At 39.7% G+C, this 60,948-nt stretch overlaps 1 protein-coding gene across 2 annotated transcripts; it reads right to left on the bottom strand.

Moving 5' to 3' along the window:
- Positions 1-1,503: 1,503 nt before the first annotated feature.
- Positions 1,504-38,878, bottom strand: ACP3 (acid phosphatase 3). Of its 2 annotated transcripts, none has more exons than XM_007180936.2 (10): positions 38,695-38,878; positions 24,571-24,666; positions 21,754-21,840; positions 21,164-21,316; positions 16,773-16,871; positions 14,043-14,135; positions 12,581-12,713; positions 8,041-8,123; positions 5,985-6,088; positions 1,504-2,488 (listed from the first exon to the last, which is right to left on the bottom strand). In XM_007180936.2, the coding sequence occupies exons 1-10, from the start codon at positions 38,812-38,814 to the stop codon at positions 2,299-2,301; spliced, it is 1,158 nt and encodes a 385-aa protein (XP_007180998.1). In that variant the 5' UTR covers positions 38,815-38,878; the 3' UTR covers positions 1,504-2,298. The 2 variants fall into 2 exon arrangements, with proteins under 2 accessions (XP_007180998.1, XP_007180999.1); XM_007180937.2 differs by lacking the exon at positions 1,504-2,488 and adding an exon at positions 3,713-3,789.
- Positions 38,879-60,948: the final 22,070 nt, after the last annotated feature.

The following is a 60,948-nucleotide window of genomic DNA, read 5'->3' as shown; positions in this document are numbered from 1 at the left end:
AACTGGATTTTAAAAAAACCCCAAAACAAAAACCAAAACTCTAATTTGTGGCATATGCTGTTTTCTGTGGTGAAAATACTCCTATATGACACCATGACCAATTTCAAACTGCCAAAGTGAAGTCGTTGATCTCAGAGTTGGGAAGTGATACATACTTTCTACACTTGAGATCTGTATGAGCTAGTTCCAGCACACCAATCCCTAAGTTTTTGTTTTTTTTTAATTAATTTATTTATTTATGGCTGTGTTGGGTCTTCATTTCTGTGCGAGGGCTTTCTCTAGTTGTGGCAAGCGGAGGCCACTCTTCATCGCGGTGCGCGGGCCTCTCACTATCGCGGCCTCTCTTGTTGTGGAGCACAGGCTCCAGACGCGCAGGCTCAGTAGTTGTGGCTCACGGGCCCAGCTGCTCTGCGGCATGTGGGATCTTCCCAGACCAGGGCTCGAACCCGTGTCCCCTGCATTAGCAGGCAGATTCTCAACCACTGCGCCACCAGGGAAGCCCCCCTAAGTTTTCTTTTTATTAACATATTTTGCTGCTTAATTATATTTCACTCTACTTGGATATTGGATTGTTGATTTTGGTCTTTTGAGGAAAAGAATTCTACAAACATATTGCAGGTAGATTTGATAAGAAGAGGTGACAGATGGCTGTGGAGAATGAAGGAGAGAGTGATAACCAGATAACTCCCAGGTTACTGGGTATTGCTGTTAATCGAGATAGAAAGAGTAGGTTCAGGGAGGAAAGGTAACTAATTTATACTATCATGAGCAAATATTTATTGAGCACGAATCCATGCGAGGCACGGGCACTTCTGGGTGCTGAGAACCAATACAAGAGAGAATACCACAAATAAAAATCCTTGCTCCTGTGGAGATGACATTTTATCTCATTAAAATTGGCCCCTTGAAGGAAACCTGTGGAAATCTCTTTGGACCCTGAATCTTCTGCCAAGTAACTCCCCTATCCTTTCCAGCTTCAAGCCACTAGTACATTTGATAAAGGCCTTTTGAGCACCTTGTACCACACCACTAGAAGAAACCTCCATCCAAATTGATTCCATATGCTGTCAACCCTTGTAGGAAGCTTTCCCTGACGCTTCTTACTTCCTCCTTCCCTCCAAATCCAGGTAACTCTATTCCCATAGCAACCCCTGGAGTCATTAGACATAACCTTGTAATATGTATCTCTTTACTTCCCCACTACACTGTAAATTTCCAGAGGTTGTTTTCTTAGCCAGTTCCATCTTAAATAGATGAAGCAGAGCCATCCATCAGCTTAGCCTTTATCTGAAGTAGCAAAGTCCAAACTAAATATATTTTTAATTTACAACATTCATTTAAACCAAAGACATTTTACTTTACATTAATATTTTCCCTCTTGTTACATTAAAATAAAACCCCAAATAAAAATAGAGCCCCTAAAATCTGTCCTTCAGGAATTTAATTCTAAGTAAACACACACACACTTTTTTTTAAAAAGCATTATAAAAGTAGTGCTTTTGAACTTCCTAAAACGACTTTATTCATTATCTTTCATTTGGCTTACATGCATGGAGGAGAAATGATAATTAAATGATGGCCCCAAGGCCAAATATTTACTTGGAAAAGAAAGAACACAAATAAACACATCAATTGATGTCGTATGTCAGTCATCCCATGACCAACTAGGAGAAAGAATGGCTTTATTCTAGACTCTGGCATCCAGTAGAAATCATCTCTAGAAACTGTTTCATCTTTATTCATGCTGGTAATGTAGCATGGTGCTCTCTAAGCGTGTTGCATCTGCACATGGCAAATCTACAGGACTCTAAAGGGTGTTATTTGAATATGATTTCTTCGTTTATAGTAAGTGGTTTCAGCAGGACCTATGAGTTTGCTTAGGTTTTCTGAAGATACCAGAATCGAAGCCTTATACATTCCTTTTGTCCTCAGAACAGATATCACACCCACACTTTCAACATTCCAGTAAGTTTTTTCCTGGGAGGTATTCAGAACATTCTTACATTTCTAATTTTGTTCCAGTTTGATACATGTTCCCCGAATTGCAATTCTTTGATCCCAAGTAAATGATTTCTGCTTCATTACTGCCTCCTGTGTTTATGTAGGTTGACAAGGTTTATGACAAGTAGGGGCAGGGCCAGGTGAAGAGGTAGGAGTTGCCTGAAGTCTCTGAAACATACAATTATCGCCCAAAACCTACTTCCCTCAAAGATGGGGTTGAGGCTAGTTTATATTCTCAAAGCACCATCCGTCTGGAGAAAGGGTGTTCTGCCCTCTCTGCAGAGCTCCGTGTGCACCCTAATCCATAGCGTCCTCAGTACCTTCATGGTTGTTCATGGCACACTCTGTGGACCAGTCTTGGGGGATCACAGGGGCAACCAGCTCAGCAAACTTTGTCAGAGGGCAGCTGGGGGTGCAGCCAGGCAGCGTGAGGGAATGTGGTTCGTGCTGCGTCTCATTCCGATAGTACATCTCTATGAAGTACTCCCTGGTGGAGGAAGGTAGAGGAACAGGAGGAAAGACCTCTGTTAGTTCTGTGTTGTTGAACTGTCATTGAATTTCTTTCTACTTAGCCTGTACCATGTCAGCTGAAGGACTAGTGGAAGAATTTATGGGAACGAGTGGATATTAGCCAATTTAGCTGTGGGAAGAGGGGGACTGGGACAGGTGGGCCAGATTGGGAGGGTGGAAATGGGAGGGCTGGTTTGTTAAATGACCAGGGGCATGCGAGGCAGGGATCAGGATGCTTAGTCAGAGAAGGAGCTGAGGGGCAATTGTTGGGGGAGCTGGGGGTGATCTGGTGAACCTTCGAGTAAGAAGTGGGGCACAGGTGGGATGTTGGGTTTTCTTTCTCCTATTCTCTCTCTTTCATGCTTCACATTTGCTCTTTTCTTTTCTTTTTCCTCTCTCAATATTTCTTTCAGTCTTCCCCCTGAATGAATGTATCTTCCCTCTCCTTAACCAGGCCAGAAACATGGAACTGAATAATATATAACATATGTGCTTGAATATACAGCAAGACTTATAAAAATGATACCTCAGAAAGAGGGGGTGGATGTGTATTCAAGTCCTTACATTTGCTCATGTTGAGGAGGGATCTCTCACCACTTTATTTAAAAAAAACAATACACTGTTTAGGGAAGGACCACTGGCCCAAACCAACCTTGTAAAGCTAGTACAAGCTGTCTATGGAAGTCATTTGCCAAAGAGACAGGAGAGAAATTCAAGTATAGTAACCTCACAACTGCAATTTTTGGATGTTGTTATAAACAAGCCTTTCAAATAAATCACTTTAAGAAACTATATAAACAGTAGTAACCACAAATATTCCTTTATATGTTTCTACAAACTTCCCTAATATTATATGAATGAGCACTTATATCTTGGAATAAGTTTTTCAGTGACAGTATCCTTTATCTCATGATAATATGGCAAAGATGACTAATAGTCCATCAAAATTCATGATTCTCTTTACATAGAATAAAGTTACAGCTGAGAAGTGAGTACACTTCCCAGACTCCCTTGCACTCAGGAGGGACCAAGTGACTAATTTTAGCTAGTATCGTAGAATGTAAGTAGAAGTGACATATGCCTCTTTGGGGCTGAGGTGCTTGCTAAGCAGATTGTCTTCTCCACCCTCTCATTCTTTCCTACAAGCTCTCTGCAGGTGAGCACAGCACTCTTGAAGACTGTAGGTCAAAAAGATGGAATCCTGGGTCCCCAAATCACCATGTGTGAATCACACCATGGATGAGTCACTTCTTATTGGCCAGGAACATCTGCATTGGACTGTTAGATGAATGAGAAAGAAATCTCCATTGAGTTAAGCTTTTGAGATTTGAGGTTCATCTGTACAGCAGCCAAAACTACCCTTATTAATTAATATATTTGGAAAACGTTTTTAGGGGACTCAAAATTGGCTCTGGTGGTAAAGACACAAGTAAAGGTTCATACAAAGAGTTCGAATAAAAGTGTTTCATAAAATATGAAAGTGAGAAGAAGCACTATTTAACTTAGTGAATTATTATAGTATATGATTTTAAGTTTATGTACCTAACCAAAAATGGAATAGTTTTAGAATATATTTAGCTATCTTATCTACAACCTTAAAAGTTTATATGTTTAAGGTGAATAAAAATCTAAAAATTCTCTTTTTCTATCTCTTTATTTTCTCATAGGGATAAAGTGGGATCACCTTACACGGAGGATCCCCTAATTTGCAGGTATATACATATGCCTATATTTGTTAACTTGTATTCTCCTTGTTCCTAATCTATAAGCAAGCAAGTTTAACTTTCGATACTCTTCTGGAGTGTTAAAAAAATCTTAATATAACAACAAACTTGACTTCTGCCTGTGAGTGACAGTTGGTTACTTTTTTTTCTGTTGTTCAGTGTCCTTAGTTGAAAAATACCCCACACTTGATTCATAATATGGATTTATTCAAGGTGGTGAGAGAGCGATTCAGTGGAACAAAATGCTGCAGTGACCTAAATAAAAGCAGGCTCAGGACTACCGGGTACAGAAATCAGAGAGGAGGGAGGCTCGAGGAAAGTGGGTAGTTTCTTTTGTCTTATCCCAAAGAGACAGTGCCTACTCCTAGAGCTGATCTTGGAATTTTCACTGGATTTATTAACTCTGTGCCTGAAGCCAGTATTGACAGAGCACTTGTTGTCCACAGTCTTCTCATTCCCATTTTCGGCTCTGTTTGGATTTTCTCCATGTTATGGGTATTGTCTCTCCATTCTGACTCTAGATATTTGAGAGCAAAACTTGCTAAGACCACATTTCAGTTCTAGTTCATTGTGCTTGGCACCCAGTTAGAGGTTCAACAAAGGATGAACTTACCTTTCCCTAACTGTGCAGAACTCACTTTCTTTGTAAGCAGTGAAGATGTTGGTAGAGAATAGGCCTCTGTGTTGCTATTTTCCTACTCTACAAATTCAGGTGGCCAGAAACCTATAGCCAGGACTACAATTTGCAAAAAGGAATGCAGGGTGCCTTGTTTAAAAATTATTACGAATTTCAGAATGGCGACACTGGGTCATTAAACCAAGCACGGGCTCTTCTGAGCACAGGGCCCTGTGTAATTGCAATCAAGATTGTCCTGACTGCGGCTATTGTGAATGTCGTAAGGGGAGAGCAAAATGCACCTCCCTAGCTAACCCTGAAACAAAAATTTGGGGTCCTTGCCCTAACTTAACCCCTGCCTTGTTCTTATTCCATCAATAATATTCAAGAGGTCTTTTCCTCCCAACGAGAATGCCAGTGTCACAGCAGATACAAATTTTTGGTATGACCTTGGCTATAGTGACCAACTCTTCCTGGTTTGCCCGGGGCTTTCCTGGTTTTAACAATGAAACTTACATGTTCTAGGAACCTCTCCAGTTCTGGGTAAACTAGGACACTTGGTCTCTCTAAACTTGGCCTTTCTAGTGGGCTTGAGCCAAACCTTGGTCAGCTGGGGAGGGCCACACCAGATTACAAAGTGGTGAACACTGAGCAGAGGTTGTACTTTAAGAATCCTACCTGATGGATATGAATTGCCAGAAGCTGCATGGATATGTTTGACATCTTTAATAGAAAGAACATTATTTATAACCATCAACAAACTTAATTTTTCTCTTGGCATCTTCTACCAGCCTGTGTTTTCCAAGAGAACAGTGTAATGTCCTCATCCTTCTTAGAATACCTTAATCTTTTTTTTAAAAATGTAATTTCTGTCACTTAGGGTGGTTCTTTCAAATTTTTCGTCTACTGTGTCTGTACATTATTTCCCAATAAAAGTCATCATGAAAACAAAGAAAAAGGAAGTCATGACTAAGCAAAGATAGTGTTACTCACCACCATTCTTCCCTCTGAATATAAAACCAAACCAACCAGATAGACAGACAAAACAACTCTTAAGTCAATAACAACAATAATGATAACAAAACCTGGGGTCCAGTGATATTAATTTTGAAAAACCCCTCTTAGACACTTACCCCTTCTCAAAGTACAATTCCATCAAGTGGCAGGATGCATGGGGAGGAAGGATTCCGTTGTAAACATCTAGTGCCATCTGTAGGGCACTCACAGTAGTGTCATGCTACAGAGATTTGAAACAAACATTTTTGATCTTTATCTCTGGTTCAAATTTACAGTCAACTGATGTGTATCAAGCATTTGTAGAGCACCATGATGGTTTCTGATTCAACTAAATTTCCCATACCTCCAATGACTTAAGAAGTAGAGAGGGAAAGGACAAATTTTGATTGTGCATCTACTGGGTGCTAGGCAGTGAGATTTACATACATATAATTATTTCCTTTCAAAAGATGAAGAAACTGAAATCCAAGGAAATTAAGTTACTTGGGTGGAATTCCCTGGCTGTCTAGTGGTTAGGATTGTGCACTTTCACTGCTGAGGGCCCGGGTTCAATCCCTGGTAGGGGAACTAAGATCCCACAAGCCTCGTGGTGTGTCCAAAAAAAAAAAAGAAAAAAAAAAAAAAAAAAAGAAATTTAGTAACTTGCTTTATGTCATATATCTCCAAAGCGAAAGAAAGTAAAATCTGAGCCAAGTCTTCTGATTTTGTCTTATGCCTTCCCCAGTAGAACATCTCTCTGTTTTAGCCTGTTTCATTGATTTTCATTAAATTTTAAAATAATTTGGCACACATTAATGCTAGATTATATTTTTTTTTACAGATTAGCATCATCTGTGATTTTAAAGTTGGGGAAGAATATATGAAGTTACAAATGTTTAGACAGAATAAAATGTAAGGAAGTAGAGTGTGTAGCTTAAAAAGAATTGTTAAAGGTTTATCTCGGAATAGCTGGAAGGCATAGGAGACTGGTTTTCAGCCCCAGTTTTGCCACCTATTAGCTATCTAATCTTAAGAAATCCTCAATTTTCATATCTACAAAATGGGCATAACATTTGGTTTCCTAAACTCTATGGCAGCATATACATACTCAAAGGGGTTAGAACTGATTTACTAGAGAAAAAGAAAAAAAAGGAGTGACAGATTTATGACTTGCCAAAAGTCACACAAGTTAGAACTGGAAACCACATTAGAAACTAGAAACCCTGAAAGAATCAATTAATTTCAGGCCTACTTTTATCAAAGAAGCACTGCATTCTGTTCCCTCCATGAGCTTGTTATCTAGTCTATACCATTTAGAACCCCAGATGATAAACTCCCTGTATCTTTAATAACCTCTTCCATCTTCTTACAGAATGAAACCATGGCTTTCTCCAGCCAGACCACATCTGAGAAATCCTCTGTCCCGCAGAAGTGGATGGGAGACCGACTTAGCCCTCTATGTCCTGTTTCCCTGCTCATCCCAGACTCCAGGGACACCCATTTCAGTGCACAGTACACCTCTAGAATTCTCCCCCGACAATGTCTCTTTCCCTGGCTCCTGCTCCGAGATGGATGTCTTCTCCAAGATCTCTCTCTTTCCTTTCTGCACCCAACTGTAGTTCTGACTTCAAGTTGTAGCTTTCCTTCCCTTTCCTTCTTATATCCCCTTTACTATCTGAAGTTTCCTCTTGGATGCAGCTGGCATTTCAAACCCAACTGCCTAATGGTACATTCACCTGACCCATGACCACCTCTATTAATGGTTCCACCCTCCTTCCAGTCATTGAGGCTTGAAACATCACCTTCATCTGTGGCTTACCTTCCAGACCATTGCCCTCTGCCCACATTCCAATTCATCACCAAGTCTTGTACACTCAGCTTTCCTTGTAATTCTCCTATCACTTTCCCTCTCCTGTTCCTGTTCTGGTTTTAGTTTGGAACAGAAGTGATGTTTCCCTTCTCTGAGGCACCAAAGCACTGGCTTATATGACGCTGCGATTCTGCTTTGCATGGTATTTATGTGCTTACTTTTCTTCTTGTCAGTATTGAACTGTAAATTCCTTGAGAGCCAGAATTATGTATTTAACTTTAAAGAATTTGAACAGGGAAATGATGATGAAGAAGATGAGGGTCCCTCCTGAAAGAGCTCACACGCTTGAATAAACAGATGCTGAATGGGAACAAAATACTTACTGCAGAATACATAATGAGTTTTCTGTGGTTCAATGGCTGAGTTGCACTCTTCATGTGATAGAGGATTTCTTTGACCAGGACACCTTAAAGAAGATAGATCAACAATTGAGCTGAACCAAATATGGGCTTATATTTTAGTTCATAAGCTTTTTGCTCATACATACAGAGATTCTCTCTGCCAGGATTCTTAAGACTTAAGAAGAGAGGGCAAGAACTCATTTTGGTGGAGCATCTGCTGTGTGCTAATAGTGTGATTTGTATACATTATTTCACTGAATCCTGACTTCTATCCCCATTCATAAGTGAGGAAGCTGAGGCTCAGAGCCATTAAGTGACTCACTCAGCTGGGGAAGGAGAGCTGGATTGGCATGTTAGGACTCTAGTATACCAGATTTTGTTAAAACTCAAGTTAGGAGGTTGATGAACTTGGAATTTCAGACAGCTTTTTACAGATAGTTGTTAGCCATTGCTCTTGTCCAGGGCAGGTCTGAAATGACAGAGCATTTCATCCCTCTGGCAGCCACACCTGTGAGAGGCCAGGGGAGAAAGCAGCTCTCTGGATGTCTGCAAGGGTGCACACTGTCTTCTGTGGGCCATTGCTCCAGGTTACTCTGGGTGTCACTACTAGGGGGGTAGCCAGCACTTTTAGTTTTCATCTGAGGGCTCCATCTGTCATCAGTAGAGGAAAGCTTTTGCTCTTTGCATCTGTTGCTCCTGAGGTGGTAAAAGGCAGACAGACACAGCAGAGTCTCCATCCCATCAGCAGACACTGAGGCTGAGGGTACCTCGTGGTGCAGGTGCTGTCCTGAGGACGTGCTGCCTCAGGGGCTTCCACACCATCCACCAAGGACTCCTTGTGTCTCTGTTGGTCATCTCTCTACAGTGCATGTGGTGTCCTCACTTAAGGATGACCAGTTTTCTTTTGTAATGAGCAGGGCATTGATGTTAACAGACTGATTATGATCCCAGACTCTGTGGTCCACTCAGCAAAACATGCACTGAGCAGCTACGATGGGTGAATCAGACATGGCCCCTGTCCTCAAAAAGCTCATAAAACAGTGAGAAGAGACTGTCTATTGGTCTGTGTACCAATAAGCACAATAAAAGAGGGAGGTGATCTGCTCATTCCATGGATGCTGAGGCTTCCTTGACTAGGAATAGAGGGAGCTAGAGGCTACACCTCCCACAGGTCTGCATCTTTCTGCTTCAGGGAAAGTTGCCCTCTGGGAGCCCTTCAGAGCTTAGGCTTGATCTTCAGGCCATGATGGAACTAAACTCTGTGGCCGAGTTTCTGGGAGTCATGACAGCCACCTTCAATCAGCAACTTGTCCGTTGTCAGCAGGTGCCTTTGCAGCAGCTTTCAGTGTTGATGACGGAATAGAGCAACTCTTGGTTCTGGGGTGCTTGTGCAACTTGTCCCAGGAGAAAATAAGGGTAACTATTATAATCATCCACAGGCTCTGGCATGCCAATAGTCATGTTTTATACGAGGGGAAACTGAGGCTCAGAGAGGTTCAGCAACTTGTCCAAGATCATACAACTTAAGTAGAGGGGCTGAGTTTCACTGAACCCAGCATGTCCAGCTTCAAAACCTTGGTCTTAATTATTAGGCCTCACTGTAGCTAGCTTCTAAGTTCCCTGGTGCATCATTTATTAAATCTGCATACACTAGAAAAAATACTACTGATTTGAAGACATAAACTTCACTTCTCTCACTATTGGGCTATATCAGGAGTTGGCAAACTTGTTCTATAAAGGGCCAGTAGTACATGCTTTAGGTTCCGTGGGCCAGGTGCTCTGTCACACCATTCATTCTCAAGTGGAAGCACAAAAGCAGCCAAAGATACTACCTAAATGCATGAGTGTGGCTGAGCTTCAATAGCATTTTATTTACAAATAATAGGCAGCAGGCTGGATTTGGCCTGCAGGCTGTAGCCTGCTGACATCTGATCTACAGCGAGAAGCAGTTTCCATTAACAAAACAGGACCAGCCATATATTCCTAAATTAGCCTTAGGAATTAGCCTAGAGATTTTCTTGTGTGTATGAGGGTGTGTTGTGGGGGAAGGCAATGGGAGGAGGATATTACTGAACAGTGTCACCCTTTAAACCAAGTGATGGAACAGAAGTTTTGGCAAAGGTAAGAAGATGCTGGTCAAAGTCCTGATGTTCCCTTGTGACTCTGTCTCCCAGACTGTACATGCTTTCTCTGCAGGGTTGGGTTCAGGTGTTTCATAACAAGCGTGTAGTTGACAAATCTCTCTTGCCTTGCCAGATCTGAACAATACGCTGAGCTTGTGTCTTGGCAGGAATCACTAAGGAAACAATTTCCTGGCTTATCAATAGCACTGGGCTTCCCCTAGAAAATAGGACAGGTGTGTGCATATGAGTGCCAGTCCTTATAGAGTCCAAGACCCAGAGACCACCTTAGGGAAGGACGCTGATAGACAAATCTAGTTTAATGCACTCATCAGACGGGGAAACTGAGACCCAGAGAGGGGAAGTGACTTCCCCAAAATGCAATCTCTAGTAGCCAAAGGAAAAAAGTAAAGGAAATATGAAGCAAGCTGCTGGGAAAAACCCCATCTTATATTCAGATACGGACCCTTGCATTTATTAACAGATTCTAGTCAACCCCTATCTGGCTTTCCCTGCCCTTTTCTACACCACCTCCTACATCTTGAGAAGTGCTTCTGAAACTTTATTGTGCATGTGAGGTATCTAGGGATTTTATTAAAATGCAGATTCAGATTCAGCTGGTCTGGGGTGGGGCCTGGGATTCTGCATTTCTTTCTAGGGGCTTGGCGATGCTGACATTGCTGGTCCATGGACTGAATCTTTAGTAGTGAGGGGATGAATTCCTGAGCCCATCATGACTAGGTTGGGGAAATGAAGTCTTGTCTCTACCATCTGATGCATTTGGCCACCATACTGCTGGTTCCCGCTGGTTAAGGAATGAGATCTGGTGCTTATGTGGCCAACGAGGCCCAACTTTCACCCTCTGTATCCTTTGTTGTTTGGTACGTAGGATTGAGTTGCATCTTGGGCTCTGTTCCTACACACAGTCTGTGTCCTGCCTGCTAATTTTTCCTAAGATACCAGATTCCATCTATGACTCATCTCTGGATGCTCTCCCATCACCAGGGTCTGGGTCTTGTGGTTCATGTCCTCAGCATGGAGTGAGGACTTGTATATTCTCATCAAGTCTCTCTCTGTACCGTGCAACCAGGGCTCTGTAACAGCGCGTCTGCAACACTATCACATCATTCATGACCACTGTCCTAAATTATTTGTCCCAAGCTACTTTGTTCACCTCATATGAAATTACTCCAACCATCCTGACTTCATACCTCATTAGCTGTTCAGGTTACAGCTTACTTCACTCTTTATATGAGCTTTTGTAGCTATAATTGACTCCTCTCCTGGTTGGTGACTTGAATTCTTTCTCTAGCTCTGCAGCCCTGAGTGAACATCCTCCAAGTCTCGTCCAACCCCTAGGATGCTTTGTCTCTGTATTCTCCTGGGGGTCTGCTGAACCTGTCCAATCTCATGGTGAATAGCGTCTGGCAATTGTTGGAGTCCTGATGTGATTGTACTGTTTTCTTCAAAGTCTCTAGAGTATATGACTCAGAACATCTCCTGTGACTTAAAATTTCTTCATTGTTATGACAGCCTGGCATAATAGACTTCTTCTTTCTCTCCATCTTTAGTTTTAATGTCTACATTAACAACACCTGAACCTGTCATATCCTCAGGGGTCTTGGCCTGCCACTCAGCTGCCCTCAGAGCCTCAGCATTTATCCCCATCCTGCCTGATCTTGGCTTCTTTCTTCCACCCACCTATCCTGATTACAAGCACTGGGCTCCTTCATTATGATTGGATGTCCTGTTCTACAAAGGGCCAAATCCAGCTGAGAAGAGGCATCACTGAAAAGCAAACATCTTTCAACACCAATGGAAAAATTTAAGCTGTGTCATAAGCTTGTCAGTTGCAATAGGGATTAATCTACAGGGCATAATTAGCCTGCAAATTAAACTGTATTAACTTTAACAGTGGCTACCACCAAGGGATTTAGGAAAACAGGCCACTTTAGCTATACCTCCCACTTGAAAAATTCACCCTCTAGGCCACCAGACACAACTGATTTTCATGTGGCTCAGATATAAAATCCATGATTCTTTGATCTGGAAAGGATGAAAAGTATCATTTAGCTTTGCCCAAAGCTTCTGTTTTCCAGATGGGAAAACTAAGGCCCAGAGTGAGTAATATTAATGATCATAAAAACACATAATGTTTGATAGTATATTATGTATCAGGTACTATTTGTGGTAAGCCTTTGGAATACATACATTCATTTTAATCCTTACTACGTAAGAAGTGGGTATTATTATTATCCCCAATTTGCAGAATGGAAACTGGTACAGGGGTGATTACGTGTCTAATTCAAGGTCACATAACTGATTAACGGTGGGACCAGGACTCAGACCCAGATCACTTAACCACAAGTCCAATATGCTTCTCTCATTTTTAAAATACTTACCCCCCTGCAGTCTAGATTTCTCTTTCTGCTTGTGAATTCCATAGACGGACAGGAGGGACAATTCTGATATTTTTTTCAACTTAGTCATGCTGTCCTCTGTGGCCCAGGAGGGTAAAGTGAAATTGTGAACACGCTGTAGCAAAGAAAAAGGAAGAAAATGTATATTTTTATTTCTGACTGTCCTCTTTATTGACTTTTTAATCCCCCTTCCCCCACAAAAAGTACTGGGTCCAGCCTTTCTTGGGAGAGAGGGAGAGTTCATGAAAGAGGAGACCAAAGTGAAGTAGCCTACAGAAGAATTAAGTGAGAGAGAAGTAAAAAAAAAAAAAAAAAAAAAGTAATGTGGCCACAACTTGGAATAGCTCAGATCAAACTGTAGTAAGGAAAAAAAAACCCCAAGACTTGAACCAAAAAGTGGGTTCTTTTTTTTATTGAAGACTCTTTTATAAGACCAACAAATCTTCCTTGAAACAGACGCTAATGATAAAGTGAAAATATTGGGAATGTTGCATGTGCTTGGGTCAATGAACTCTAACATGGAGGGGTGCAAACTGTGTCATTTGCTATCAAGACGGAACTATGAAAGTAATTGTCGTCCCCAGACACTCACAATGACCTCAAAATCAGAAGTGCATAGGAGTCATGTGGCTGGTCAGAATTTTGCCCCAAGATTCAGTGAACTGGCTAGGAAAACAGGATTATAGAGTTTTCCTTTGGCCAGCAGGTGGAGAATGGTGATTGAGAAAAACATCATGAAGCCCTGAAAAAATAGTAATTTATCTAGCTAAAAAGGTTATTTCACATGCATTGTATAGCAAAAGAGAAATTCTTTCTTGATAAACCAATTTTAATAGCCTGGCTTAAAGTTGGCTTGCTTATTTCTATATCCAGAAATCAGGTAATTTTTTTTCTTCTTTCTGTACAACAGTATTGCTTTATTCATTAAAGTCTATTTAATGAAATGGAGCCCAGCGTTCCTGAGTGACTGAAAAATAAGTAAGTGGTAAGGCACAGAAAAAGCAATTTTGCCTAAATTTTCCTTTTTTTTTTAAGATTTTCTTTTTTTTTTTGATGTGAACCAGTTTTAAAGTCTTTATTGAATTTGTTACAATATTGCTTCTGTTTCATGTTTTGGTTTTTTGGCCGCGAGTCTTGTGGGATCTTACTTCTCCAACCAGGGATCGAACCCACACCTCCTGCATTGGAAGGCAAAGTCTTAACCACTGGACCACCAGGGAAGTCACTGCTTATAATTTTCTAAAGGGTGAATACATAAATAAGAAAGAGAAGAAGTCAGAATTTTTAAGTTAATATAAAGAAGTCTTGACTTATGTTTCAATGTCAAAGGAAGTCTAAATAATACATCTGTATAAAAGCAAAAGAAAATGTATTCATCTGTTTCAAAATAGGCATAAGTCATAAAATCAGATTGAAAGTTAATCTTTGATATTTTTTCTTTTACCTCACAAAATAAAGGGTCGTAGACTTTACTCCAAATTCCAAAAAGGTCCTGGTTATGGTATCCTGTAAATTTTGGCAAGATTTCTATAAAATCCTGAAACACACACAGAGGGAAAAAAGTTTTACACCAGGGTCTCTCGACTTGGGCATTATTGATATTTGGGCTGGATACTTCTTTGCTGTGGGGCTGCCCTGTGCACTGTAGGATGCTCAGCAGCATCCCTGGCCTCTACCCACTAGATGCCACATCATCCTTAGTCCTCAGTTGCAACAACCCAAAATGTCTCCAGACATTGACAAAGGGTCCCTGTGAGGCAAATTTGCCCCCACTGAGAACTGCTTTTCTTCACATGAAAGTGCATCAGTAATACTGGCTATGATAATGCCAACCCAAAGATTTTTACAAATGCTAATTGATCATTTCTTATTATTACATTAAAAATGTGGGCACCTGCTGGCTTACTGCCACATGTTCCTGGTTTGTTCTGGAATCAGACTGAAGTACACTGCCTCAAATTCATCTTGGAAGTAGGTGAAGTATAACTCACATGTAAATGAGTGGAAGGTGAGAAGGGAAAGAATGTCTCAGACCAAAGCACTCCAGGAAAACACAACAGAAACTGGGTCTCTGGGTATCTGTCTATAAATGTGGGATTTGGATGGGATGCAAACATTTCTCTAGGTTCTGTATTATTTTTGGATTGTCATGGTAATGAGACCCATTGGTCAGCTGTCTGCCTGATGAATTGGTAGCAATTTCTGGGAAGACTTTGGAAGATACTGTTTGTCTGATGAATAAATTTTCTAGGAAAATATAATTTGCTAATATTAACCCAAATGGATTTCCATAAAGTAAACAGAAATAATTATTAAAGAGCCCACAACCTCCCCCAACAAAACAAAACAAAACAAAACAAAACAAAACAAAAGCTCCAGAGCCAGATAATTTTTTTGGGAAATTCTACCAAGCTTTGTGCTATTTTAACTGACCTGGAGCATAAAAAAAGAAAGAAAACTTCCAAAAAATTTGTATAAGCATTGATACTGACAAAGACTGACCAGAAAAGAAAACTATTGTCCAAAGTTACTTTGAATATCAGTGCAAAAAGTCTAGGTAAAATATTAACAGATAATTCAATATCATACTTAAAAAAAAGGGGGCTTGAATCGAGACATGTAAAGATAGTTCAATAATAGTAAATCTATGAATATAATTAATCTTAGTAATTGATCCAAGAGAAAAATAACTTGATTTTACTAAAAATGTTGAAAAGACCTTTCAAAAAATTAAATATCAATATTGACAAAAACACTCAAGAAAATAAGAAAGATAGCTAATTCCTTAACTTGATAAAAATATATCTATTTGGTCCAAAAGCCAGAGTGCTTAATAGGGAAATACTTCTAAAATCAGGAATAAGACAAGGATACCCACTACCAATACTATTATGTAATACTGGACTGTAAGTACTGGCCAGTACAAATAGGCAAAAGAAATCAGAGGTATAAATATTGGAAAAGTAGATGTAAGCCATGATTTTTTGCAGATATTATAAGCCTGGAACAAACTTAAAAAAATATATAAAGACCTATATAAAGAAAACCTTAAAACAATCTTGAAGATAAGAACAAATAGGAAAATGTATCATGTTCTTGGAAAGGAAGACTCAACAAATTTGCAACAAAGTTGCAAATTCTCCCTAAGTTAATTTATACATTTAATATAACCCCAACAAAAATACTGAAAAGTTAAATGAAAACATACCCATGAAAACTCAGAAAAAGTAGAGAATGAGGGAGAGAATATGTAATATGCTTTAAATATTAAAGCATATAAAATTCGTAATAATTATAACAGTGTGGTTTTGGCTAATAAAATGAAAGAATAATTAAAAAGAATAAAAATTCTAGAAATAGACCTTACACATATGGGAATTTTAATATGTAACAGCTCAAATTAGTGGGGAAAAGATGAACTACTCAATAAACAGTGATAGAGCAATTAGGTAATCTTCTGGAAAAAACTTCAGCAGGATACATACCTCACACCTAACACCAGTATAAACCGTAAATGGGTCCAATATGTAAATGTAAAAATGAAGCTATAGTAGAATTAGAAGACAGCATTGCAGACTTCCTTTATTACCCAGGAGTGGTGAAGGCTTTTCTAAATATACAAACCATAGATGGCTATATCTGCACACTTACAACCATGTGGCAAAAACGCTGTAAACAAGTCAATAGGCAAACAATAAAAAGAGGGCCATTTGTATCTCAGAAAAAAAAAAAAAAGTTACGAGAGAGAAAGCTCCTAAAACTTTATAAAAAGAAGAAAACCAATAACCCAAAAGAAAAATGGTCAAGGGATATGAACAGAATAGGAAATACAAATGGCTTTTAACTAGACGAAGATACCCAAAGCTCACTCATCATAAGAGAAAAGTGCTACAGCACAGTGTTCTATAATAGTGATGATACTGGTCTTTCTTGTCTCATTCCTGATTTTGGAGGGGATGCCTCTAGTGATACCATCTTTCACTTACAGATTGGCAAATATCCTCATAGTTGTCTACACACTGTTGGGAAGGCTGTGGAGAAACAGGCACTCTTATGTATTTCTGATGGGAGTAGAAATTGGTATAACCTCATTGAAGGGTAATTTGATAATATTCAAATTGTCCCAGAATTTCCACTATTTCTGCATACCACTAAATAACACTTTTTTTTTAACCTTATAAGGATGCAGCCTCTTTTGGAATTCCTCTGATTTCAAAGTCTTCCTCTCAAGTTCTTGAAAACGAGAGCAGTTCCTGAAAGGCAGGTATAGCAACTGAGGAAAAAGAGAAATCGTAAATCTTTTATTAGTCAAAAGAACTAATGAAGCTGCAGCCATTAGGTATAAAGTGACCTGAGTAAAAGATTCAAATGTGTTTTGAGCTGAATGGAATTCTAAAATTGAGGAAAAAGAGATAAATGATCTGCAGGTCTTAAATAGTAGGATATATACCCAGAACTCAAAAGCTTTCTTTTTCATTTCATGAACTTGCCTAAATAGAACTGTGCTATTGGTAAATATTCACACTTCCCGGGTTTCCCTGTGAAATGATAACAATAATCTTGCTTCCTTCCAGACCTCTTTCATTTCTAGCACTAGATGCACATCTATGTGCATGCGTGTGCACACACACACACACACACAAACACAAACACAAGTATAGAGAAATGAATTAGAGGTTCCAGAAAGAATCTTTAGAGATCGATTAACCATTCACTGAAATATGTTCTTGCAAATTTGCAGACTGTTAAAATAAGGGAACATAATAAACACATAGAAAAATATATGTGAAAACCTATTATAAGGACAAAATGATCATCCAAAAATGAGTTTAAATTTGACAATCTTTTGTAGTTTTAATTATAATCTATTGGCTGGTGACTCCCAAGTTCATTTTGTTGCTCTTACTTTCCATCTGAGCTAGTCCTGTATTTTCAGCCTTTGGTGGATATCACCAGTTGGATGTTCTCTTCATCCTCAAATTTGACATGTACAAACCTGAACTCCACTTCTTCATTTTTTAACCATTTCCTTTTTGTAATCTCTCTACTTTTGCCAATGACGAAATTTATCATCCTGCTTCATGGACTAATCACTTTTGCCTGTCTACTTTCAAAACACAGTTGACCTTGAACAATACAGAGGTTAGGGCTGTTAACACACACACAGTTGAAAATCTGGGTGTAACTTCACAGTCTGTATCCACTGTTCCGCATCTGGGGGAGTCGACCAACTGGGGATCATGTAGTACTGTAGTACAAATTTATTGAAAAAATTCGCATATAAGTGGACCCATGTAGTTGAAACCCTCGTTGATCAAGAGACAACTGTATATCCAAAATAGATCCCTTTTCTTTACCTTCATTGTCCCCTCCCAGTCCAGACCACCATAATCTGTGTTTCAACTACTGTAAGAGCTTCCTATGTGATCAGTTTGCATCACACAGCAACTACACTAATCCTTTTTATTTTATTTTTGTAAATGCTAGTATCAATATTTTAAAACCATCAATCAGATCGTGCCATTCTGTAGTTTATAACTTTCACTGGCTTTCCATTTTACTTGGAATAAAATCCAAACTCAGGCCCTAGTGACCTTTTTGTCCTGCTTTCCTACTGCTGCCCCCTCACTTACTCCTCTCCAGCAACACTGGGGGCCTCCTTGCTGTCCCCTGAACACACAGGCTGGGGGTCTCTGTGTTCCCTGCCTGAGACACTCCCCCCACTTCAGCTCTTCTAGACATCCTGCCCAGCCACTATCACATTACCTTGTTTTATTGCCTTCAAGGAACTCACTGCCATTTGAAATTATTGTATTTATTTTCTTCTTTATCATCCTATCATTCCTATAAAATATAAACTCGAGGATATCCAGGGTCTTGTCTATCTTGTTCACTGCTGTGTTTTCAAAGTCTAGAACAGGGCCTGGCATATTAGTACCTACTCAAAAACCATTTTTTTAAAAAATAAGTTGCTTCTTTGTCACCTTCTTCTGTGTCACCTTGTCTTACCTAGCCTTCCTTCCCCTAATGTCTTTACCATCTAATTTCAGGCCTTCACTTCCTCACTCCTGCATGACTTCAACAGTTGTTTTCAGAGGGCTCAGTATCTTCCCTCCAAGCCACTGTCAGACAAATGCCCCAAAGCACTGCTCATTGTGTGTGTGCACAGTACTGAGGGAGGTACACAGTTTTTTCTACGTCTCCTGCTTTACATCTAAATTTCCCTGCCTGGCTTTCACAATTTTCCATAGGAGAAATGACACTGTTGAGGGAAAAAGCACAGGACTGTTCATTTAAAGGTCTAGGTTTTAATGAATTACTTAACCTTTCTAAACTTTAGTTTTCTCATCCTACATAGTGAATCAGGCTGAAAATGGAATAATCACCTAAATGTCTGTCCAGAATTTTGCAGGTTACAAAGTCATTTCCTTTTCTTAACTGAGTTGGTTTTCACAAATCCCTGTGAAGAATTTAGGTGGGTACTGTTGTTCCCATTTTACAGAAAAGGAAACTGAGGTGCAGGGAAGTTACTCAAGGTCAAGTACCTGAAGTGGTAGGTGGCTCTCAGACTCAGGTTTTCCCAGCTTTAAATTCAGCCCTCCTACATTACGCTGCCTTTCTCTCAAGATTCCATCTGGTTATTAAATTTGGATTCTCTAACCTGTGCCCAACACACTTATTCAGTCTTATTTTCATTCTTTCTAAATATGAACTCTGGACACAGAAGGGCAAGCACTCTACCTTGACTCAAAGCTAAGCTTTTGGGCTGCCTTGCTCTCCTTTCCTACCCTCCTCCAAGATCTGGTTCAAGTTCTCACTCTGTCTATGAAGGCTTGAATGACTGCCCTTTGGTAGCTCTGAGTATGTCTTATTCTCTGAATTCCTCCAGCATGTGCAGCTTGTTCTTGAAATCATTGCCCACCACTTGCATTGTATTCTACACATTTCACAAGTGTGAATCTTTTTCCATCAAATGGATTATAAATTAGGGAAGAAAACTGGCCTCATATTTCCCTTCTTTTTCTGTATAGCAGTTAGCAAAGTTCTAGGAATAACTTTGGTTGATTGATTGATTTTGTTAAATTTCCTGGTTGATGTTAGAGAGAATTGTTTTCATCTTAGTGAGTAGTAGCAGGAAGCCACAGGTAGACAATCTTGCTTGTTTCTTTCCCCCTCTTCCTCACTCTCCATTTTTCTTCCTCTTCTAATAGCACCTCATTCTCTTTACTATGTAATTTAATCATTATCTTTCAAGATTAAAGGTTAAACAGCTACCCTGGTCTATATTGGCTAAATTTGGTGCTTCCATCCAGTCTTTATCTTTGTAGAAAAGGCTGTGGTAAAAGTGAAATTTTTTCTTTTTGGAAGAAAATATTCACAAGCTCCTAAGAACACTGATAATCATAATGATTCCCTTCTGATTCTGTGATGGAAAGAGACATAAATAAATCTTTCCTGTCTTTTCAGGAAACAGCAGAAAATTTGACTGGAGTAGATTTACCTAGAGTGAGGTTGACAGGGTTAAGCTGTTTCTACAAAGCACTTGGAAAAATTCTTAAGTCACCAGTTTCAGCAATTAAGCCAGATTTCTTGGTAACCCACCCCAGAGCTCTCTGAGCAACATTCTAAGTCTGGTAGTCATGCTAAGCCTCAGTCATAAAGAGAGGAGATTGTCATGTTATAATGTGACTGCAGGGGAATTAGGAAGGGTTCCTTGTCCCAAACTATTTCCTTCACACAGTCCTAAATTCCACATCTGGAAGATTAGTTAGATTTATTTATTACTATTTAAAAAAATAGCGATTTCTCTGAAAAGATAAAAGAGTTCTTGGTCAGTCCCACCTAGTGTAAATAAATTTGAGAATTTCTCTCAAACAACCTCATTTAGGCAACTTGGTTTATGGTACTTGTTCTCAGACTTGGCTGTCCACTAGAATCATCTAGGGAGATTTTTAAAAAGTACTGATGCCTGGGTCCCACCTTCAGAGATTCTGATTTATTATGGCATGTGCCCTGGGCATCAGGATTTTTAAAAATTTCCAGGTGATTCTAACAGGCAGCTAACTTTGAGAACCACTAGTTTACACTAAAGGAAACTGCTCTGGAATGAGATCAGCCTGGTTCTAGTCTAAGTAGTGATGTTTATCAGCTGTGTGACTTTGGATCTATTTTGTTTGACTTCTCTGAGCACTCTTTTCCCTGGCTGGAAAAGAAGGACAATAATATTGTCCATTCAAGGTTGTTATGAAAGGTAAATATGATGACACATATAACGTGTTGGGCACTAATTATGTAATTAGATCTTTCTTTTTGACCCTGCCTAGGAATAGGGATTGCCAAAATTTGAAAGACTTGCAAAACAAAGTGGATAATAAAGCTCTAAAGAGAAATTCTGTTCCTACTCCCTCCTGTTAGGACTTTCTATGTCCTTTGCACCTTTATTTAGGAAAGAATTAAGACTGCACAGCCCATGAAGTGTCCAGACTCCCAACTCCACAAGTCCTGAGCAGCCTTCCTTTCTTCTTCCAGAACCAATGAAATCCCCCTGTTTTCCATAATACTGACCCGATCTTCAGAAATAGGGACTGTGTGCACCGGGATGGGCTGCCAGGGTAGGCTGGGATTCCAGACGCTGATACCTTCTGGGGAAAATAGGGCTGCAAGGTTTGTCATAGCACTCATCAAAGTCCGGTCAATATCCGTGCTTCGAACATAAACCTAGAGTGGGAAAATCAAAGCAGAATCCAATTGAGAGGAATTGTGGGTTTTTTTCCTATGGAGCTAATAGTGTATTTGAGAAAGGGCAGGACACCTACACCAAAATATTAGCAGACATTGTGGTAGCATCATGATCATAATACCTATTATGGAAGAGACAGTATTATGAGCATGCCATGGCATAAAACAACCTGGTATGCCAACAGCTGAATTGGCAAAAGAGACCAATCAAGTGGTGGCTACTTGCCAAGCCTAAGTATTTACCGTAGGTGTCCATGTTGGACTTACTTATATTCATACCTTTTTTTTTAAGGAGTACATTTGTAAACAAGACATCTGACTTTTATAAGTTCTTTGAGAAACAGGGAACTTTTACAAATACATTATGCTAAATTATTTCAAGGGGCAAAGTTCCCACTATTAGCTTCCCAACTTACCTGTTCGTGTCTATAGGACTTGTTCAAGAATTTTTCATATCGTTTCCTTATATATTGTCCAAGTTCATAATGTTGCTCCATGCCCAGCTATGGGAACAAATAAAAGCAAAAATTAGTGAAAGTAAGTTCTGTGAAGCTATGTGTCTCATCTCTCCTCATTGATTATGTAGAGTGAACAATGGTGTACTTTAATAGTTACACAATAACAACACATTTTTAAATGAAAACAGGAAAAGAGAGCTGTAATCTTTCATCATGACTCCCTGAGAAAACTCAATTCATTGTCATTAACAGTTAACATAGAGCCTTGTACAGTTAATAACTGGTGATTGATCTAAGTAAATGGTTCATCTCTGGTGTGGTAGAGCATTCAATGGTTCATTTTTGTGGCAGAGAATTTCAAGGGCTGGTTACCATGTGGAAGAAATTCAACTATCTGATAAGAGGTTGGACTTGATGAATCTAAAGATCACTTTCAACCTCTGGGTGCAATGATTTATTATCTGCACATTTCATTTATGTCTGGTTCATGAAAAACTAGAGCCTGTTACTCAAAGTGTGGTCTGTGGATCAGCAATATTAGCATCACTTGGGAGTATGTTAGAAACCAAATTCTTGGGCCCCACCCTTGACCTACTAAATCAGAATCGTTGGGGGTGGAGCTCAGGAATCTGTTTTTAACAAGCTCATTAAGATTCTGTTGGCAATTAATCGTTGAGAAGCATTGCCTTAGCTCATTGATCCTCAAGCATTACTGTGCGTCAGAAGCAAAATTATCTAGGGTGCTTGTTGAAATGCAGATTCTTCAGCATTTCCCCCCAGAGATTCCAGCTCATTGGATCCTGGGTGTAGCCCTGGAACCTGCATTTTAACAAGTGCCCTGAGTGATTCAGATCCATGTAGTAGAGCACCATACTTTGGGAAACATTGCATTCTAGTCTGTCTCTAATCCAGAGCCTCGCCAGAGCTTCAGGAGTCAGAAAAGATGTGATCACTGTGGCTTCTGCTTGGTCCCACTCCCTCATTTGCTTGTCACTCCTGGCTACCCTTCTAGATGGGAAAAGAGGTAGGAAAAGAATAATGTGTGCTTTGAGGTTTGTGCATTTCCTGAATGACCTGGATAGCTGAAGAAGCAGGTACTTTGGGTATAATTTGTTGTTCTAACTTAAAGCTAACTTTTAAGGAAGTAGTCATCTTCTATAGAGCAGTGGTTTTCAAACACTAGCATGCACAGAATCACCTGGAGAGCTCATTAAAAACAAAGATTCCCAGGAGTCAACCCCAGAGTTTCTAGTTCAGTGGGTAGGGCCAGAGAATTTACATTTCTGACAAGTCTCCAGGTGATGGTGATGTTAGTCATCCAGGGACCACACTTTGAGAACCACTGAACTCAGAACAATTGCTTTGTCACTACACAGATTGAAAGTACCTAGTTAAGGGCAGGAATTTGAGCTCTAGAACCTTGCTACTTCAAAGTGGCCATGTATCAGCACCATGGGCATCATTTAAGAGTATGTTAGAAATGCAGAATCTCAGACCATGTCAGACCCAATGAATTAGAATCTGCATTTTGATAAGATCCTCAAATGATTCATTTGCACTTGGAAGGCTGAGCAACACTGCTTTAGGAGAAACTGGTGGCTAGTCGAGAGAATACCAGAAGAAGAATCCAGATCCCACAGTCTGGAAGAATCTTTTGGTTTTACTGGAACTTTGCGAGGGAACAGGAGGCTCGACAGAGCCCTAAGCATTACGAAGCAGCCCTGAGTTTTTATAACCCTTCTCTTTTTCAGGGAGCCAGAAGCAATGTAGTCTATGGTGGGAAGACCTCTGACCTGGGAGCTGGAAGATACTGGCCTCAAATAGCCTCTTTGCATTTTCTACTCATTGAGACTATTAAGTTAGGGCAGTAATTCTCAGCCTTGGCTACACATTAGAGTCAACTGATCAACCAAGGAGTTTCTAAAACTCCCAATGTCCAGGCTGCACCCTAGATCGATTAAATAAGACCCTCCCAGGCAGACAACAATATTTTATAAAGCTCTCCGAGTAGTTCCAATGTTTAGCCAAGATCAAAACCCATTAAATTTGGAGGTATCCACCTCTAAACATTCTATGACATTTTCTTAATATGTTTAAACAATATTTTGGTTGGGACAGAAGCAACGCACTGGCTCTGTGGCTCCAAACAGAAGGGTAATCCACTCTTACAGGTGAAGGGGGCCAGGCACTGGAACATGACCACAGATGCTTTTGTTCCCCAGTTCACCTTCTTGGGTGCTCTTTAGGAAGTAGGGCTCCCTGTGTTTGACCACTTTTAAGGAAGGTTCAATCCCAATACATCCTTCTGACCAAAAATCAATTTCGGCAACAGCACTTCCAAAGGAATCATGTTTTCCCAACTCTGCTGATTCAGGATTATTTTCTACTTTCTCAGGTGGAGCCTGAGAAACTGGCTTGTAAGCAATTCTTGGCTCTCTTCAGCATCTTTAAACTCATGTATTCTGTTGTCCATGCACGACTCTTATGCTTTAATGAAGCCAACAGGGTAAAAAAGATAAAAACAGGCAATTCTATACAATTTTCCTACAGTTACTAGTCACTAGGGGTGACTTGATCATGATCAGAAATTGTTGAGGCTAATCGTTAGTGCTTCTTTCCACAATCAAAACACATTTTACACTTTTTAGATCCCAGGTAACTGTGCAAAACACTTTCCCAGATACGAGTAAAGTAGTTATATGGTTTCAATATGTAACAATCCCACAGAGTTTCCCTTGAGACTCATCAGTAACTTGTTGGTGAAATCCAACCAACCTGAGTGAGTTGGCCAAATCCTTGTGGCCATGAGGATTCCTTAATGGGGTCGTTAGGAAAGGTTTCGATGGGACTTCGGTCTCCATGCCTAAAAACCTGAAAATAGATTGAGGTAGAAATGTTACAAACTTAACTTAGGTGTTTTGCCTCTGCTCATAATGATAGATTTTTCTTCTAAACCTCTGGTTCTCCACCTTGTCTATTCATTGGAATCACCTGGAGAGTTAAAAAAATTCTGAGGACTGGATCCCACGTCTTGTGATTCTAGTTTAATTAGTTTGGGATGCAGTCAGGGCATTAGGATTTTAAAGACCTCCCCAAGTAAATCTCAGGTTAAGAACTGCTGTTCTAAGTTCACTAACACGTTCTAAAGGCTCATCATCTTGTTATTCACATTACACGAAACACAGGAAAACTGTTAGTGAACTGTTATTGTTTCAGGTAATGTGAATAACAAGATGATGAGCCATTAGTAGTCAGGCGACCCACACATGGAGACTGGTTTACACATCAGATAGGGCAAGAAGGAATACTAAGCTTAGCAAGATCACTTTATTGTAGACAAACTCTGATGAGAAGTATTCCTTCCTTAATTATGATTACAGTAATAATAGTGTTAACTTTTTAACATATAATAATAGTGGCTTTTAAATGCTACATACAATTTGTGACCATCTTGAGCCAATGATTTATTAGTTTTTAGGAGGTTAGGGATAAAGGACTTGCCAGTGGAAGATTAGAAAATCTAATTTTCAACAATTTAAGAACATCCTACTGGATTTGTATGCATGTCATCGTGCTTTTTTTTTTTAACACCTTTATTAGAGTATAATTGTTTTACAATGCTGTGTTAGTTTCTGCTTTATAACAAAGTGAATCAGCTATACATATACATATATCCCCATATCTCCTCACTCTTGCATCTCCCTCCCACCCTCCCTATCCCACCCCTCTAGGTGGTCACAAAGCACCGAGCTGATCTCCCTGGGCTATGCAGCTGCTTCCCACTAGCTTTCGGTTTTTCATTTGGTAGTGTATATATGTCCATGCCACTCACTCACTTGGTCCCAGCTTACCCTTCCCCCTCCCCATGTCTCAAGTCCATTCTCTACATCTGTGTCTTTATTCATGTCCTGCCCCTAGGTTCTTCAGAATCATTTTTTTTCTTTAGATTCCATATATATGTGTTAACATATGGTATTTGTTTTTCTCTTTCTGTCTTACTTCACTCTGTATGACAGACTCTAGGTCCATCCACCTCACTACAAATAACTCAGTTTCATTTCTTCTTATGGCTGAGTAATATTCCATTGTATATATGTGCCACATCTTCTTTATCCATTCATCCATCGATGGACACTTAGGTTGCTTCCATGTCTTGGTTATTGTAAATAGAGCTGCAATGAACATTGTGGTACATGACTCTTTTTGAATTATGGTTTTCTCAGTGTATATGCCCAGAAGTGGGATTGCCGGGTTACATGGTAGTTCTATTTTCAGTTTTTTAAGGAACCTCCATACTGTTCTCCATAGTGGCTGTATCAATTTACATTCCCACCAACAGTGCAAGAGGGTGCTCTTTTCTCCACACCCTCTACAGCATTTATTGTTTGTAGATTTTTTGGATGATGGCCATTTCTGACTGGTGTGAAGTGACACCTCATTGTAGTTTTGATTTGCATCGCTCTAATGATTAGTGATGTTGAGCATCCTTTCATGTGTTTGTTGGCAATTTGTATATCTTCTTTGGAGAAGTGTCTGTTTAGGTCTTCTGCCCATTTTTGGATTGGATTGTTTGTTCTTTTGATATTGAGCTGCATGAGCTGCTTGTAAATTTTGGAAATTAATCCTTTGTGAGTTGCTTCATTTGCAAATATTTTCTCCCATTCTGAGGGTTGTCTTTTCATCTTGTTTATGGTTTCCTTTGTTGTGCAAAAGCTTTTAAGTTTCATTAGGTCCCATTTGTTTATTTTTGTTTTTATTTCCATTTCTCTAGGAGGTGGGTCAAAAAGGATCTTGCTGTGATTAATGTCATAGAGTGTTCTGCCTATGTTTTCCTCTTAAGAGTTTTATCATGTCTGGCCTTACATTTCGGTCTTTAATCAATTTGAGTTTATCCCAGGAATGCAAGGATTCTTCAATATACACAAATCAATCAACATGATAGACCATATTAACAAACTGAAGGAGAAAAACCATATGATCATCTCAATAGATGCAGAAAAATCTTTTGACAAAATTCATACCCATTTATGATAAAAACCCTCCAGAAAGTAGGCACAGAGGGAACTTACCTCAACATAATAAAGGCCATATATGACAAATCCACAGCCAACATTGTTCTCAATGGTGAAAAACTGAAACCATTTCCTCTAAGATCAGGAACTAGACAAGGTTGTCCACTCTCACCACTATTATTCAACATAGTTTTGGAAGTTTTGACCACAGCAATCAGAGAAGAAAAAGAAATAAAAGGAATCCAAATCGGAAAAGAAGAAGTAAAGCTGTCACTGTTTGCAGATGACATGATACTATATGTAGAGAATCCTAAACATGCTACCAGAAAACTACTAGAGCTAATCCATAAATTTGGTAAAGTAGCAGGATACAAAATTAATGCACAGAAATCTCTTGCATTCCTATACACTAATGATGAAAAATCTGAAAATGAATTTAAGGAAACACTCCCATTTACCACTGCAACAAAAAGAATAAAATATCTAGGAATAAACCTACCAAGGAGACAAGAGACGTGTATGCAGAAAATTATAAGACACTGATGAAAGAAATTAAAGATGATACAAATAGATGGAGAGATGTACCATGTTCTTGGATTGGAAGAATCAACATTGTGAAAAAGACTCTACTACCCAAAGCAATCTACAGATTCAATGCAATCCCTATCAAACTACCACTGGCATTTTTCACAGAACTAGAACAAAAAATTTCACAATTTGTATGGAAACACAAAAGATCCCGAATAGCCAAAGCAATCTTGAAAAAGAAAAACAGAGCTGGTGCAACCAGGCTCCTGGACTTCAGACTATACTGCAAAGTTACAGTAATCAAGACAGTATGGTACTGGCACAAAAACAGAAATATAGATAAATGGAACAGGATAGAAAGCCCAGAGTTAAACCCATGTACATATGGTCACCTTATTTTTGATAAAGGAGGCAAGGATATACAATGGAGAAAGGCAGTCTCTTCAATAAGTGGTGCTGGGAAAACTGGACAGCTACATGTAAAAGAATGGAATTAGAACACTCCCTAACACCATACACAGAAACAAACATTGTACTTTTTTGATTGCACATTTTACTCTTTGGGGAGAGTCGTCTATACTTTTGCAACCTTGGTTCTTTGATTCTACTATGCTTTCTGAATAGAATACCAAACGAAACACAAAGCTATTTTATAAGCAAAAGATAAGGAAAGAAAAACTCAATAAATACAAGATGAAGTCTGCATTGATGTCAGCAAATATTTTTAATACAGAGGAGGGCTGCATAACGACTCGAATTCTCTGAAATTTCCTGCACTTGCCACTCTTATTACCTGGCTAGAGTGCTCCATTGGAAAGAAAGCCAAGAGCCTACTCTTTTTAAATCCTGTAAAATAGTTCAGCAGACACAGAAGTGTCCCTAGAACGATCTCAGACTTTAGTCATCTTTGAGATGGGATTCCAGGAAAATGAGGGAGGCTTCTAAAACTTGGAATGGTGTCTCTGGTGTCTGAATAAAACTTATCTTTTGGCCCCCTGAACTGGTGAGAAATTGAAATCTCAGTAGAATAGGCTATGGCAAACAGAGGGATAATGGTGTGGTGAATCTTAAGAAACTATTTTGGTCAGGTAAGGAATTATTGTCATGAATGGTCACCTCATGGCTGGAAGAAAGGCTGCATACTCTCTGATGAGCATCTACAGTTACTAGCCACTAGGGGTGACTTGATCAGAAATTGTCAAGGCTAATCATTAGTGCTTCTCTTTCTACAATCAAAACACTTTTTACACTTTTCGGATCCCAGATCTGAGTAACTAAGGTTATTATATGGTTTCATTGAATTATAAACCTCACATCATTTAGTTTCCAGGGTTTCTCAACCTCAGCACTGTTGACATTTTGGCTGTGGGGGGCTGTCCTGTGCATTGTAGGATGTTTAGCAGCATCCCAGGCCCTTGCCCCTTAGATGCCAGTAATATTCCCCAGTTGTGACAATCGAAAAGTCTCCAAACATTGCCAAATGTCCCGTATGGGGCAAAACCACCCCTAGTTGAGAGCCACTGAGTTAGCCAAAGAGACGTTGGATGAGAGGCGTTGTAGTAAAATAATTTACAACGCTTCCTACCAGCCTATAACCACAATAACCCCTCAATACTTTTTGAAGGCTTGCTTTGTCCTAGAAGCTGTGCTAAGTGCTTCTCATACATTTAATCCTCTTATCAATTATACAAAGCAGTTACTATCATTATCTTCATTTCACAAGCCAGGAAACTGACTTTAGTTAAGTGACCTGCCCAAGGTCACACAGTGTGTAAGTGGTAGAGCAGAGGTGCAAATACAGGCTGTGTGAGTCCAACACCAGCTTCTGAACCCATGCAGAGGCTCGCTTCTCTCTGCTCAAACATACCCCTCAGTGTCCCACCAGTGGACAATCTGGGATCTGGGGCTTTTTTATGAACTGAGATTGGAAGCTGTGTGTGTGTGTGTGTGGCAGGGGGAGGGTTATGTTGCATCAGAGGAAACCAAAACCTTGATGTAAGAAACATCCCCAAACATTATTTAAAAGATAAAACTGAGGTTATGCAACTAAATGACAATTAGGAGAAAAACAAGTGCCGTCCCCTTAGAGGAATGTTTTAAAGAGCAGAGCTGGAACAAAACCATGGGACATGGGCAAACTTTCCTGCTCTGTTTTTACAGGTCAGGAATAATTGTACTTCCCTACATTTCCATAGGTTTTCAGGGTTTCTGAGGTAGTGGCTCAAACATGCTATGAACTCTATGGAAGGAGTGTTCCACAGAAACACTTAATAAACCATCTCCCACCTCCAGTGCTAGAAATCAAAATGTGTGTGTGTGTGCTCACGCGCCTGTGCCTTCAAGCACACGTAGGTAGCATTCTTGAGCTTCTGAAATCTCTCCAGTTTAGCTGGAGCCTTTGGACTATGCCCAGGCATTTTTTTAAGTCTGTGCAGGGCAATCTTCTTAACTGCTTTCCTGCCATATTTATAACCTCTGTTCTCAGTCCAGCAATCACACTCCAACAAATCCTTTAGAAATCTAAGACTATATTATTAGCAGTAGGACTATTTGCATTACTGGTGGTAATTGCAAAAGGAAGACATCCAAGATAATAACAACCACTTATGTCTGTGCTACCCTCCATGGTTTTGTACAACCTGCCATCTCTTTTAATTCTTACAACTCTGTGAGGACAGGTCAGCACTATTGCTACACTGAAAAAATAAGGAAACTGAGGCTCAAAGAGATGGAGTTAGCCGTGCAGATCTCCTGCTTCCCATGATTGCTAGCCCATTGTTTTCCCCACCACATCACATTCACTTCACCCTTTTAAATCACAGGTAACTTTTTAGAAAGAACCACGGTTTGGTACCCATGTGACTGATCCTGCTCCATCGAGCCTGCTAACCAGATTTGGTGCACTGTGTAGGATGTGGAGACCCTGATGACTGGAGGACATGATGTCCAGTCCCCCTTCCCTGGCAACAGTCAAGTGCTCTTTTTAAAATGTCAATCAGAATAGTCTCTTGATTGCTTAGAACTCTCTAATGTCCTCTCATTCTATTACATTTTTTTTTTTTGCAGAAAATTAGAAAGATATAAAAAAATAGAGATTTTTATAATGAGCCCCTATGAGTTCACCATTTGCTCCAAAAATGATCAACTCATGTGTGGCCAGTCTTGTTTAATTTATTCCCCCTCACTGTCAGACATTATATCATTTCCCATTACTCTTTGCATAAAATCCAAAGTCCTTACAATGGCTCACTAGACCCTACCTGATATAGCCCTGCCCACCGCCATGTTCTCCCCTTACATTCTTTTTTTTTTTAATTAATTAATTAATTTATTTATTTTTGGCTGTGCTGGGTCCTCGCCTCTGTGCCAGGGCTCTCTCTAGTTGCGGCGAGCAGGGGCCACTCTTCATCACGGTGCGCGGACCTCTCACTATCTCGGCCTCTCTTGTTGCAGAGCACAGGCTCCAGACGCGCAGGCTCAGTAATTGTGGCTCACGGGCCCAGCCGCTCTGCGGCCATGTGGGATCCTCCCAGACCAGGGCTCGAACCCGTGTCCCCTGCATTGGCAGGCAGAGTCTCAACCACTGCGCCACCAGGGAAGCCCTCCCCTTACATTCTTTTTTTTTTTTTTTAACTTTTGAGTTTATTTATTTATTTATTTATGGCTGTGTTGGGTCTTTGTTTCTGTGCGAGGGCCCTCTCCAGTTGTGGCAAGTGGGGGCCACTCTTCATCGCGGTGCGCGGGCCTCTCACCATCGCGGCCTCTCCCGCTGTGGAGCACAGGCTCCAGACGCGCAGGCTCAGCAACCGTGGCTCACGGGCCCAGCCGCTCCGCGTCACGCGGGATTCTCCCAGACCAGGGCTCGAACCCGCGTCCCCTGCACTGGCAGGCAGACTCTCAACCACTGCGCCACCAGGGAAGCCCCCCTTACATTCTTGCTAAGCACACTTAGCCAAAGGACCCTCTGCTGTTCTATCCAATACATTGTGTGTTCCAGCCTCAGGGCCTTCATGTTCAATATGCCTGGGATGTCCTGCTTCTGCATCTCCTGGCACTTTCACTGAATTCAGGTTTGTCCTGAAAAGGCAACCTCTGCAGAGAGGCCTCTCTTGACCACCTAGTATCAAGTAATGCCTGCTCCATCTCTTTCTCATCACGTGGTTTCATTTTTTCCTTGATATTTTCTTGCTTTTTTAAAATTGTGTGTGTGCATGTGTTTTTAAGTATCTGGCTTCCTCTCCCCATAAACTTCTTGAAAGCAGAATCTCTGCTGTCATGGACACCGCTTTATCCCCAAAACAGTGTCAGACACACAGTAAGTACACACACAATGTGCTTTGTTTTAATGAATGAATGAATCTTGGGTTGGGTCCAGCTACCTCTAGGTACATAATGGCTTTCTTTCCAATCTTCTCATTTCACAAGGGCTTTGAGTTTTCATCCCTACTTATTATCAAGGTGTGCTGTGTGTGCTCTTTTTTTCCTCCTTTATTTCACTCTCTTATCTTTCCTCTTATGCCCTGCATTTGTGACTTTGCTTCTAGAACAATGAGTCTGCCTCTAGATTAGATGGGAGTCCAATAAACCATCATGTCATCCTTCCAGGTTTGGAATTCAAGACACATCACACAACTTTGGGATGATTCTGGAAATTCTAAAAGGGACCTTTGCTCATGTCATTAAACTCCACTCCTTATTTTGTTAGGTATGCTCATGAAAAATCTCTTGATGCACAAACCTTGCCATGAATCAAAGTTTATTTTATTTTCTCTTTTAGGAACTGAGAAATAACTCTGTTAGTAAAGAGAATTAAAAAGTGAAAGAGTTCGGGTAGAAATGGATGAGTCAAGTAAATGAATGCCACTTCAGAGGTAAGAAGGGAAGCCGACTAGCTGTGAAAGGACTCAGGGTAGGAATATGCCCTGCACTCACCATGAGGAAGGCCGAAAGGCCTGGCATACTAATGAGAGGTATCCAGGGCATAGGAGAATACAGAGGCCTACAGGAGAGGGGAGGGATGAAACTATGTGTTATATTGAGTGGAACTGCATGACGTCTCAGAAAAGCTCTGGGCTTGAGTCGGTTAGACCTGAGTTCAACACCTTGCCAGATGATCCTGGGAAAACGATTTAACTTAAACTTTTGCATGTCTTGATTTCCCTCGCTGTAAAATGAGAAAATCACTGTTTCCTATGCAGGAGGATCATGAGAATTAAATGTATAATATATGCAAAGCCATCATCATAGTACTGAACACATAGGATGCTCTCAGTACATGAGATTTGTTATTATGTGTGTTACTATTATTTTGGTTGTTGTTTTTATAAATATTATTCAGGCCTTAACTTAGCTACTTGCTGTATGCCTTTCCTGCTGGCAACAGTGGGCAGCATATTAGGGCAAGTAAGAACTACCAGTTGAGCAAAGGGAAATATTTCTCCTTCAGGAAATATTTCTATTAATTTCTAATCATCTCTCCCCCACTTTTATTTCCCTGACTGAAAAGAAAAACTAATTCTTCCTTTGGATTTAGGGCACTTTGAAAACTTTCAAGAGCCCATGGTGGTAAGCTGGCTGACTGAAATGACATGAGCCCAATATAATGTCCCTGATCTGTTCACCACATTGAAAATTTGCAAAATGCATTAGCATAAAAGTGGGAGAAGCCTGTGTAAGTAAACTGAAGTGACCCCCTACTTGTCCCAGCACCAACCCTCAGTGCACAGTGGTCTGTCCAGCAAATGTCTCTGAAAGACCTGTAGGTCCCCATGGATGGCTTCGCTGCTCTTTGGCCCTGGCGATTAGGGAGCCACAGTGCAGGGGAGAGAGATTGAAGGGCTGTTTGTGAGCTGAGGCAAGAACGCTGGTTTTTGCTTTCCAGGGGAGAGTTTTATCTGGTACGTCTTTTATAAGCCAACCCACAAGTTGGAGATGTGCCACCAGAGAGTTACAGCACCCAGGACACCACAGCTCCTTTCCATTACTGTTATGTAATACCAAGACAATGTCACATGCCTCACTGGGTCATTTGGAGTATTCAAAATACAAAATGTAAAGAGCCTGGCATCTAGTGGATGCTTACAGTATGGTAGCTGTAACTGTAATTCTTATTTTAATAGAAGTGAAAAAGAGGTTTATAGGACTTGAGAAGTTTCTGTCTGTGTTCAAAGGTACTGTTCAAACAACAATGAAGATGAAGGCAAATAAAAGGGCAATCAGTAATCTATTCTAGCCAAAAGTTAAGAAGTACCAGTAAATCAGCCGATTAGTAAGTCAAACAATGGTTGAAATGAGTAAAATCTGTTTAACTTCTTGTCACGTTTCAAATATATATATTTTTCCAGTTTTTATTGTGCCAGAGGCCCAAAGCTGGGAAGAAAACTGATCAATTTTAAACGAAAAAAGACATGAAAAAAAAAAAAAAAAAAGACATGAAAATACTTCATCCTTTGAGAATAAAAGAAATAAACAAAAAAATTGACATTTTAATTAACTGGTTATGTGAACATTATAAAAGATACACGAGATAATTGTGTGACTGTTTATAGTCAACACAACACAATGGTTACAATGTTTTAGGCATTTACCAGATAGGCTTCTAAGTACTTTTGTGTATTAAATCAGTTAAGCCTCACAATAACTCCATGAAGCACTATTATCCCCATTTTTACTGATGAGGAAACTGAGACACAGGTAGGTTAAGTTACTCATCCAAAGTCACACAGCTTGGAAAAGGTTGAGCTGGTATTCAAACCCCGGTGGCCTGATTCATGAGCCTGTACTTTTAACCACTGTGCTGTATGGTATTGTGTAATACATAATATTATAAATTTCTTTGGTGTTTATATCCCTTATTTCGTTTCTTCTTCTTCTATTTTTCTTTTTTTTTTTGCTGGCACCGCGTGCCTTGTGGGATCCTAGTTCCTCAACCAGGGATTGAACCCTAGGGCCCCAGCAGAGAAAGTACTGAGTACCAACCACTGGACCACCAGGGAATTCCCTCTCATATATTTTTTAGGAAGTTCAAATGTTTAATGCCTTTCACGTACCCTATCTCATGGCTTCATCATTTTTCCAACAACCAAAATTAGAAAACAGGGTCATTTTGACTTCTTTCTCTTCCTTAATATCCAGAGTCAATCCACAGGGATTCTTCTGCCCTCACAATTTTTAAAAGAAACTCTTTTTTTCTTTTCCAATTCTACTGCTTTCTGATCCAACTCAGGTCTTCACTGTGCTTTTCCTGACCTGTGGTATTATCCCCTCTCTATTCTCCCTTCCAGCTTCTCCTCTCCTCAAGCCGTACTTACACACAGATGTGTGTCTCCCCCAAGACAAAAATACATTAGAATTCACAGGTGAGGGAGACTTGAGTACAAACAAGGTAAGCTGTTAGCCTGTGGTTCTAGAGGACATGATAACTATCTAATACCTTAAGTTTTCTTTGCTGAAAAATAATGAAGGATCATGTAGAACCTTAAGGACATTAAGTAAAATAAGCCAGTCACAAAAAGACAAGTACTGTATGATTCCACTTACACAAGGTATGTGAAGTAGTCAAATTCATAGAGTCAGGAAATAGAATGGTGATTGTGGGGGCTGAGGGGGAGGAGGCTGGGGAATTGCTGTTTAATAGTTACAAAGTTCCAGTTTTGCAAGATGAAGGGAATTCTGGAGATGGATACTTTTAATGGTAACACAACAATGTGAATACACCTAATGCAATTGAACTGTACACTTAAAATGGTTAAAGTGAAAATTTTATGTCCTGCGTATGTTACCACAATTTAAAAAATGAATAATTAAGGCTTACCTAGATTTTATCCAAAAAGTTGGAAAGTTTCTGTTTTAGACTGGTGACTAACAGCAGCACCTTACATTTGTATCATGGTTCACACTTACATATGTATATCATGCCATTTGAACCTAAAGACAACTTTGTGAAATAGAAATTATAGTTATGATCATTATCCCCAACTTTAAGTTTAGGAAATTTGAGGCTCAGATGGATTAAGTGACCTGTTCTCAGTCCTACACCTGGTAAATGATGCTAGAACTTGAATTAATTAAAGTTCAATATTTTCCTAGGTATGGCTTTGAACTTTTATTTTAGCACATAACATTAGAAAACTGGTAACAGTATTAGACTGCCAGCCTGAGCAGTAAATTGTCAATCTTTTGCTTTCCTAGGAGGATTGAGGAAGAACCCAGAAGGTCTGCCATCCCTGGAAGTGTGTGGTGGCCAGAACCATTTGAGTTTACCTAACCACAGTATGGAAGTTACCCATCCCAGTATAGAGATGATGTGCTGAAGATTTGGAGGCTATTTCCATCAAGGCTATTCTATTACTTGAGCAGAAATTTTGCATGGTTAACCACGAAGAATGAGACTTTGTGACTTATCATCCCTTTCTTTGTAAAACCCAGGTAGAATGAGAAGGAACTGTTCTCTTTGAGATCACCTGAACTTGTGGTTTTTCCTGGCTTAGGGGAGAGAAAATGCTTTAAAATGGCATTTCCCTATTTATGGATGGAATAATGATGTATGGGATTACTTTTTAAAAGTCCATTAGGAGTGCATCAGCATATAGATGAAACAAGGTTGGCCATGAGTGATAATTACTGAACCTGGTTGATGGGTACCTTGAGACTCACCATACTTATTATTCTCTTTATAAGTTATAAAACAGCAATTCTCTAAGGGTTTTCTATGAGACATTATGGAAAAAAAGAGGAGGTGTATTCTGTAGTCAAAATTTAGGAAATATAATGTACTAGATCCTTTCCTTGAAAGCCACAGTACATATTAGAATATTAAAGACTCTGAAAAGTTCTGCATTTAAGAGACCTTTAAAAACATTTTAACCCACATTTTCTTCTCCAATCTGATCTGACTACTGAAACACCTGTTAGCAACTTGTCAAACTAGCATTCCAATGGATGTACATTGGTGAACCTGTTTCAAAAGAGCATGTGGTGACTCTGTTCATGAGAGAGAAAAAGAACTGGACAGTTTCCTGCTCTTTCTGCCAAGAACAGTTTTTCAGAACCGGGGAAGATTTGGGTTTTTTTGTATCACAGTAGAAAAACAAGGAAACCACTTGCTGACTATGAGTGAAACCAATACACTGGCTGGAGAAGCCTCAGCTTCATGTGCTGGGTTAGGCACACACAGCAGGAACAGAATGTGTCTAGTGATTAAGGGCAGGCTTCTGGGATCATACAGCCTGGGTTCAAATCCTAGCTGTGTGACCATGAGCAAGTTGCTTAATCTCTTTGTGCCTCAATTCCTTCATCTATAAAACAGGGTTAATAGGGTTAATACGGTTTTTACAAAAACATTATAGAATGGTTTCCAGATTTAGCAAACAAAAATGCAGCATGCCCAAATATTGCATGGAAACATACACATACTAAAAAATTATTTGCTGTTTATCTGAAGTTCAAATTTAACTGGGTATTCTGTGTTTTCTCGTAACCCTATTTCATAGGGTTGTTGGGAGGATAATGTAACATAATCCATTGAAATTTCAGAACAGTGCCTGGCACATAGTAAGCATTTAATTAACTATTGGTTATTGTCATTAATATTATCACTTTAATCAGAGGTACCTTTCTTTTATCCTTGTTCTCCTAATAATTTTCTAGGGAATTTCCTGGGTATATAATTGAACCATTTATAGTCAGATATTCTCTGTAATCAGTAAAAAGAAGACAGTGGTATCTTCCGGCAAAGAAAGATGTATTAAGTTGCCCTTAATGTACCACTAATGGAAGAAAGTTGAGGTAGGAAAAATTGTTAACATTAGTCATGTGTGGTAATTGTTAAATTTTTTAGTTCCTAGAGAGTTACCTTTGTAAGGTATTTCTTAGGTATTAACTTAGTATTAACTTGTAGTCCCTGAACACATGCTAACTGAGAGTGGAGAGGGAGAAAGGAAACCCACAACAGTTTGGTAGCCAAGGGAAGTCAGCCTGAGCTGTTGTAAAACATGGAGGAGAGAATGGACCAGATGCAGTTAGCTGAGAGTTCACTGTAATATCCCAAAGAAGATTACCCCTCAACCAGCTTGTCATGGTGTTGACAGTACAATTCCTGCAGAGTCCCTACACTTGCTTAATGCACATGTTTGCAAGGAACACACTGATATAAGTAAAAGTCTAACTCACATGGATTTCCCTATATAAAGTACACAGTGTTCTACAGCTTTTTTTTTTTTTCAACACAGAAGTCTGACAGCTGGTGAATCATTCATAAATAAATTGATGATATATTTCTCTGGTCTCTCTCTCTCTCTCATTGTTGGCTCATGACCTAGTAAAGATTTATTGGACTAAAAATCATGATTTGCATAAACATATGGTTATGAAATTTTTCTTTAGAAGGTAAAGAAAGGAGTCTGAGTACAGCAAGCTGAGAAAAATAAGAACTTCATGTTTAATTTTTAAGTAAAAGTTGACTTTCCTTGAAATTATAAAAATAAATTTTGGATATTCTTTCAGAAAGAAAATGTACTTATCAGCATACTTTCACTCTATCAAATGAAAAAATGTGATGAAGAAAAAGAGATCAAGAAAGCCTGCAAATTGCAAGGAGAGTGTCAGAGGCAGAGACAGACAGTGAGTGAAACAGAAAAAAGAGAAATAGAGAAACAGAGAGAATCAAAGACCATGACAGAAAGTGAGAGATATAAAGGAATTAATTCCAAGACAGTTAGAAGTAGTAAATCCCCTTTACTTTGCAAACTCTCTCCCTATCTATTTTTTAAGGCGATGCTAACAGTATATTTTCCTTCCTTGACAATATACAGTAGCTGCCCCATCCCCCCTTTCCTAACTTGTCACACATACCATGGGTGGGGGAAAACATGATTTTAATGGTCAACCAAATCTATGTTTCAGGAAGTCATCCTACAACTCGAGTTTAGTTTTACTTTTATGCTTCAAAGACTGCTTATAAATATATCAGGAAAAAGGGAAGCGGCTACTTAATTCAGAAAATGACGGTTTTTTGGCTTGGCAACAAATAATCATTAAATTGAATGAAGCCAGTTTAGCTTCTGGTGCGAAACAGACCTAGAGGAGGTGTCTCCTGGCCTCGAGTAGCTATCAAAAGGAATCTACATTCAAGGCAGTTGTAAAGTAAGTGAATAGGTAAATAACATTGGCGAAGTAAAAACCAAACCAAACAGGCTTTTGTCAGGACATGTTCGCTCTTCATTATGAGGAACTTGCAAAACTTGCTTTCTGAGTTTGGTCTTCGGGAGACTACATTAGGGTAAAATGAAACCTGACACTTGGTTTTCAGCCCCTGCTGGTAACAATTTTAAGGGAAAAGCAATGAGGAAAGTCTACTCACCAATGTCACAAACCTCAGCTCCTTGGCTCCCACACCTCGGTCCAGCCAGAAGGAAAGCAGAAGCAGGAGGCTAAGGCGAAGGCTTGCTGCCTTGGCCACAAGGAGGGTGGCAGCTCTCATGCTGGGGTGAGCTGCTTCTGGCTGGATTTGGGACGTGCTGCTTCCAGGGCAAAAGCCATTAGAGGGGAAGCTATTTAACCAAGGGATTGAAAGGGAAGTGGGAGGAGCCAAGCCTCGTGAATAGTAAAATCTCCAGGTGGCTTGGGGTGGGGTTTGACCTGTGTCTGGTCAGATCATTTTTGGGCTGGGTGTTAGAGCTTATGGTCTTCTGGATTAAATTAGAAGTCCCAGAAAGGGGAGAGCTGTTGTTCAAGGTCACAGAGCACATTACTAGATATTTCTTTTTTAGTTTATCTTTATCCTTTGTTTAGATGGGGTGTGATACAATGTTTGTTTTGTGGCTGTCACTTGGGAAAGGGATAGACCCTAACTTTGGAAACCTCAGGCCAGTGATTCCTAATTTTTTTTGGCAATCCAGAATTATAGGGAGAGAAGTATGAAAGGAACTGCAGATACCAACATATTTTGGGTGTATTCTCCAGGCCAGACATGGCTGCCTTTTCTAAAACTCTCATGTAGCCTATTTTTAAGTAGAAGAGCAACTTTATTTTGAGAATTTTTAGTCACACTTTACGATATTTGGGGCTCATCTGAGGTATCTCAAAATTAGGATTAGAATTACTTTACCTAACCTGACACAGTTTACAAACAACAACAACCACACACTAACCTACAGCTCTGTACTATTAGTCACCAACTCTGGCCGGGAGTCTTACAGTCTGGGCAAGTCACACCCTTGTTTCTCCAGCTGTGATCTAATCAAGGATGCTACAAAAGAGGATAATCCGGACTGAGGGAATTTAGATTTCCATTTTTCCCTACCTGTCAGCCCCATATAGGCTAAAACAGGATTTTTTGTGCAAAGCTGCCTGTCGGGATGCTCCCACCTCATCAGAGGAGGGAACAACCCATTCTCTGGTACATTGCACTTGGGAGACCTCTGTTGTTATGTGATCACAGGGTGCCCTAGAATGTGGTACATGGGAGAGCTGTTGCTTTTTCGAGTGTGGGGAAATATGTGTGGAGAAGGAATTCATGTATGGTTGGGGTTTGACATTTAAGGGGACTTGTGACTCTCTCTTTACCATCACATTCTCCACCTGCCAGTCCCCACTGTCATTTTTAATGGGTGAGATATTGAGGAGATGAGTGCAGGGAAAAGGGGATGAAAACTAAGAGGTTGTCCAAGGCAGAGATGAAGTCACCACTTGGATTCCTGTTACATGTACCAGGCAACCTGAGAAAGGAAGCTCCAACACCTACTTACCATCCACACAGGCTTAGTTCTGAACCATGTGCTTTAAATTGTGTCAGATACTTGATTCTGTGCAATGTCTTATTTTCTCAAGAATCAGCCGGCTCCTTGTTCTCCTATTTTCTTCCTTGTCTCACCCTTCGATTGATACCTGGCACTATTCTGGCTATAGCTTTAGTGCTTCCTGATAATGGCTCTAACCTATCTGTGCCATCTTGTGCTAGGTTGGATAAACCCTACTTCTGACCCAGATCCTACTTTTTCTGTGTCACCTCTTCTGGACTTCTTTTAGCCTTCCAAGTAAGAACAACAATAACGGCAACAGCTTTTTATAGAGAGAACCACAAAAAGGTTACTTGAATTGAATACATCTCAACTCAAACTTAAGTCAAGTTGGAATAAGTGAATGGCTTTTACTTCTACTCTATTTCAGTCATCATCCTAACTTCTACTTTGATCAACAAATTATAAAGGGAGCCAGAGATCATAAATGTAGTTTTGAATACCATGAAGTTGAGTCTGAAAAGTCCTCTAAATTCAGATGGATCTCATTTTAGAATCTTCTTTGGTCTCTTGAAACTTGAACTCATAAGGCCTTTGTAAAGACCTAAAATGTCATCTGGAATAAATATATGAATATGATATTATGGAAAGTGAAACTTGAAAAAATAGTGGGGTGTCTTTATTGACATCCCAATGAACATGGCAATCATTTTAGTGTCAATAAGTAGCAGAACTTACTAGCGAAATCACTTTTGTTCCTTGTGGTACTTCTTTCGTCATATGTAAAGTGTTCAACCTCTAGTTGGCCCAGTGTTAGGAAGTTCCATAAGCGAAGCAGGTTGGGCTCATCAGAAAGCAAACTTCCAGGTGGAGATTTAAATAGGGGAAACTTATTAGGGAGTGCTCTCAGGATCAAAAACAGTAGGCAGAGGAGAAATAAACAGGGCTGGGAAAAGAGAGAAGGCCTCAGCTGATGTTGCTAGGAATTCTGAAGCTGTGATGGCCTTTTGGAATTGTCCTGAATTGGGGAAAGTAACCAGGCCTTTAATCCCTGCATTAGCCAGTTATGGGAGGCAGGCTGTTCCTGGCAGGGAGTGTGACTGTGGGTTAAAATGACTCTCTTCAGGAGGAGATTCAAGATGGCGGAAGAGTAAGACGTGGAGATCAATTTCTTCCCCACAAATACATCAGAAATACATCTACATGTGGAACAACCCCTACAGAACATCTACTGAATGCTGGCATAAGACCTTAGACCTCCCAAAAGGCAAGAAACTCCCCACGTACCTGGGTAGGGCAAAAGAAAAAAGAAAAAACTGAGACAAAAAATAGGGACGGGACCTGCACCAGTGGGAGGGAGCTATGAAGGAGGAAAGGTTTCCACACACTAGGAAGCCCCTTCACTGGCGGAGACGGGGGTGGTGGGGGGGAAGCTTCGGAGCCACAGAGGAGAGCGCAGCAACAGGGGTGCAGAGGGCAAAGCGGAGAGATTCCCGCACAGAGGATCGGTGCCGACCAGCACTCACCAGCCCAAGAGGCTTGTCTGCTCACCCACCGGGGCGGGCGGGGGCTGGGAGCTGAGGCTCGGGCTTCGGTCGGATTGCAGGGAGAGGACTGGGGTTGGCTGCGTGAACACAGCCTGAAGGGGCTAGTGTGCCACAGCTAGCCGGGAGGGAGTCCGGGGAAAAGTCTGGAACTGCCTAAGAGGCAAGAGACGTTTTCTTGCCTCTTTGTTTCACGTTGCACGAGGAGAGGGGATTAAGAGCACCACCTAAACGAGCTCCAGAGACTGGCCCGAGCCGCGGCTATCAGCGCGGACCCCAGAGACGGGCATGAGACACTAAGGGCTGCTGCTGCAGCCACCAAGAAGCCTGTGTGCGAGCACAGGTCACTATCCACACCTCCCCTCCTGGGAGCCAGTGCAGCCCGCCACTGCCAGGGTCCCATGATCCAGGGACAACTTCCCTGGGAGAACACACGGTGCACCTCAGGCTGTTGAAAAGTCACCCCTGGCCTCTGCCACCACAGGCTTGCCCCGCATTCAGTGCCCCTCCATCCCTCACCCCGTCAGAATGAGCCAGAGCCCCCTAATCAGCTGCTCCTTTAACCCCGTCCTGTGTGGACCAGAACAGACACCCTCAGGTGACCTACACGCAGAGGCGGGGCCAAATCCAAAACTGAACTCCAGAAGCTGAGCGAACAAAGAAGAGAAAGGGAAATCTCTCCCAGCAGTCTCAGCAGCAGTGGATTAAATCTCCACAATCAACTTCATGTATCCTGCATCTGTGGAATACCTGAAGAGACAACAAATCATCGCCAATTGAGGCGGTGGACTTGGGGAACAACGATATATATATATATATTATTTCCTTTTTCTCTTTTTGTGACTGTGTATGTGTATGCTTCTGTGTGCGATTTTGTCTGTATCGGTTTGCTTTTACAATTTGTCCTAGGCTTATGTCTGTTTTTTGTTTCAGTATAGTTTTTAGCACTTGTTATCATTGGTAGATTTGTTTTTTGGTTTGGTAGCTCTCTTCTTCCTTTCTGTTTTTTATTACTTCAAATTTTATTTATTTTTAATAATTATTCTTTATTTTAATAACTTTATTTTATTTTTTTCTTTCATTCTTTCTTTTTTTCTCTCTTTTATTCTGAGCAGTGTGGATGACAGGGTCTTGGTGCTCTGGCCAGGCATCAGGCCTGTGCCTCTGAGGTGGGAGAGCCGAGTTCAGGACATTGGTCCACCAGAGACCTGCAAGCTCCACATAATATCAAATGACGAAAATCTCCCAGAGATCTCCATCTGAATGCCAAGACCCAGCTTCACTCAACAACCAGCAAGCTACAGTGCTGGACACCCTATGCCAAACGACTAGCAAGACAGGCACACAAACCCACCCTTTAGCAGAGAGGTTACCAAAAATTATAATAAGGTCACAGACACCACAAAACACACCACTGGACATGGTCCTGCACATCAGAAAGACAAGATCCAACTTCATCCACCAGAACACAAGCACTAGTCCCCTCCACCAGGAAGCCAACACAAACCACTGAATCAACCTTAACCTCTGGGGGCAGACACCCAAAACAACGGGAACTACGAACCTGCACCCTGTGAAAAGGAGACACCAGACACAGTAAGTTAAGCAAAATGAGAAGACATAGAAACACAGAGCAGATGAAAGAGCAAGGTAAACACCCACCAGACCAAACGAATGAAGAGGAAATAGGCAGTTTACCTGAAAAACAATTCAGAGTAATGATAGTAAAGATGATCCAAAATTTGGAAATAGAATGGAGAAAATACAAGAAACTTTTAACAACGACCTAGAAGAACTAAAGTGAAAACAAACAATGATGAATAACACAAAAAATGAAATTAAAAATTCTCTAGAAGGAATCAATAGCAGAATAACCAAGGCAGAAGAATAGATAAGTGACCTGGAAGATAAAAGAGTGGAAATAACTACTGCAGAGCAGAATAAAGAGGAAAAAAAATGAAAAGAATTAAGGACAGTTTCAGAGACTTCTGGGACAACATTAAATACACCAACATTCGAATTATAGGGTTCCCAGAAGAAGAAGAGAAAAAGAAAGGGACTGAGAAAATATTTGAAGAGATTATAGTTGAAAACTTCCCTAATATGGGAAAGGAAATAGTTAATCAAGTCCTGGAAGCACAGAGAGTCCCATACAGGATAAATCCAAGGAGAAACATGCCAAGACACATATTAATCAAACGATCAAAATTAAATATAAAGAAAACATATTAAAAGCAGCAAGGGAAAAACAACAAATAACACACAAGGGAATGCCCATAAGGTTAACAGCCGATCTTTCAGCAGAAACTCTGCAAGCCAGAAGGGAGTGGCAGGATATATTTAAAGTGATGAAGGAGAAAAACCTACAACCAAGATTACTCTACCCAGCAAGGATCTCATTCAGATTTGATGGAGAAATTAAAACCTTTACAGACAAGCAAAAGCTGAGAGAGTTCAGCACCACAAAACCAGCTTCACAACAAATGCTAAAGGAACTTCTCTAGGCAAGAAACACAAGAGAAGGAAAACACCTGCAATAACAAACCCAAAACATTTAAGAAAATGGGAATAGGAACATACATATCGATAATTACACTAAATGTAAATGGATTAAATGCTCCCACCAAAAGACACAGACTGGCTGAATGGATACAAAAACAAGACCCGTATATATGCTGTGTACAAGAGACCCACTTAAGACCTGGGGACACATACAGACTGAAAGTGAGGGGATGGAAAAAGATATTCCATGCAAATGGAAATCAAAAGAAAGCTGGAGTAGCAATTCTCATATCAGACAAAATAGACTTTATAATAAAGACTATTACAAGAGACAAAAAGGACACTACATAATGATCAAGGGATCAATCCAAGAAGAAGATATAACAATTGTAAATATTTATGTACCCAACATAGGAGCACCTCAATACATAAGGCAAATACTAACAAACAGCCATAAAAGGGGAAATCAACAGTAACACAATCATAGTAGGGGACTTTAACACCCCACTTTCACCAATGGACAGATCATCCAAAATGAAAATAAATAAGGAAACACAGCTTTAAATGATACATTAAACAAGATGGACTTAATTGATATTTATAGGACATTCCACCCAAAAAGAACAGAATACACATTTTTCTCAAGTGCTCATGGAACATTCTCCAGGATAGATCATATCTTGGGTCACAAATCAAGCTTTGGTAAATTTAAGAAAATTGAAATCATATCAAGTATCTTTTCTGACCACAATACTATGAGACTAGATATCAATTACAGGAAAAGATCTGTAAAAAATACAAACACATGGAGGCTACACAATACACTACTTAATAACAAAATGATCACTGAAGAAATCAAAAAGGAAATCACAAAATACCTAGGAACAAATGACAATGGAGACACGACGACCCAAAACCTATGGGATGCAGCAAAAGCAGTTCTAAGAGGGAAGTTTATAGCAATACAATCCTACCTTAAGAAACAGGAAACATCTCAAATAAACAACCTAACCTTGCACCTAAAGCAATTAGAGAAAGAAGAACAAAAAAACCCCAAGGTTAGCAGAAGGAAAGAAATCATAAAGATCAGATCAGAAATAAATGAAAAAGAAATGAAGGAAACGATAGCAAAGGTCAATAAAACTAAAAGCTGGTTCTTTGAGAAGATAAGCAAAATTGATAAACCATTAACCAGACTCATCAAGAAAAAAAGGGAGAAGACTCAAATCAATAGAATTAGAAATGAAAAAGGAGAAGTAACAACTGACACTGCAGAAATACAAACGATCATGAGAGATTACTACAAGAAACTCTATGCCAATAAAATGGACAACCTGGAAGAAATGGACAAATGCTTAGAAATACACGTGCTGAGACTGAACCAGGAAGAAATAGAAAATAAGAACAGACCAATCACAAGCACTGAAATTGAAACTGTGATGAAAAATCTTCCAACAAACAAAAGCCCAGGACCAGATAGCTTCACAGGCGAATTCTATCAAACAATTAGAGAAGAGCTAACACCTATCCTTCTCAAACTCTTCCAAAATATTGCAGAGGGAGGAACACTCCCCAACTCATTCTACGAGGCCACCATCACCCTGATACCAAAAGCAGACAAAGATGTCACAAAGAAAGAAAACTACAGGCCAATATCACTGATGAACATAGATGCAAAAATCCTCAACATAATACTAGCAAACAGAATCCAACAGCACATTAAAAGGATCACGCACCATGATCAAGTGGGGTTTATTCCAGGAATGCAAGTATTCTTCAATATACGCAAATCAATCAACGTGATACACCATATTAACAAATGGAAGGAGAAAAACCATATGATCATCTCAATAGATGCAGAAAAAACTTTTGACAAAATTCAATACTGATTTATGATAAAAGCCCTGCAGAAAGTAGGCATAGAGGGAACTTTCCTCAACATAATAAAGGCCATATATGATAAACCCACAGCTAACATCGTCCTCAATGGTGAAAAACTGAAACCATTTCCACTAAGATCAGGAACAAGACAAGGTTGCCCACTCTCAGCAGTATTATTCAACATAGTTTTGGAAGTTTTGGCCACAGCAAGCAGAGAAGAAAAAGAAATAAAAGGAATCCAAATCAGAAAAGAAGAAGTAAAGCTGTCATTGTTTGCAGATGACATGATACTATACGTAGAGAATCCTAAAGATGCTATCAGAAAACTACTAGAGCTAATCAATAAATTTGGTAAAGTAGCAGGATACAAAATTAATGCACAGAAATCTCTTGCATTCCTATACACTAATGATGAAAAATCTGAAAATGAATTTAAGGAAACACTCCCATTTACCATTGCAACAAAAAGAATAAAATATCTAGGAATAAACCTACCAAGGAGACAAGAGACGTGTATGCAGAAAATTATAAGACACTGATGAAAGAAATTAAAGATGATACAAATAGATGGAGAGATGTACCATGTTCTTGGATTGGAAGAATCAACATTGTGAAAAAGACTCTACTACCCAAAGCAATCTACAGATTCAATGCAATCCCTATCAAACTACCACTGGCATTTTTCACAGAACTAGAACAAAAAATTTCACAATTTGTATGGAAACACAAAAGACCCCGAATAGCCAAAGCAATCTTGAGAAAGTAAAACGGAGCTGGAGGAATCAGACTCCGTGAATTCAGACTGTGCTACAGAGTGACAGCAATCCAGACAGTATGGTACTGGCACAGAAACAGAAGTAAAAATCAATGGAACAGTATAGAAAGCCCAGAGATAAACCCATGCACATATGGTCACCTTATCTTTGATAAAGGAAGCAAGAATATAAAGGGGAGAAAAGACAGCCTCTTCAATAAGTGGTGCTGGGAAATCTGGACAGCTACGTATAAAAGAATGAAATTAGAACACTCCCTAACACCATATACAAATATAAACTCAATATGGATTAAAGACCTAAATGTAAGTTCAGACACCATCAAACTGTTAGAGGAAAACATAGGCAGAACATTCTATGACATAAATCACAGCAAGATCCTTTTTGACCCACTTCCTAGAGAAATGGAAATAACAACAAAAATAAACAACTGGGAGCTAATGAAACTTAAAAGCTTTTGCACAGCAAAGGAAACCATAAACAAGATGAAAAGACAACCCTCAGAACGTAAGAAAATATTTGCAAATGAAGCAACTGATTAACGTCCAAAATTCACAGGCAGCTCATGCAGCTCAATATCAAAAAAACAAACAACCCAATCCAAAAATGGGCAGAAGACCTAAATAGACGTTTCTCCAAAGAAGATATACAGATGGCCAACAAACACATGAACGAATGCTCAACATCATTAATCATTAGAGAAATGTAAATCAAAACTACAATGAGATATCATCACATACAGGTCAGAATGGTCATCATCAAAAAATCTACAAACAATAAGTGCTGGAGAGGGTGTTGAGAAAAGGGAACCCTCCTGCACTGTTGGTGGGAATGCAAACTGATACAGCTACTATGGAGAACAGTATGGAGTTTCCTTAAAAAACTAAAAATAGAACTACGATGTGACCCAACAATCCTGCATATACACTGAGAAAACCATAATCCAAAAAGAGTCATGTACCACAATGTTCATTGCAGCTCTATTTACAATAGCCAGGACATGGAAGCAACCTAAGTGTCCATCGACAGATGAATGGATAGAGAAGATGTGGCACATATATACAATGGAATATTACTCAGCCATAAAAAGAAACGAAATTGAGTTATTTGTACTGAGGTGGATGGACTTAGATTCTGTCATACAGAATGAAGTAAGTCAGAAAGACAAAAACAAATACTGTATGCTAACACATATATATGGCATCTAATAAAGAAAAAAAGGTCATGAAGAACCTAGGGGCAGGACGGGAATAAAGACGCAGACCTACTAGAGAACGGACTTGAGCACACGGGGAGGGGGAAGGGTAAGCTGGGACAAAGTGAGAGCGTGGCATGGACATATATACACTACGAAATGTAAAACCGATAGCTAGTGGGAAGCAGCCGCATAGCCCAGGGAGATCAGCTTGGTGCTTTGTGACCACCTAGAGGGGTGGGATGGGGAGGGTGGGAGGGAGGGATGCGCAAGAGCAAAGAGATATGGGGATAAATGTATATGTATAGCTGATTCACTTTGTTATAAAGCAGAAACTAACACACCTTTGTAAAGCAATTACACTCCAATAAAGATTAAAAAAAAAAGTTATCAATGTGCAAATTTCAGAGACTAAAAAAAAAAAAAAAAAAAGACTCTCTTCTCCAGTGGCAGTTCTCAAAGGAATTGACAGCTGAGTGATGTCAGACAACAAATTCCCGAGAGCTGGGGGGAATTAACTCTTTAGCACATGAAGGGAGAGCTGGATGGTATAACATAGAATCCATGACAATGAACAAATATTTATAGGAAAAAAAATTCACGATCCTTGATAGATAAAGGGCTATAAAAGCACTAAGTGAGCCTCTGATAGCAAGAGTCTGGGTTGGAATTGAGATCCATCAATAGGTATGTTAGTTGTTCTCCGGTAGGACTGCTGTGTTTAAACTCTCTGACTTGCTACATCCTTACAGTTCTATTATTTGGCTCTCAGTGCCTTATGGACTGTTGGGCATGCAATAATATTGATTGATGATATTGATATAAAGCAAATTTTTGTAATCGAGCCTTGTTAAAATGTTAGCTGATTTGAGGCAAAATTTTATATAAGATTTGTTTAGAGTAAAAGTTCTCCACCCCTCAACTGATCATTTTGTGGTCTTGTGTGTGTATATGTCTGTTGGCCCTTGGCATAAAATAACTATTTTACTGTTTAATATTTAGACAAATATCCTCTCATATAACCAATGACTATGTCTTTGGAATGTTACCAAAGTGAGGTGTAACTTTAGAGATCATCAGAACTTCTTTCCTGTATTCCACAAACTAGCCTGCATATGAATCACCTTAATAAAATACGAATTCCTGGGGTTCACTCCCAGAAATTCTGGTTCAGTAGGTTCAGACAAGGTTAGGAACAGTACCCTGCCAGATGTTATTAGATCCTTAGGCAAAAGGAAAAAAATCAGTCATACTGATCATGTCTTTATTTAAACGGTTGATATTTTTTAAACTCTAGATTGCTTTACATTAACTTATTTTTAAAAAATATTGTGTTAAATTATTACTTATCTTGATTACAGAGATTTTTGCACCCCTTAAATTATGTGCCCAAAGTGAGTGCCTCACGGTCACCCTGGTTCCCCGATGTGACTTTAAGAACTGGAAGATGAGAGAAAATTTTTTTCTTTTGAAATTAAATGATCTGACTTTCCCTTATTCTCTCTACAAGGAAGTGAAGGTTTGGGTGAGATGAGACCAGGTTTAGAGGACTATACTGAGGTGCTGAGAACTGAAAGGAACCAAGTACCATTAGACAGAACAAAGCTAATGCTTCCACTCCTTGGACTGTAATGACCTAGCCTCCCTCATAAGCCTTCCCCCTTGTAATAAAGCTGCTTTTCTCACATTTAGGACTAACTAACCTGAGAGAACAAAGCTGACAGATTCACAAAAGAGAAAGAAGAACAGGGATAGAGTCCAGTCGTTCTGAAACTGTCACCCAGAAAGGAGTCTCAATTGTTCAGGTTCTGGCAGGAAAGATTGGGCATACGTGTTTTGTCACAGTCCACCTTGCATGTGCAATATTGTAATTTACAGGAAAAATATGTATTTGGTGATCTGAATGACCAAATCTATATTTCCTCTATATATTTGATCTTCATCCACAGTTCTTGGATTACAGCTCCCCAAACCCTTGGAATTTCCTGAGGGATAAGAACAGTGGGATAATATATGGTCTCTTGTTCTCAGTTCCTGAAACTGTTTCAGGGAAGGTGACTTTTGGATCCTACCCAAAGGTATATATACGTATATACCACATCTTCTTTATCCATTCAACTATGATGGACATTTAGATTGCTTCCATATCTTGGATATTGTAAATAATGCTGCAGTGAAATAGATATGCATTCCTTTAATATCTGCTTATAATAAATCAGCAATCTAGTGAGTAAAAGGGTTTTCCTGAGTTCTGTGAGCCATTCTAGCAAATTAATCAAACCCGAGGAGGGACTTTTCAAAACTTCCAATTTGTAGCTGGTTGGTCAGAAGTACAGGTAACAACCTGGTCTTGGAACTTGCATCTGAAGTAGAGAGTGGTCTGGTGGGACCGAGCCCTTTACCTGCAGAATCTGATTCTGTCTCTGGGTAGATAGTATCAGAATTGAATTGAATTGTAGGATACCTTACTGGCATCCAAGAATTGCTTGTTGGTGTGGGGAAGTCTCCACATGCATACAGGTTGTAACTGGGTCAAGAACTTTAGTTAGCTTGTCCCCTCAAAGTTCTCATTACTGGAATAACCAGGCAAATATTGTTCTACCGCTGTCTCACCTTTAATATAGCCTTACAGACTGAACACTATATTTGTTCTATTATATTTCAAAGGTAAAGAACTCACAACTTACAAAAATATTACCCTATTTTGTACGCATGTATATTGAGGAAAAACTGAATGAACATCCATGACATTTTGATGGTGATTATTTTTCTGGGTGATATGATTAAAGTGGTTTAGTTTTCTTCTTTCTCCTTTTCCCTACTTTCCAAATTTATTACAATGAACAGATATTTCTATTAAAATCAGAAAAGAAAATATTTAATGTCTTATATTTACTATGTGCTATTTCTCACTTGATTATTGGGTACCCTCAGATTTATAAAAGGTGGACATGAAAAGTAATTCAGTTTATAGCATAGTTCACCTGCCTATTCCTAGTCTATGCCCAAGTCCTAAACTACTGAAGACAGAAAATTTCCTTTTTCCTGCCTCAATTTCTGCCCCTGTTTCCCTTGTCTGTCTTCTCATGTCTTGTATTAAAGAAATTCCACAACTTCTTGTAGTATCATGAAAACCCCAGAATAACACAATACCCATTTAGAAAGTTTGCCCTTAGAATTTTCTAAATCAAATCAGGTCACTGGTCTATGAAAAATCTTCTATTGGCTTCCTGCTACACTTAGAATAAAATCCCAAATCCCTCCACGGGCTACAAAGGCTCCTCTTGATCTCACTCCTGCTTCCTCTTCAACTCATCCCTATCACTTGCTCTCCCCTTGCTCACTCCATTTTAGTCACACTGACTTCATTGTTCCTCAGACAAACCACACAGGCTTCCACTTCACACACTTTGCATTTTACAGCTCCCTCTCTGTGCTAATATCTTCCCTCAGATGGGCTGATTCTCTCACTTTACTTTTTTAGATGGGCCTTCCTTGACCGCTGCAATTAAACTAGCAGCTTCCTAGCAGTCTGTATCATACCACCCTGTTTTATTTCTGTTATATCACTTTTTATATCTGACATTATGTTGTATATTTATTTGTTTATTGTCTATCTCTTCTATTAGAATTTTAACCTCCATGAGAGCAGAGGTGTTTACTGCTGTGCCCCATTGGACAGAACAATACCTGGTACGTGGTGGGGGTTCATTAAGTATTTGTTGTGAGTGAAATAATCTTTACTAATCAATTCCTTTACCTAAAAAAAAAAAAAAATTCCTAACACGTTTTGAAACTCTTTTATAATATCTATAAACTGGTTTTCCGTTTATTCCTTTACAAGAAGGATGGGAACAACTAATATACATATTGATGGATCTCAACTCCAACCCAGACTCTTGCTAGACATTTTTACATCTTGGATGACTTCCTTTGGATTAGTAAAGTCGTGTCAATCTTTATCTCATGATTCTGATGCTTTCAAAGCTTTGTGATTTCCTAAGTTCTCTTCTCCAGCATTTGTCTACTGACCTTAGGCTCCCTGCTAATTTCTGTCAATTGGAATGTGTTTGGGAGGAATCAGCTGAAGGAGAGACATTTTTGAATCCCATGCTTGATCTGAAAATTAATATAATTTCTTCATTTTATGTGATAATGTCTGTGTTTTATTTTACTTATTTATTTCTTTTAGATCAACATCTTACCCTTTGTAATATACTCACAAATGTATACACAAATTTCATGTTTACAAGTACGAAAGGCAAAGGAACCTCAAAGAATCGAAGTAACTGTGTCATCAGGTACATTCAATAGTGTTCAAACTGTTGTCCCCTGTCTGTGTTTATTTTAATAAAAATAATATTTTAAATTACTTATGGGGCACACACTCCATGATGATGTTACCACCACCCCTCCATCCTGTCACACACACACACACACACACACACACACACACACACACAAATGCATGCCCCAGGATAAACATACCCTCCCTAGGGAAGTGTGTCATTAATCATCCTCAAAGGGTAGTACTACAAGAAAACATGAGGACACTTTTTTTTTTTTTAGTTGTTTTGTTTGTTTTTTTATACTGCAGGTTCTTATTAGGCATCAGTTTTATACACATCAGTGTATACATGTCAATCCCAATCGCCCAATTCAGCACGCCACCATCCCCACCTCACCGCAGTTTTCCCCCCTTGGTGAACATGAGGACACTTTCTGATGCTTGATGGGGAAAGCTTTGTCATAGGCAGTAGGGTGGGAGTTCTATCATAGTGAGGTTGAGAGTAGGCTTCCTAAAATATTCTAAATATATCTAGTTTGCCCCATTTCATCCTTCTTCACTTCTCAATAAATTTATTAAATTTACTCAAATAAATTTGAGTAACGTGAAGTTCATACTCTACCTAACATTGCTCATAAGAAATGATGTTGAACACAGAAATATTATTCTTTGCATAAAACATTCAAGCACCTTGGTAACATGACATAATTTTGGATATCATATACATGTAGGAAATAAAAAGATTTTTATAGTCCCAATTTTGGATGACAAAGTAAATTCTTCAAGGAAATTACTGTAGTAATGTAAAGATAATAGTCTATTGGACCAGATTATAAAGCCATAAGGTTGTTTCAATCAGGAAAGTCTTGTGATTCAAAGGAAAACTATAGAAATCCTCATTCATTGACCTTGTATTTTCATTGTCAAAAAGGCTGACAGAAGACGAGTGTCCTTGTAGCTGAAAGATTTTAAATTTAGTGCTGCCAGGGAGATCAGCTCGGTGCTTTGTGATGGCCTAGACGGGTGGGATAGGGAGTTTGGGAGGGAGGCACAAGAGGGAGGGGATACCGGGATATGTATACGTATAGCTGATTCACTTTGTGATACAGCAGAAACTAACACATCATTGTAAAGCAATTATACTTCAAAAAAGATGTTAAAAAATAAATAAATAAATAAATAAATTTAGTGCTGCTACTGGCATTACGGAAAAGTAATGTAAAGGGTCATAAAGTGTTTTCCAAACTGTCACTTGCTCAAAAATACCATTTATCTGTATTAAAAATACCTTAGCACAAACTATTCTGTATAAAATAAGTTACAAGCATATATTATACAACACAGAGAATATATCAATATTTTATAATAACTATCCATGGAGTATAACATTTAAAAATTGTGAATCCCTATACCATACATCTGTAACATATAATATTTTACATCAACTATACTTCAATTAAAAAAATATTTTTTTAAAAAGATGTATTCTAAAACCAAAAATAAAAAATACCTTAACTTAGAGAAGTTCTATAAAAAAATATATATTTGATTAATGTGTTTGGTACCATATTACAAAACAATGATTCACAACAAATGATTGCCAAGTCCACCTCTTCCTAATGATCCCGCTGGGACATAGTTTCTATGTTCAATCCTAAATCATAAGCCTTTTTGTCAAATCTATTGAACCCCACCCAAGACAGGATATTTTTGCCTGTATCATTTTGTTCAGATGAAGAATTACTATAAAACAGTGGTTCTCAAAGTGTGGGATGGTGGCTCTGAGCTCTTTCAGTGAGTCCCTAAGATCCTTTCAGAAGATTTCTGAGATCTATTCTGAGGGTCCATGGTGTCAAAACTATTTTTATAACAATCCTAAGATATTATTTTCCTTTTCACTCTCATTCTCTCATGAGTATCCATTGGAGTTTTCCAAAGGATACATGACATGTGATGACATCATTGCCCTTATGGCAAGTTGAATGTGTGCCTGTGTATTCTTCTGTTTTTTTTTTTTTTTTTTTTTTTTTAAACTTTGTTTCATGGCCTAGGCCTTAGTTTTTGTGTGTGTGTGTGTTTTTAATTAATTAATTTATTTTTTATTTCTATTTTTGGCTAAGTTGGTTCTTTGTTTCTGTGAGCGGGCTTCTCATTGCAGTGGCTTCTCTTGTTACAGAGTACGGGCTCTAGGCACATGGGCTTCAGTAGTTGTGGCACGCAGGCTCAGTAGTTGTGGCACACAAGCTCTAGAGCGCAGGCTCAGTAGTTGTGGCACACGGGCTTAGTCGCTCTGCGGCATGTGGGATCTTCCCAGGCCGAGGCTCGAACCCATGTCCCCTGCATTGGCAGGTGGATTCTTAACCACTGCACCACCAGGGAAGCCCTATTCTTGTGTTTTAAAATATTCTCAGTGTTAATTTTGAATACAGTAAATATCAATAGATATAACTCACAAAAACAAAAGCTGTTAAGGATTTTAATTATTTTTAAGAGTGTAAAGGGGTCCTGAGACCAAATACTTGTGAACTGTTTCTACAGGCAAGTTAGTGATTAAAAATGTGTTGACGATCTACTATGAACAGGCCCTGGAACACCGAGTTTGAGTGGACTGAATCCCTTCCTAAGGAGCATCCTATCTTGTGGGCAAAAGCAAACACTTATAATGTGTTGAACCCAGTGAAACAAGCACAGAATATTTATGATTGCTAAGAAGAGGAACATTGACTTTTTCATTTGTTAGCCCGGTATTTAGGTCCACAGGAAAGTCATGAAAGAAGGAGAGAACATGCTACCTTCTGGGGAACTGCAAGGAGTTGGATCAGGACATTTTGAGGGTGAATAATCTCGCTAAAACTTAACTTGTAGCTTCAGCTACTTTCATAAATTAGGTGATTACTATTGGACCACATTCAAAATAATCCACTGAATGGTGTGTTGTGAAGGTTTAACAACTGCTCTGAAAAAAAAAATCTGATTTGTAGCATTTGCTAAATTCCTTGGTGTAAATATTCACACCACAGCCAATTTCAAGCTACCAACATGATGTCACTAACCACGGAGTTGGGAAGAGATGAGCACACCATTATATACCATTATAGAGTATTTCCATTGTACATAATACACTTACCATGAGTATCAATCACCTCAAGAGAACAGATAATACAACGTAGTAAAATAATTTGGAAGTGATGAATTTTGAGTATTTATTATCTTTGTATTGTATTATAATTTATTTAATTTTACATATATAGTTTAATTACTATTATTTATTTTTAGGGAGAGAGAGAGGAAAAGACAGAGACACACAGAGAGAGGTAGAGCCAGAGAGAGAAAGAGAGAGAGAGAAGAGAGAGGGGGGAATAGAGAAGAGAGGAGAAAGAAGGAAGGAGAGAGAAAGGCAGAGAGAGAAAAGAGAAGGAAAGAGGGAGGGAGAGAGACAGAGAGAATATATAGTTTAATTTTGAATAATGACTGTGTTTAGCAAACAGCTTGTGAAATTCCTGAAAATTTAACAATTGGTTCTTGCAAACCAGTGTAAGTTGGCTCTAACATACCACTGAATCCACCATCTCATTAGCTGTATTGTTGATTATGGTGTCACTACAGTTTCCTCATTCTGGAGGGGGAGGAATATGGGACATCCTGACTGAGAGGCAAGTGGGGGATGGTAAAACTCAAGTGATGGGTATAGTTATGGGAAGGTGTGGATGGCAGACAGGGTGAGTGGGGGGCAGTTGTGCAAGGGTTCCAACAGAAGGGTAAAGAATGGGAATTCTGAAGTCAAGGTCAGAGAATGAACACTAGATATTAGACATAGGAGTTCCTTAGAGGGAAGGAGAGCATTCATATTTATGGGGTGCCTACTGTATGCTCTGAATGCTGCCTGGCACATCTGATCTCAAGTAATCACCACAACATGGCAGAAATGCAGATAGCTAAAAAGTACAGTGTAATACTTTGAACTCAGGTCTATTTAACTTCAAAATCTTCATTTCATCAAGCAAAGATAGAAAATTTACATGATAGTAGAATAGGGGTATATGGAAGCAGAAACTAAGGAGACAAATACTGAGGCCAGAGTGTGAAAGCAAGATCACAATGTGCTGGACTGGAGAAGGCTAGCTCTGGACAACGCAGTCTTCCAGCAGCCTGAGGCGGCTTCCTAAGAGGAATGTCTGTGATCTTTGAAAGACAGAACATACTCTTGTGATGAAAGAGGATTCTTCTCTCCTTTTTTAGGAAATGCCCAGACCTTTGTGCACTTATAGCCAGCAACATGAGAATCAGTGTGGTAGTTAAAGGAATGTTTTATAAGCAAAATGTAGGAATCCAGAATTAAGAACATCTAATTTGTGACTATCCATAAAAAGCCCCAAAAAGGGAGGAAGAGGAAAAGCCCCAGGGAGATGGTGTTCAGCTCTGCTTTATTCCACTACCGCTGCTATTGGTGGCCTTCTGCAGCTTCTCTCTGTCCTGCCTTCAACAGAGGGTCTCAGCTGCCTGCTAAGCACAAACAGCTTGTTGCCCTGAAATCATAAAGCATGGGTCCTCCAGGAACCTCCCTTTTTCCATTCTGCTTGTGTCTCAGGCTCTCTTTCCTACATTGGCCCTCAGATAGCAAGAGGGCTGTTGGACTGGCCCTGCACCTGGTCAATATGTTGGTTAGGTCCTCTGGAAAGCAGATGCCAAGACAGAGTTGGAAGCACAAGCTCTTTACTGCAGATAATGCCTGTTAAAGAGGAAAGGGAGAAGGAGTAAGCAGGGAGAGACTTCAGACCATGATGCAGGTCCAATACTTGGGAAAAGAAGAAGTAGATGGAAGGAGCATTTGGTAGAAAGAGCCTCAGACTGTGGGGTAACCCTGAGAAAGTCTCAGTCTGCAAAATGGAGACTTCAGTACAATAGGGGAATCCTGAAATTCAGTATACCACCTTACTCAGTCATTGTCTGGGGGTTGCCAGAGAAGAATGTGGCCTCAAATGAAACACTACAGTGGATCCCAAAGGCATGGCAACTGAAGGCTGTTAGCTAACTGCATTCCTTGGAGCTTACTGGCAAGTTTGTTCTTGAAGGCTGGTCTGAGCATCACACCTCCACACATGCTCAGAAAATTTGCTACTGCTGTTTTTCTAGACAGTGAAGGGCGGTTCTCATTGGCTTGGTGTTGATGGGAGGAAGAGCAGGGCCTCGGTCCAGGTCTCTGGTTCCTGACCAGGCTTTCCCCTGAATGTCTGATGTTAGGGCTTCCTTTGGGAGGGCACTTGGTACTCCTTCTGAATACTTTATCCACTTTATTATTCAGGATTCTTTTGGTGGCAAGTGACAGAAATCTAATTTAGTTCATCTTAAGCAGGAAAAGAATTTTTGGCCTCATGTAACTGAACAAAGGGAAGGGTAAAGATCAGTAGGGACTTGGAACAAAAATGCCACTGGGATCCATCTAATTTATTTTTCTTTCTCCTTCTTGCTCCATGTGGCTTTAATTTCTCCACACCTCCACCTCCACTCACCACCCCAATTGAAACTAGAACCAAGGCTGCTTATAGTTTCACCCAAGAAGAAAAAGCTCTTCTTCTCCAACTCCAGTTCAAAAATCCTGGGGGAAAATCTAGTTGGTCTGGTTTTAGTTATAAGCCCATTACCTCACATTCATTCAAACAAATTGACTATCTGCGGGTGTTAGGCACTGTTCTAGTTCCTTAGAATACTGGAGTGAACAAAACAGATAAGTTTCTTCTTTCATGAAACTTTATTTTTTCAGGGAGAGACAGGTAAACAAGTAAATGAATAAACAAACAGGATAATTTCATGTAGTAATAGCTACTGTAAGCACAATAAAATAAAGTGATAAGACAGGGAGTGACTCTGTGGGTGGGGCCACTTTAGATGGGTGATCAGGGAGGGTATCTCTGAGGTGGCATTTGAGGTGAGACCAACTGAAGTGAAAGTCTGATTTCTGTGAGCATCTGGAGCACAGCTGACTGGGCAGAGTGAACCTAAGACCAGAATGAGGCTGTTGTATCAGAGGGAAGGAAAGAAGGCCAACATGGCTGGAGATTAATAAACATGGGCAAGAGCGAGAAGAGATGAGGTCAGAGAGGGGAGAAAGGGCCAAATCCCATAGGGTCTTGTTTGCTGTGGTGGAGTTTGGATTTACTTTAAATTCAATGGGAAGATAAATGAGGAATTTTAATCATGGGACTGACATGTATTAAAAATCACTGTGGCTACTTGTCAAGAAATAGAGGAGCAAAGAGAAGAGCCAAGAGGTATGACACTGACCCAGGAGACAGATGGCCTGGATCAGGGTAGACATAGGGAGGTGGAAAGATGGAAAATATGTATTGTAATAGGGAAGTAACTTGTATTCTATTACTAATTAGTAATCACTAAAGAGATGTTGCCTATACATAGGCCCATCTCTGGGAACACTGCTTCCCCAGTAATGAGTGTTAAGCTAAAATACCTTGCTTAGCTCACAGGAAACATCCTGACTAGGCCACCTGTGAATGGCTGTAGGAAGGGAGAAATTAACACAGCCCCTCAGAATCTGGCCAGGACCAGGACTATACCTCTTCTCCTTTTAGTATAAAAGAAGCCAGAATTCTAACTTGGGTAAGATGGTTCTTTGGGACACTAGTCCTCCATCTTCTCAGTTTACTGGTTTTCTAAATAAAACCACCATTCCTTGCCCCAGCAACTCACCCCTCAATTTATTGTCCTGTTGTGCAACAAACAGCATGAATTCTGACTTGGTAACAATATCCATCAGTCTTGGATATGAGAAGTGAGGGGGAGGGGGAAATCAAGGAACACTCCTAGGCATTGGGCTTGAGAAACTGAATGAATGGTTGTTCTATTATTGAGGCCACATATCAGGATGCTTTGGGCCATGAGTTGCTGAAGAAACATTTCAATTTTCATAACAAGTAGTACAGAGGTAGAACATTCCAGGGTTGTCTAATTTAGGGCTCAAGGATGTCATCAAGAGCCTAGGTTATTTCTTTCACCTTTTCTCTACTTTAGATTAGCTCTATTCATGGTCTCAATGTGGCTGCCATTATTGTAGTTATAACTGCTTTACCTATAGTATAGCTATAATACTAAGGCATGCAGGTGGAAACAGCCAGATGCAGAAAAAGGGTGGGTATTTCATTTGTATGGCTCACTTAATCTGTAAAGAAAACCTTGCCTTCACATTTTATTGACTAGGGCAACATCACAACACCACACTTAAGCCAATCACTGGTAGGGGGTAGGACCACTATGATTGACACAGACTGACCATGAGTCATCCTCTGGAGCTGGGAAAGGGCCTAGTCCCAGGAAGCACATTATTGTCTGGTACCTGAACAAGATTTTCATTCTTTTAGCCAGAAAAATATGTGGATAGATGCTGTGAGTAAGCAACAAACATGTCATATACAGATTTGTGAACATGAGGAAGAGCAGGAGGTAAAGCTTGAGAAACAGGTTGATCTTGTTTTTATTTTATTTTATTTTAAATGATAACACTTTATGACCAAGCTAGGTTTATATCTGGAATGCAAAGTGTGTTTAATTTTTTAAAATTATTTATTTTTGGCTGCGTTGGGTCTTCGTTGCTGAGCGTGGACTTTCTCTAGTTGCGGCGAGTGAGGGCTACTCTTCGTTGTGGTGAGCAGGCTTCTCATTGCTGTGGCTTCTCCTGTTGCAGAGTACAGGCTCCAGGCATGTGGGCTTCAGTACTTGTGGCACGAGGGCTGAGCTGAGTAGTTGTGTCTCACAGGCTCTAGAGCGCAGGCTCAGTAGTTGTGGCGCACGGGCTTAGTTGCTCCGCAGCATGTGGGATCTTCCCGGACCAGGGATTGAACCCATGTCCCCTGCATTGGCAGGGGGATTCTTAACCACTGTGCCACCAGGGAAGTCCTGATCTTACTTTTTAATACAAACTTATATAGCTCTTACTACTCTGGTTCTCATTTGCTTCACAATGAAATACCTGGGAATATAGAATACCTATATCTTGTGTCACCTCCAGAGATTCTAATTTAAAGGATATGGGGTGTAACCTGGGCTGCAGATTTGAGAAGGTGCCCCAAGTAATTTTAATGTACCCCTAAATTTGAGAACCACTGGTTTACTACACCCAGAGTCTGTTTAAAATTCAGAGAGAATGTTTAATTCTCTTTAAAATTCTTTATGTATATTTAATTCTCTTAACAGTCCTATGAGATAAGTACCATTATTAAAGTTTATTTTATAGATGAAGAAATTGAGGTGCAGAAAGATTAACTTACCTGGATGTCTGGTGCAGACCATGCTCTTAGCCACTACACCATGTGGAGTAAACAAATAAAGATCCGGTTTAGAAGTGTTTGAAATGCCTATTAAAAATCCAAGTAGAGATGTTGAATGATGATTGGATGTATGAATCTGGAGTTAGGGGAAGACTGGGAGTATTGACATAAATCTGGTTATCCTGGACATAGAGATAGTATATAAAGCCACAGGCTTATACGAAATCACCTATAGAGAGTGTATAAAAATAGAACAAGAAAAGCGAGTCTATGTGTAGAGAAAGGTGATTAGTAGTTGCCTAGGCTGGGTGTGGGAATGAGAATTAGCCATAAATGAGCAAAAGAGATCTTCCTGGGGTAAGAGAAATGTTCTAAAACTGGATTGTGGTGATGGTTGCACAACTCTGTAAATTT

Source organism: Balaenoptera acutorostrata, chromosome 4 (assembly GCF_949987535.1).
Source record: "Balaenoptera acutorostrata chromosome 4, mBalAcu1.1, whole genome shotgun sequence".
Classification (NCBI taxonomy): domain Eukaryota; kingdom Metazoa; phylum Chordata; class Mammalia; order Artiodactyla; family Balaenopteridae; genus Balaenoptera; species Balaenoptera acutorostrata.
This window is presented reverse-complemented; position numbering and strand designations above follow the sequence as displayed.

Bases quoted from the DNA above. Each gene is read 5' to 3' on its own strand.
- ACP3 (XM_007180936.2), bottom strand. From the start codon at position 38,814: ATGAGAGCTGCCACCCTCCTTGTGGCCAAGGCAGCAAGCCTTCGCCTT. The intron at 21,317-21,753 runs GTAAGTTGGGAA...TTCCCACTCTAG, and splicing joins AGTCCTATAGACACGAACAG to GTTTATGTTCGAAGCACGGA. The intron at 12,714-14,042 runs GTAAAAGAAAAA...TCTTTGCTACAG, and splicing joins ACGACCCTTTATTTTGTGAG to CGTGTTCACAATTTCACTTT.